This window comes from Beta vulgaris, chromosome 9, assembly GCF_026745355.1.
Source record: "Beta vulgaris subsp. vulgaris cultivar EL10 chromosome 9, EL10.2, whole genome shotgun sequence".
NCBI classification, from domain to species: domain Eukaryota; kingdom Viridiplantae; phylum Streptophyta; class Magnoliopsida; order Caryophyllales; family Amaranthaceae; genus Beta; species Beta vulgaris.
Genome location: NC_079210.1, coordinates 29,145,044 through 29,217,132, shown reverse-complemented (window position 1 = coordinate 29,217,132; position 72,089 = coordinate 29,145,044). Strand labels below are relative to the sequence as shown.

The window sequence follows — 72,089 nt, the reverse complement described above, 5'->3', positions numbered from 1 at the left end:
ATTGTAATCAAACACTGCAGAACACTTCAAGTCTTTGCACATTCTAGGAATAGAAACAAGATTGAACTTGAAATCTGGTACAAATAACACATCATGCAGCTTTATACCATTTTTCAAATCTATATTTCCAATATGTGTGACTTTTACTTTACTCCCATTAGGAATTGTTATAAATTGCTCTTTAGATGCAACTTTGTATGATGAAAACATAGACAAATCATAGCACATATGATCACTTGCTCCACTATCAACTATCCATGATGTTTTAAGAATAGAAGTGAAACAATGTGTACCTGCCACATGTGCTGAGGATGTAGTTTGATCCTCTGTAGATTTTTGTTGATTCATCATTTGTATGAACATATCATACTGGCTTGGTGTGTATGATACAGAGTGTTTCACATCTTCTCTGTCATCATTGCAAGCTACAGCAGCCCTTTTCTTGAACTGATTAGCTGGATGATTGGCTGGATAACCAACAAGCTTGTAGCATTTCTATTTAGTGTGTCCAGTCATGTGACAATGATCACAATAGAGATTATTATTCCATCTCTTATTTTCTCCTCCAAACCTCTGTCTATCTAAATTGTAGTTGTTATTGCTGCTATAAGAACTATTGTAGTTCTTATTTCTGTCTGCATATTCCCCAAATTTCTTCTTATATACAGCAAATGCCATGTTATCTTCATTTCCATTGTACTGATGAGAGAGTTGTTTGTGCTTCTCCTCTTGCATTAACAATCTGTAGGCTTGAGATATCATAGGCAGTGGTGACATCATTAATATACTACCTCTTATGACTTCATAGCCATCATTTAACTTCATCATGAATTCAATCAACCTTCTATCTTGCTGAGATTTGAGCAACTTTCTTGTGATTGTACATGTGCAATTTTTACACTCACATTGAGGTATAGGATCAATTGAGTCAAGTTGATCCCATAGCATCTTCAACTTAGTATAATAAGTTGAGATATCATCTTGCCCTTGTTTAAGATCATTCAAAGACTGTTTGAGAGAGAACAATTGAGTTCCAGATGACTGACCATATCTTTCTTCAAGATTGGTCCAGATTTCATGTGCTGTTCTAAAATACAACACACTTCTTGCAATATTCTGATCTAATACTCCAAGCAACCAAGAAATCAGCACATTGTTACACCTTTCCTATGCATTAAAAACAGGACTAGAAAGTAGAGGTTTAGTGATTGTACCATCTACAAATCCTAGTTTGTTTTTGGCAGATAGACTAATCAACATAGAACGCCTCCAATCAGTATAAGATCTTCCATCAAATTGAAGAGAAATTAACTTCATTCCTGGATTATCTGAAGGATGTATATAGTAAGGAGAAGTAGGATTTTGTATGTTTTCAGTAGCATTTTCAGTAGCAGATGCTTCAGTAGAAGAAGACATTTTATAGATCTCAATTGATCTTAAGATAACAGGAATTATGGAGAAAAAATCACAGATTAGGCAAAGAACACAGAAGATTTAAGAATCAATCTGAGAATTTATCAAGAAAGAAGATGAAGATTGTGAAAATTATCACAGATTATGCAAAGAACACAGAAGATTTAAGAATCAATCTGAAAAATTATCAAGAAAGATGATTGTGAAAAATTATTTTTCACAGATTCGATCAATATTAAGCACCTGGTGCTCTGATACCATGTTACAAATGAAAAACACAGCAAGAAATAACAATGGAAACACACCAGATTTTTCTCCTTCACTGCTCTACATTGGGAGCTCAGGCTTAGAACTAATTCATATTATTTGAGAGAGTATTTACAAATGCAGAATGCTATATTTTCTGAATGAATGAAACTAACTACATCAAGTGTTCTATTTATACAATAATGAGATAAGAAAAACTAGCTAATAACAGAAAGAAAAAGGAGCTAACAAACTAACTGAATTACAAGCTAACTGAAAATATCAGTAACAAACTTAATAACTACTTTATGCTGAGCTGACACAGTTGGTTGTCATCAGGATCAGGTGGCTGTAGCTGTGGCTGCTGCTGATCACATTCTGTGATGTTATATTTAACCCAAACACAATCAATTCACACCCACAAATATAATCAATCAAGAAAAAAAACAATAATAGAAAATTACCAGCCAACCAATGTCTAGTAGCAACGTAAACATCAAGGCGGCTGATCCACCATGTATTCTGGAACCAAACAAACCTTCCATCCATCAACTTGCCAAACCTCACAAACAGACAAAGACCAAGAAGATAACAAAACTGCAAAACTATAAAAAAAAATAGAATCAAACAAAATAAAATATTAGATTAAATTTTACAAAATTCAGAAAAAAGGACGAGAAAGGAAACAAACCTGCTAATTGCAGAACGCAATAGCGAATTGAAGAGTGAAGTGAGCGAAGTGATGAACTTGAATCGCTTCTTCAAGCATAGTAATCAACTCATCATCGAACCAGCCCATGCTACAACAGTACAACGTAAATCGCGGCCTAGGTTAAGAGAAAGCAAAACTTTTCATTTAGGAATCAGCAACATACGAGGTTTTCCTAATAAATTAAAATCTAGGGTTTTAGATGAATAATTTGTCTCTCAATTCTTCCTCTATCTTCGACTGTCAACAATTATTTTAAACCCTAGAATTTATTCGATTAATTTAGAAAAACTTAGAAATTAGGAGATAATAAAACCTGAAGGATTTAGGAGGTTGATTCAACCAATTGAACTACGGAGAACTTGAGTGAGGTTATTGAAACCATTTGAGAGAGCGGGAACTTGGGAACGAGGGACAACAAAGGGAGGGATGGTGGAGGTTTCAACTGAGAGAGGGTGCAGTTTAGAGAGCGGGGACTTCGGAGGGAGGGTCCAGGGTAAACAAAAAAGAGAGGGAAGGCCTAATGTCTTGATGAGTGTCGAAAATTATTTAGTACGTACAATGCGATATTTCATTAATTGAGGGAGGTCCCAAATGCTCGAGTTGACTAGCTATCTTAAATGATCCGGTTGACTAATCAATCTGATCATTAATGAATTTTTTATTAAACTTTCACAAATGCTTAGGTTGACAAGTCAACCAAAGCATTTGATAAGTAGTACAAGTAGTTTTTTCCACTAGTGTTTTCTATCTTTTCAAAAAAAAATAAGTTCTTATAGATATGCCTAGATTTTTTCCGATCTAAGGATAAACTTTTAGACATATGCTTTTACGGACCTTACACTCGAATATGAATTCTCTTAGAAAACTCGTACTTTCAAACACAAAAAAAAACACATAATTTCAAATACATAAACTCATATTTCAATTGATTTTCAGGCTTCACGATTGCTTGTCCTAAATATTTTGCTAACTTCCTGCGATATTTTCTTTTCTTTCATTTTTATTTCTTTATATGTACATAATATTTTTTATGCCTGATTGCAATAATTCTCCCGTTGTATTTTGTTGTTAAGCAAGACCTAAATAAATGTTCTGACTAAATCAGATAATATGGATAACCTGCTAGGAACCTAGTAATCTGATTGTTAAATCACATGTCACTAAATAATTTGTCTTTTTATGTGTTTCCTAAACCAACCTAGATTAATTATTTTTACGGTGTAGAAAAAACTTTATGATTATTCTTTTGCATAAAATTTGTAATGAATCGGTATTTAGTAGAGGTCAACAATGGGTAATATAGTTCCTAATTATATTGTATCCTCACCCTCGAACTCAATCTTTGGTTCACTTTGACCATCTATGGAGTCATGATTGGGAAATATACATTGGATGTGTCCCTAAGATGTCCCTTCCGTTTCAATATCCAATTAGGTTTATGATTCTTTCTTTTGAAAAATTGTTGGCGACTTCAAAAATATATTTTAAATAAAACCTTAACCAGGGGTAGTCGAATAAACGCGCTCACAACTCGTGTAGGCATTAAAGGAATTAAAAAATCCACTCCTACGATCACAAAATGGGTCTCTCTACCACCCTCAATCCAGTGGTCAAGCGGAGATATCTAATAGAGAGGTCAAGCTCATTTTGGAGAACACGGTGAACCGATCTCGAAAGAATTAGTCTTCCAAAGTGGACGATGCATTGTGGGCCTACCACATGGCTTACAAAACCCCTATTGGCATGACACCTTACAAGCTTGTCTATGGAAGATTATGTCAATTTACTGTGGAATTGGAGCACAAGGCTTATTGGGCCATCAAGGCTTTGAATTTTGACCTTCATGCTTGGGGTGGAAGAATGATGCTTGAGGTCCATGAGCTTGAAGAGCTTAGGAGGGATGCCTATAAGAGTGGGCGGGTGTATAAAGAGAGAACAAAGGCTTGGCATGATCAACGAATCATGAAAAGGGAATTCAAAGTTGGTGACAAAGTCCTTTTGTTTAATTCAAGATTGAGGTTATTTTCGGGCAAGCTCAAATCAAGGTGGAGTGGTCCATTCATCGTGCATCAAGTATTCTACATGGTGCGGTCGAGATTTGCAGCGATGCAAAGGGATGCTTCAAGGTGAAAGAGAAAATACTCAAGCTATATTATTGATAGGCGTGTCGCGCACCTAACAAAAATAAATAACCTAACTAATCCTCCTAACTATGTAGTAGGGTAAGTCAGAGTCGATCCCACAGAGAGAAAGTTGTTCTATGATTAGTCCTTAAATAATGGTAAGACTAAAGGATGTTAATATCAATGATCGTCGAATCAACTATACTAATCAATATATAAATAAAAGACTCTACAGTTAAGTATCCCCACTAGCACGAAATAATACAAATAATTTCTACCCAAACTAATAAATTAAATGTTCACAAGGAAAAGTACACCCTATAAAGTACCATAGACCTCTCCCGAGTATCTATGGCTTCTCTAATATGCAATCAAGCCTACTCCCGTGGAATCATGCAAATTAAAGACATTAAACACGGCACTTTAACTTCCTAACAATCCATTCTACCTATTCCCGTGGAGAACTTCATGCCCTTAATTGAAATACTCAAATCCGTCAAAATCCAACTCCCGTTGTGATCAAGACAATGGAATCATAGCAATACTAGTTATCCCTAATCTAGTATTGGAATATGCACAATCAATTAAGCAAGAACAATTAACAATTAATATGAGAATTTAAAGAAACAATCATGAATTAAATCATACTAGGGTTTAACTTAACCATAGATAAAAGAAACTACTCTATCATGAAATAAATAATGAAATCTAAAACTATGAAAGAAAACATAATCAAAGAAATCAATGAAAGAAACTAATGAAACTCATGAATTAATGAAGAAGAATAAAAACTAGGGTTTACTCTAAAAACTAGAGAGAAAGAGAAGAAGAGAGAAAAACTAAACCCTAAAACCTAAAAAAGAAATAACGTGAGAGGGGGGAGGAGAGAGAAAAAGAATGAAAACCTATCTAAATAAATATTCAATCACCTAATATGACTTGGAAAGTAATTTACAAGATAAGGAAAGTCTTAAATAAATCATTAATAGGCGGATTAGTGATCCGCGCGTACACGTGGCAGATTCCAGCAGAAACAGTGCAATCTTCCGAAAGGCATAACTCCTTGACTAGAAGTCTCCTCGGGGCGTGCCACCTATCATTGGAAATATATTCAAGTTTAGTTTCCAAATCTGATGGAATTACTCGATTTTAAGAAGCACATCAAAAGTTATGATCAGAAGAGTAGACATGACTCCTTTTTCACATTTCTTCCAATGATTTTCCGCTTCGTTTTCGCTCAAATTCGTACTATAAATATCTATGACGATCCTTATGCATTGTAGATTCCTTCCAAGTGCTCCTAATCCTCAAGCTTAATTAATCATACTCCAAATATATCCTCAATGCCTGAAATTCATCAAAAACAAGAAAACATACCGAATAGGAGTAGAAAAATATAACTTAAGAATATAATGCATCAATGAACCTAAATATGAAACTAAATGCTCTAAAATGCAACCTAAATGCAACTAAAAACTATATATAAATATGACTTATCAATTATGATGGTCACCCATTCAAAAAGCATACTCTATTGCACTTGAGGACTACTCCCTCTGAATGATTGAAGATTTATGGTAGTCAAGATAATGACTTAAAACAAGCGCTTAGCGGGAGGTTACCCATTTTTCTCACTTACTTTTATTTCTTTCTTTTCTTTTTAGCTTTGATTTACTTGGAACGATGGCTTTGCACATATTATTATGATTTTCAAAATGCTTGTTGTGGTGATTTTGTGACTTAGGTATGTTTAGGATTGATTTGGAGAGCTTTGGAGCAAAGAGAAGCAAAGAGGAAATGAAAAAGGAGTAACTTGGAGATGACCTGATGGTTAGGTCCCCTGACCCGCCCGGGTTGTAAAAAAGAGGATCGAAAACGCAACTGATGGTGTGACCCGCCCAGGTTGGTAGTCACCCGATCGACCTGAGTGCTCGGGTGTGGTGACCCGCCCAGGTCGGGCCGTTAGTTGGCAACATGAGGGGGGCCAATTTTTTTTAACTACTCTCATTCTTTTTTCAGTCTTCCTTGATCTTCAACCTCTCAACTCTCTCTAAAACCTAAACTCGTAATAACTCACTCAAATCACCCATCTCACCACTCAAAAACTTAATATCCCTCACAAATATTTATCCTCATCAACTTTCCTCCACAAATTTTAACTTTTTCTCCTTCAAAAACCCCATCTCCACCATTTTTTCACCATTTTCTCTCTCCTCAAGAATTTTACCATAATTCTCAAATTAATCATCTTCCACCCAAATTTTTTTACAACTTCTTCCTAAAACTTCATTCCCCTCCCATTTCTCTCATAAAAAACTCAAAAAAAATCACTTTTTTCCACCCACACCACATTGTTACGGAATTTTAAATTGTGAGGAACAAGGATTTCAAGGCATGGAGAGGAGGCAATCAAAGCAGAGTAGGCAAGTGGGACAAGCTAGCTCAAGCCAACAAACGCAAGGGGAAAACTTCTTGAGGCTTCAAAGCCCCGGTGAGTTACATGATACTGAATTCCCCTTTCTTATATTTGATGGTTTCGAGGACTTTAATAGATTCCAATCCCTTAAGGCTAAGGAATTCACCCCCACCCATTTTGTTGATGAGACCTTATTATCATTATGCGGGATACGGGGGTGTTAATAATATAATTGATGGTTTGGATATGAAAAAAATGTTAATGATGAGAAAGAAAACTTTTAAATGCATAACACTTGAATTTTTAAGCTCTTTGGAAGTAACCTGGGAGCATCGGCTTGCATGCTCAACTGGAGTCGAAGCCAAAGCCATTTTAGGTTAGGGAATGTTGCTCATTCTATGGTTATTGCCAATTTTGCTGAAATTTTTGACTTGAAAATTTGATTGAGCACTACTCCATCACCTTCTTTCAATCTTTTTTATTGTTGGTGTAACATAATTGGGGCAAAGAAAATGCAAATGACTCACTTATCCACCAACCGGCTATCCGGTACTTCTGCGAGTTTTTGGGAAAGACTATCTTTGGGAGAAAGGATAACTCAAAGGTAAGTCAGTCTGAACTTATGATCATAGGTTCTTACCTATGGGATAAGAAGAAGCTGAATCTACCTTTGATGTTCGCCCATCACCTCCAAAGGGTAGGCACCCCAAAGACTCACGGACGTGGGTCGATTGTTGTGGGCGGTTTGTTTACCCACATTGTTGAGCACTTTAGACCATCGAGGTCCCAGGGCCGATCCTCAAAAACCAATAACACCAACAAGATGCGCATTAGTTTATTGTGACTGTAATCCATTTCCTGGAAGATTGATAAAATGTCTTCAATTTAACTTCCAATCTCCACATCAACTAGATCAAAACAAGGCAAGCCAATTATCTCATCCTGGAAACCGCGGAAGAAGGCAAGGAGATCCGTATACTAAAGGCGGGATCCCCATGACCTCACCTCCTCCTCTTCCGCCCCTCCCCCTCCTCCTCCCTAACCCTATCCCACATATGTTCCCGACTATGCCCCTATTTATGCCCGTATAGATAGGCGGTTCGATAGTTTTGAACAAAGACCAACCCCCTTCCGACAAGAGATGCGAGAGAGTTTTACCCCCGTCTTGTAATTCTTTCATGATAACAACATGGTCCCTCCCGGCACCCCCTACCCCTCTTATATGCAACCCACTCCTCCCCTTGAGGGGGGAGATGACCTAGACCCTTGAGTTGGTCTCTCCCACCCCTCCCCCCTCCCTGCTTGTTCTTCCTTTCACACTGCGGACGATGTTTGGTTTGCCTTGGGTGGGGGGGGGGGTATTTTCATTGTTTGGGTAGTTTTTACTTTACGGGGTAGGTGTTAGGAGATCCTAGTTGCTATTTTGATTGAATTATTGTTTGTGATGGTGATGTGTCATGATCCCATTTCTATTAATTTTTTACTTTCTTTTAAAAAAGAAGATAAGAAAAACAAATAGAAGTTTTAGCTTGAGTAATGTTTTGACTTCCTTGCTCAAGGAAGATGCTAGTTGATGATGTATGTAGATTCCTTGGTTTGATTTTACTTTATATGCACGCTATGCGTGCGAAGTAGTTTATGTAGTTAAATTATTCCATACTTGCATCTAACTCTTTCTATATAAGTTTTGGATTTTATGTATATGCGTGTGAAATCATAATCGGATGTATATTAGTTGCATAATTACATCTTGTATTATTTTAAGGAAAAATTATCTACAAAATTAGCCTACGAAAAAAATCTCTATAATGTAACAATATAATAACAAATATAGTAAATGAAATATCTAGTGTTTCAACTATGAAATTTGCCTTCATAAACTTGGTTAACCGCAGCCCAATCGACCTGCAGCACATAGCTAACTGTATAAGAATGTCTCGGATTGAAGTCTTGCATTAGTGGAGGTATGATCCCACAGAAGGTTTTGTATCCAAGTATTGAGACCGATATTCCTATGACTCGTTTGCGTCCATTTGGCTGCAGTAACACAAACAATTGTGCATTTATTTTCAAGGGTGAGATATGGGATTTGAAATTATGCAATGTATCCAAATGCAATGTGAGCTAGTTTGTAATATACGGAGAACCTGTTGAAGTATTAATGTAAAAAAATTAATTTTTCTATATATTAGAATTAGGTTGATTATTTAAATAAATTTTGATGGCGATTAATTTTGATATAATTAATTACCCAGATTAGCAATTAAAATCATAGAATTGCATAATTTACATTATACAAATCACTTAAATAAGTAAACTTTACAAAAACTGAACTAGAACTGGCTATAAAAAGAGCACGCAGTACCAAGGATAGAAGTAAGTTGTTTGTTATGATGTACACAGAGGCTTTGTATGCCATCTGGTTGCAGAGAAATGCTAAAGTGTTTAGAGAGTCAGATGTAAATCCCAATCAAGTTGTTAGAAGTATCATATTTAGAGTTGCAGTTAGATGTAGTGAGAAGCAAAAGCAAATGCTAGTGATGTAAGCAATTGCTTTAGTTTTTTTGGGTGGCATTAGGAGTAGTCTGTTACTCTAATGTTGTTGCTTGTACCACATTTTTTTTGGTTATCAATAACAATTTTGAATTGCCAAAAAAAAAAATTACTTAAATGAGTAAACTTTACAAAAACCAAAAAAAATAACTTACAAACTACAACCAATACACTACAACGTCAATACATACTCACAAAAATTTGACTTGAAATCCAAGTGTCCAGTTTCTTAACAATATATGAAGTAGTATACTTAATTAAAAAATCAACTAAAAAATTATAATATTAGAAATCATAGATAAATTCAATAGATTAAAATTTCTATTTTGTTCATAAAATTTAACTTTGAAAATTTAAAAAAAAATAAAAAAAGACTGGTGAGAGACTTAAGTTACAGAGACTAAAGCAATTAAATTTTGTAACTAAAAACAATTATACTTTGTATGTCTAATGTTCAAATTCTGATTTTTACATACGTCGAAAAAAATCGAGTTTCTATCTTGAAAAAAATTTAAGCACGCATCGCGTGCAAAAAAATGCTAGCTCACATTGCAAGGGTGAGATATGCGTGCAAAATCGCTAACAAAATTAATTTAATTGCCAAATTTCATTTAGTATTATCATAGAAAAATTATTTACAAAATTTTCCTAAAGAAGAACATATTCATAGTCAACGGTGTAATAATATATACAATTTAGCAATGTAGTTTCTTTGTCTAAAATTTTTCACATGCGATTGTGAAGGTGGATTAAAATACATCATTATTTTTTACATCAACCTAATTCTAATATATATAGTAATTTATAATCCTTATTAATACATATGTTGATAACTTCATTTCTATATTTATTTATAAAATCACTCCATCTAGTTTTACTTGTAACTTGGTTAAAAAACAAATCAACAGTAGTCACATTAAAGAATAAGCAAGAGATAAGTTTGATGTTGAGCAAAATGGTAACAATTTTTTTTGAGATGGAAACAGTATTGGATGAATTTTAATTCCCCACAAAGATTGAAGTTTTTTAAAAAATGAATTATATATGATTTCTTTACAAAATTATACTTTTTAATTAACCAGTTTTTTGTCCATTATATGTCATTCTTTCTTGATTAGCCAACTTCACATTAGAACATAAAGAAAAAGTAAAGTGATTGAGAATCACCTCTTGCCTGTGATTTCCACTCTTTTTCTTTCTACTATTCATTTCGTTTGATTAACCGTTGAATATAAGCATACCAATAAATGTATCAAATTATGAAAAAAATAGTACCTTTTGAAGAACAAAGTAAATTAGAAAAGAATTAACTTTCGAATTATTTTTTCCATTGAGAATTGATAGTGTTGTCTTTTGTTTGCACAAAATGGAGAAGAGGATATGAAGAACTTTCAACAATTTTGGAGCATTTTACTGTTTTTGGAAGTTGAAAATTGATATTAGATTTGATGGTTAGTCATGGGAGTTTCTCCCACTATTTAAGGGATTTTATTTTTATTTTTAAAAAATGTTTTGATAATCTGATGGTAAATTATACGGTTAATTGGGTTTTAAAAACTTGAGAAGTTGGTTGCTTCCTTATCTCCCGCTATTTTAGGGATTTTAAATTTTTTTAAAATTATTTTGATTTTTTGATTGTAAATTCTAAGGTTTATTGGGTTTTTAAAAAATCAGAAGTTGGTTGCTTCCTGGTTTTCATTTTCTTTTTTATTTTATTTTTTTTTTGGTAATTTTCAATAGTGAGGGCAAAATGAGGTTTCTATATTTTGGTGTCCCCCCTTTCTTCCAATATAGAACAGAGATGTTTAGTGGCTCAGGAGAGTGTCATCTTGGGTTGTGGTGCTTTAGGAGGTGCTTACTCTTAGGCTATGTTCAGTTCACCTTATTTTTGCTTATTTCAGATGTAATCAGATCAGATCATATCAGAAAAAATAAGTTCAGATCAGAAAAAATAAGTTCAGATCAGTTCAGATTAGATCATGCTTATATTTAAAAACTCATTATTACTATTAAATATCTTTCATTACATATTAATAAAAATTATACTAGTTGAATATTAATAAAATACTCATTGAGACGAATCAAACAAGACCCCACATGACTATATTTTTTCTTATATATTGAGAAAAATCTAAAAGATTCTCTCTAATTGTGAATAGTGTCAAGATTCTAAGTGAGAAAGATAAAAAATACAAAGGAAGTATTATTATTTACTAGTACATTTGTTCAAAAGGATTATTATTGTTGTTGTTGTACTTATTAATTATTAATATTGGTAATTATTATTAATCTTGTTGTTACCATTATAAATGTCATTGTTATCATTATATTAAGTTATTTTGTTGTTATTAAATAATGGAAAATTAAAAGCCACGTGTTAAGAACATAAGGTTGACGCAAAAATAAGAAATATATATACTATGATAGCTCAAATCCATGACAACGAAACTACTAAGTTCATATTACATTTCAAAATAAGCTAAGTGTGATGTACAAATTATAAATTTAGATTCGGTACACCTCTTCTTACCGAATTCGAAATCTCTCTAGCTATTTGAAGTTGCACGCTATTTATTTCTTATGCGCAAGTCATAGTTGTTTGTATATCTTATTTTATTTTATATGAAAAAAAGAGTTGAGTCTGCCGACTTCTCAAGTATGAAACATTTTTTTTAAGGGAAAGTGTGAAACATTGTATAAGTGCTCTTATAAATTAATGACTTGAGTTATATAATTATTTTTAGTAATAATTATTATTATTATGATTATAATTATTATTGTTGTTCTTATAATAATAATAATAAGACTTATTATTATTAATAATAATAAAAGTTGTGTAAAAGTTGTAATAGAAATAAAATGATAATAATAGTAATACTATAAAGAAGATCTTATAAGGTATTGCATAATAATGATCTGAATTACAAAGTAATAATATAATAGTAATAATATATTTTGTAAAAGATAAGATCTTGTAAATCAAATCAGATCAGACCAGACCAGATCAGATCAGATCAGAAAAATAAGTTCAAATCAGATAAGATAAGTTCATATCAGAAAATTTCAGGTGAACTAAACATATTAATTGCATTAGAATCTACAAAATGTAACTAATGAATGCTCAATTGGATGTCTAGTATAGAATCTTGACTATGTTGCTCATGCTTGTATAATTCTAGCTTCAAATTTACGATCCCTTGTATCTGTAAGATTTATGCCTTGAATGTGATCGAAGAAACGCGTCAAATAACGCTTCGGGGGTACCGCCCGATCGGGTCGGGCGAGGCCGCCCGATCGGGCCCGTAATGAGCTGCAGAATGGAAGTGAAAAGGAGGTCGCCTGATGGCATTGGGCGTGTTCGCCCGATCGGGCGAAGTACCGAACAACGACTGGGCGAGCTTCGCCCGATCGGGCGCGCAATGAAATCTGGGTGGAGTAATATACCGCCCGATCGGGCGGATGTCGCCCGACCCGATCGGGCGGCTGCCCGGGTAACGCGGAAACGCGTTTTTTGTCGGGGATATAAATATGTTATTTATATCTTAGGGTTTTAGACTACGAAAAACACTCTATTTCTCTCTGTAATCTGTTCGTCTCACATAATAAAATATTCTCCCTCTCTCTGCCGTGGATGTAGCCAAATTGGTGAACCACGTAAATCTGTTGTCTGTTTTTATTATTTTTGCATTCATAATTTGTTTCTCTCTCACGTCCGTTATAACAAATTGGTATCAGAGCTTTGGTTATTGATCTGTATGAGAAAGATGTCTGGGATGAATGTCAAAATTGATAAATTTACTAGGAGGAATAGTTTTAGTCTGTGGCAAATCAAGATGCGGGATTTACTGAAGCAACATGGGTTGTGGGCACCGTTGGCCAAGAAGGCAAGGGATTCAGTTACCGCTGAGATGGAAACTCTGGAGGAAAAAGCGCATTCAACATAATTGATGCTGGTCTGTGGTTGCAGTTAGAGAGTTGATACATGACGAAATCTCTAACCAACAAGTTGCTTTTGAAGCAACGTCTGTTCAGCCTGCGTATGCAGAAAGGTACGTCTCTAAGAGATCACTTAGATAAATTAAATACCATCTTGCTAGATCTGCGAAATATTGATGTTAAAGTAGATGATGAGGATGCTGCTTTAATATTGTTGGTATCTTTGCCTATATCATATGAGAATTTTTGGATTCTTTATTGTTGGTAAAGATAGTCTGTCGTTAGAAGAATAAGATCTGTCTGCATACTAGAGAAGTCCGTCACCAGGCTTCTGGGTCTAGTACAGAGAATCAGCATCTGGATTAGTAGTGACTAGAGGAAAGGGACAAAAGAAATCTGGTAAAAGAAGACGAACTTTAAAAATTCGAATTATAAGGGTCCTAAAACTACTGATATCTGTAATTACTGTAAGGAGAAGGGAACTGGAAAATGAATGTCCTAAGAAAAAGAAACAGCAGGATAAAATGAAGGTTCTGCTGCTTGGCAGAAACTGGAGGTGATTCTGAGGAAGATCTGGCCCTAGTAGTTAATAGCCAGTCACATTTAGGGATGTGTGGGTTCTTGATTCTGGGCATCGTATCATATAGTCCATGCAGGGAGTGGTTTTCAACTTACAAGCAGATAGATGGGGAATGTTTCTATGGCCAACAGTGCTGCCTGCAAAGTAGTTGGAATAGGCTCTATTGGGATGAGGACTCATGATGGTACATTCTGTACCTTGAACGAAGTTAGGCATGTTCCATTAATGACAAAGAATCTGATATCTTTGAGTCTCTAGATAGCAAGGGTTTCAGTTTTCAAGGTGAAGGTGGAGCTATGAGTGTCTACAAGGGTTCAAAGGTGGTTCTGAAAGGTATTAAAGTTGGTACCTTATATATTCTTCAGGGGTCTACTATGACAGGTTCTGCTGCTGTTGCATCATCTGAGATTCACAAGGAGGAGTTGACCAAGTTGTGGCATATGAGACTTGGGCACATGGGTGAAAGGGGATGCAAATTCTGTCAAAAAGGGATCTTCTATGTGGGCACAAGGTGCAGAACCTAGAGTTTTGTGAACACTGTGTGTTTGGGAAGCTTCATCGCAGCAAGTTTCCAAAGGCGGTTCATACAACTAAAGGTACTCTTGATTATATCACTCTGATTGTTGGGGACCTTCCCGAGTTGCATCTATTGGAGGTCACAGGTATTTTGTGTCATGATTGATGATTATTCAAGAATGACTTGGGTGATTATGATGAAGCATAAAAGTGATGCTTTCAAGAATTTCAAACAGTGGAAGGTTTAGTGGAAAATCAAGTTGAAAGGAAGTCAAAAGGCTGCGAACTGATAATGGTCTGGATTCTGTTGGTCTGAGTTCGATGAGTTCTGCAAAAATGAAGGGATTGCTCGCCATCATACTGTTAGAAATACGCCACAACGAATGGAGTTGCAGAACGCATAAATCAGACATTACTGGAGAGAGCAAGGTGCATGCTCTCAAATGCTGGGATGGCTAGGAGGTTTTGGGCAGAAGCTGTAAGTACAGCTTGTTATCTGATCAATCGGGGACCCCATACAGGTATTGACTACAAGACACCTTATGAGATGTGGTCTGGTAAGCCTACAGATTACTCTTTGTTGAGAATTTTTGGTTCTACTGTTATTATCATGTAAATGAGGGAAAATTAAACCTAGAGCTAAGAAGGGTGATTTGTGGTTTTGGGAGTGGAGTTAAGGGCTATAGAGTATGGGCACCTTTTGAAAATCGTGTCATACTTAGTAGGAATGTTATATTCGATGAAAATTCCATGCTTAACTCTTCTGTGAAGTCTATTGTGGTGTCCGTCAGTGGAGATGTTGATAAACAGGTGGAGCTGCAAGTCACTCAGGCTGAGAGTGAATCACAGCACCAAGGTGGAGAAGATCAACATGAAGAAGAGGCATCAAGCTATCAGCCATCTGAAATTCATCAACCAAGCATAGCACTTGATAGAGCTAGAAGAGTTGTGTGGGGCCTCCAAAGAGGTATGGTTTTGAAGAAATGGTGGCCTATGCACTTCAGGTTGCTGAGGAGGTGGAGGTTGAAAATAATGAGCCATCCACCTATAAAGAAGCTGTTTTTGGAAGTGAGTCTACTTTATGGCTTGCTGCAATGGGAGATGAGATGGAGTCTCTCGATAAAATCAGACTTGGGAGTTAGTCAAACGTCCTAAGGAGAGGAAGATTGTACATGCAAATGGGTCTTCAAGAAAAAAAAGGGTCTTCACCTACTGAGGGGGTTAAGTATAATGCTCGGGTTGTTGCAAGAGGGTTCACACAAAGGGAAGGGGTAGATTATAATGAGATTTTCTCACCTCTAGTCAGACATACTTCCATCAGGGTGCTACTAGCAATGGTTGCACATCAGGATCTTGAACTTGAGCAACTAGATGTGAAAACAGCTTTCCTACATGGGGAGTTGGAAGAGGAGATTTATATGACACAACCAGATGGGTTCCAAGTTCCGGGAAAAGAAGACTATGTTTGTAGATTGAAGAAGTCCTTGTATGGGCTAAAGTAGTCTCCTAGGTAGTGGTATAAGCGGTTTGACAGCTACATGATTGAGTTAGGCTATAACAGAAGTGAGTATGATTGCTTTGTGTACCATAACAGGTTGGTGATGGTTCTTTCATATATCTGGTTCTGTATGTAGATGATATGCTTATAGCTGCTAAGGCTAAGTCTGATATTCAGAGGTTGAAGGGTCTTCTCAGTGCTGAGTTTGAGATGAAAGATTTGGGTGCTGCAAAGAAGATTTTGGGATGGAGATCTATAGGGAAAGGATCAGAAGAAACTTTTTTGTCACAGAAAGTTATATTCAGAAGATTCTGTCAAGGTTTTGGCATGACAACTGCAAAGCCTATAGACACTCCAAGTGCTTCAAATAATCATTTGTCTGTGGCTTTTGCACCCAAAACTGCTGAGGAGAAGGAGTAATGAGTCGGGTTCCTTATGCTAGTGCAGTAGGGAGTTTGATGTACGCTATGGTTTGCACTAGGCCGGATTTGCACATGCAGTCAGTGTGTTAGTAGGTTCATGGGTGATCCTGGTAAGGAGCATTGGCAGGCAGTCAAGAGGATTTTTCGGTACCTAAGAGGTACTTCTGATGTTGGTCTCATTTATGGGAATGATATCCAGTGTTTAGTCACTGGTTATTCGATTCTGATTATGCTGGAGATGTTGACAGTAGGAGGTCAATGACTGGTTATGTATTTACTCTTGGTGGTTCTGTCGTTAGTTGGAAGGCAACTTTGCAGGCTACAGTTACTTTGTCTACTACTGAAGCAGAGTACATGGCATTGACAGCAGCTGCTAAAGAGGGAATATGGCTAAAGGGACTAGTTAGTGATCTTGGGTTGCATCATGATCAGGCTACTGTGTATGTGACAGTCTGAGTGCAATATGTTTAGCTAAGGATCAAGTCCATCATGAGAGGACTAAACATATTGATGTGAGATACCATTTTCTGAGGAGTGAGACTAGGATTAAGGTGAAAAAGGTAGGAACTGCTGATAATCCTGCTGATATGTTCACCAAGCCGGTTCCGCAGAGTAAGTTTCAACATTGTTTGGACTTACTCAATGTTCGTGATTGTTAATTGCCCTCTTGGGCAATTCTGGGGTCCTTAGGGACTAATCTGGTCTGGTTGTCTTTTGGGACAAATCTGGTGTTTGGGAGATTCTCGGCGTTGTGATCAATGCATCTGGTTTTATGGTTATTGTGAGAGGATTGAAGTCAAGGTGGATATTTGTAAGATTTATGCCTTGAATGTGATCGAAGAAATGCGTCAAATAACGCTTTTGGGGTACCGCCCGATCGGGTCGGGCGAGGCTGCCCGATCGGGCCCGTAACGAGCTGCAGAATGGAAGTGAAAAGGAGGTCGCCCGATGGCATTGGGCGTGTTCGCCCGATGGGCGAAGTACCAACAACGACTGGGCGAGCTTCGCCCGATCGGGCGCGCAACGAAATCTGGGTGGAGTAAAATACTGCCCGATCGGGCAGATGTCGCCCGACCCGATCTGGCGGCTGCCTGGGTAATGCGGAAACGCGTTTTTTGTCGGGGATATAAATATGTTATTTATATCTTAGGGTTTTAGACTACGAAAAACACTCTATTTCTCTCTGTAATCTGTTCTTCTCACATAATAAAATATTCTCCCTCTCTCTGCCGTGGATGTAGCCAAATTGGTGAACCACGTAAATTTGTTGTCTGTTTTTATTGTTTTCACCAAGTACCCCCGAGTTTTCAGAAAATTCACCTGGTACCCCCCCAAGTTTTCAAAATACACGGGGTACCCCTAAATTACAAACTAATACACTCAAATACCCTTAATGACTAACGGCGTTAACCGCCGTTAGTCTTAACCCTAATTGACCGTTAATTTAACCCTAAACCCTAAAATCTAACTCCTAATTAAACCCTAATAACTTCTAACCCTAACCCTAACCCCCTTCCCCCACCCTCCCCCACCCATGGCAGCCCCCACCCAGCGGGCCCCTCCCACCACCGCAGCCCCCCTTCCCCAACCCCGTCGCCACCCCCTCCCCAACCCGTCGAATTCCGCACCCCACCCCCACCCCACCCCCATCCCCGACGAATTCTGCAGCTCCTCCCCCCACCCCCGACGAATTTGCATCCCCTCCCCCACCCCCGACGAATTCCGCAGCCCCTCCCCCACCCCGACGAATTCCGCAACCTCCCCCACCCCCGACGAATTCCGCAGCCCCTCCCCCAACCCCGACGAATTCCGCAACCCCTCCCCTACCCCTGACGAATTCCGCAGCCCCTCCCCCACACCCGATGAATTCCGCAACCCCTCCCCCCCCACTCCCGACGAATTCCGCACCCCTCTCCTAACCCCTGTCAAATCCCGCCTAATCAGCTCTCCAGTTCGAAGATGAAGGTTGTTGATTCTGGGCTCGTGAAGGCTTGGGCCTGTTGAATTTCGAGCTCGTGACGGAGGATGGGGGAGGGGGAGGGGTGAATTTCGAGGGTTGCGGTGGTTGCGGGAGTGGGGGAGGGAGGGTGGGGGTTGCGGGGAGTGGGGGACGGAGGGTGGGGGGCGGTGGGGGTGGGGGTTGTGGCTGTAGGGGGTGGGTGGAGGGGAGGGGGTGGTGGTTGGGTGGTAGTGGGGTTAGGGTTAGGGTTTGAGGGTTAGAGTTAGGTTAATTAGGCCTAATTAGGGTTTAGTTAGGTTAATTAGGCCTACTTAGGGTTTAATGGGGTTAATGACTAACGGCAGTTAACGTCGTTAGTCATTAAGGTCATTTAAGGGTACCTTGTGTATTAGTTTGAAACTTAGGGGTACCCTTTGAATTTTGAAAACTTGGAGGGTACCAGGTGAAGTTTTTGAAAACTCGGGGGTACTTGGTGAAAAAACCGTAAAATATTCTCCCTCTCTCTGCCGTGGATGTAGCCAAATTGGTAAACCACGTAAATATGTTGTCTGTTTTTATTATTTTTGCATTCATAATTTGTTTCTCGCTCACGTCCGTTATAACAGTATCCCTAGACATGCTCATCATGTCCCCAAACAGAACTCTATAAGAAGCTTAGTTTTTACTTCTTCATATTTGTAATAAGTGGTACAAAAAGTTACAAGTTATCATGTGTCTCTTTAGTGAGTAGTTACTTCTCATTTGTATAGTAAACATTCCCATAATAAAGGGAAAAGAAAGGTAAAAACAGTAGAAAAAGGCGTGAAAATGAAAAAAAAGGTGAAGAAAAACGAAAAGCAAAAATAATAGAAAAGTTTCAATAAAAGAGGCCAATTTGTGGATGCCTCCCACACTTAGTGCTTTTTTTTAAAAAGTTTCGAGTATAGTAGAGTCTAAGGCCTATCTGTGTGTCTAGGGATGGTGGACTAGTGGTTTGAGCTTCTATAAAACTTGAAGGCCCTACGTCTTTTGGATAGATATGTGTTCTCAAATGAGCGAGTAAAAAGTCTAATTCTATTGCAATCTTGATTGGTTTCTTTCTCTACCCATAGCCTATGAGTACACTTGGAATTAGTTGTTTTGAAAATCACTCTTTATCCTTGCTTGTGAACCATTTCATTGATAGTTGACTTGGACAATAAATTTTAAAAGTGTTGAATAAATAGTTGATGAAAACTAGAGTTGTGGGTTTGAAAACTCTTGGGAAACCCTCGCGAGATCCCACTCGCCCTCTAGAGCGATCTAGGAGTTTAAAGAGCTTATTGCATGCAATCGTGATTCCTACGAAAATGAGTTAGTGCAAATTCTTTATCCTTCCTTTTTTTCATTTTTCTTCCTTCTTTCTTCTTCTTTTTTTTTTTTTTTGCTAAGTAATTAAGAGCTATATTTCAAACAGAGAAACTTTACAACCTAACACCAGGGGCTACTAATTACAATCCGTCGCAAGCTCCTATAACCATTCCCTATCTTTCCTAGGAAGTATACTACAAATCCTATCAATCATTTCTCTCTTAACTCTATAAAGATGTTTATGGACAACATCCACCTTACCATTCCACACCGCATCATTTCTTGCTAACCATGTCTGATACAAGGCAGCGTACAAAACAGCTGAACACACATCACGCTAAAATCTGGATTTACCACTGCTGTTTATATTCTGCACAATGTTTTGATTGAAATTACAAAATATAGGCAAGTTAGAACCAAATATAACCCATTTTAGGCTATTCAACTTGAAAATGAATGAATATGAGTACTTTTAAGTTAGTTTAAGTTATAAACACCTCAAACATCATATATATGCATTATTTCATTGTTTAATAGTAATTTTGATTGAAAATACAAAATATAGGCAAGTTAGAATTAAATATAGGTCATTTTAGCCCATTTTAGGCCATATCACTTGAAAATGAATGAATATCAGTAGTTTTAAATTAGTTTAAGTTATAAACACCTTAAACATCATGTATATCCTTTGTTTCATGTGTTTACTAGTAGTTTTGAATGAAAATATAAAATATAGGCAAGTTAAAACCAAGCAACGCAAATTTATTTGATTTGTCACATAGTTGTTTTTACTTTAAAATGCATGAATAAATTACAAAAAAAAAAATTGACGCATATCAATATAAAATTTTGACCACTAATATCTCTAGTTATATATTTGTAAAAATTATAAAAGTAGGAATTTATATAATACATTTTAAGACAAATCTAACATAATCATACATGACTATTTTTTTCCTTTAAGTATAAATTACAAAAAATGGTCAAAGTGAAATTTCTAAATCGTGAAAAATATCAAAATGTAAGTTTAACAATAATAATAACTGATTAAACTCGAGTAGTTTGGGTTTACTTATTGTTAAAACTAGTCTTACATGCACGCAGTGCGTGCGATAAAGTCTGATAACAAATGAAGTAGAAAATAAAATTAATTGGGTAGAAAAACTGTTTTTATATTTTGTTTTCTCAAAAAACTGATGTTCAGTTAAAATGTCTTACTTTCCCCCCTTTTTTCATTCAAACGAAACAGTTAGTTATCCTCTAATTTTTTTTTTCTTTTATATCTTTTTCTATTTTTTGGTGTCCCCATGTCTTGCCTTATATAATACTAGTCTTACATGCACGCAATGCGTGCGATAACGTGTGATAACAAATGAAGTAAAAAATAAAATTAATTGGGTAGAAAAACTGTCTTTATATTTTGTTTTCTCAAAAAACTAATGTTCAATTTAAATGTCCTACTTTCCCTGCTTTATTTTTTCATTCAAATGAAACAGTTAGTTAGCCTCTATTTTTTTTTTCTTTTATTCCTTTTTCTATTTTTTGGTGTCCCCAATATGTTGCCTTATATAATAAAGATAGATAAAAGTTAAGTGGTTTGTAGGAATAGGCGTTGATTCTCCAGACAATAAAAATATTCAGATATTTGAAAAAGTTCTTTATACATATCAATCTAGACATGTTTGTGCTATTCAACAAGTTATCAAAAAATTTCAATAATGTAACAACATAAAAACTTACGAAGTAGATGAACCCCCAAAATTGTCAAGCAAAAGCGAAGCATAAAACAATCTATTCCATGTATCTGGGATTCCAGGAAGACACCAATGCCCACAATCAGTATAAGATGATAGATTGTGTTTATTTATTTGAACCCGAATCTTCCAGTCTTTATTTCGGTAGATGGAAGGATGTGCATCTATTCTATACTGCGACAATTTTGTGACATTCAAGTACTTGACTTGTGGATTGGTCATCCCCCTGACAATTCTCTCAATAACACGAATCAAAATATTAGGATATGAAGACTTGTAAGGCTCGTCCACGAGGGGTTGGGTTTTTGTGTAGCACCATTGGTTATACTGCGGAGATTTGTGCTCAGCTGAGATGCTTCTAAAAAAGACGGTTGTTTTTTGTGGGTCCACGTTTTTCTTGACCCAATTTGCCCATGTATTCATGCCACGTGTGTAGGCTTGGTGTAATGGCATATCCTCTATCAGCTTCCCTTTGTATTCAACCAAATCCCATCTGAAAAATTAGCAACCGCAAATTACTTTCTTCATTTCTTTTTAATTGTTACATTTACATTTTTCATGCATGATAATACAAAATTTTGCGGATATATGTCTCTAATTTTGCATTTCCAAAAATTATAAAAAGCACATATTTATAAAATTGAAGCTAAGACGAATCTAACAAGATCCCACATGATTATTTTTATTCACATATAAATCACAAGCGACGATCAAAGTGTAATTTGTGAATAGTGTAAAATGTGAAAATATAACAATTAAAAAGAAACGAAGGTAGTATATGATTAGTTACTTTCTCTTTTTCCTTAAAGTGTAATAATTTTAACTTTGACATTTTTGTATGCATCATTTTGATCTTATTGTGTTTACTAGTAATATAAAATGTATTATATAACATATTTTTGAGTTTGTCTTAATGATATGTGAAAATATTAACTTATATTTAATTAGAAAATTTATTTGGTCAAAGTTTTACATGACAAGCATCAAAGTCAAAGTATAGCACTTTTTTGAGTGAAATTAAATAAAGATAAACATATTCAATTCACCTTATACAAGTTAACTAGAATTATTTGCATGTTATGTGTGTGAGTCATATTAACGTTTTTTCTCAAATAGTTATTCATCAGTGTTACAAAAAAAATTGATTCGAACATCTATCTATTGATTATTTTTTATTTTCTAAATATGTTTTTCTTAAATCAATGTTCGTTGATTTTTTTAGTTATTTGTTCATCATTATTTAAATATAGTATTGAGAGAACAGAAGAAAGTTAGTGCTCCAATAAAGTGGAAGAACTTCTGATCAGATTCAATCATTGAATATTAACAAAGTGCAAGAGCTTGATTTATACTTCCTACGTTTCTAAATAAGTGCAACACTTCTTGTTTTCACATTTGTCAATACATTATTTTAACCATTAATATCTTCAATTATCAATAAGTAAAAAATATAAAAAGTTGATATTAAAAAAATTCACATTCAGACGAATCCAACAAGACCCCACATGACTATGTTTTTCCTAAAATGTAAATCACCAAAACTAATTAAAGTTTAAACTGTGAATAGTAAACACCTATGCAAATGTTGCACTTATTTAGAAACGGAAGAAATATAATAATAGAGATCACCGAATAATAAACAACATTTAGATTTTAAAATATTATCAATATAATTATTAACATGAAATTCAAGTTTTTATTGTTTCTTCTAATTGTTTTAATCAAGTTATATTGTCAATTTAATTTTTGATCAAAATTTTTCACATATGTAACTTGTAAGAAAAGAAAATCATTCTCCTTAATTTAATATTTAGTTCAAATTTCATATTTGATTCCATTCTTAATTTGTTCAATATATATGGCATGTAGGAAGACGAAAAGATTATTTAATATATATGGTCATATAAATTCAATAAGGATACTTCAGACTTTTTGTACAGGGACGACACCACTTTCCTACTCCCTTCGCTCACTTATATAATAGAGATAATATCAATATATTATAATTTTTAGTTATATAAAATTTTAAAAATAGTAATGCTCAAACATTGTGTATTGAGAAATTTGCAAATTAAGTTGCAACTATTAAGTAGTGGGGTCATGTATTCAATTTAAGTTAAAATTAATTAGGTTTATCAATAATTATGTATGTAATTAACATGGCTCGATTAAGAATTTTCTTTCCAAATTATGTTAAAATGATAGACTTCCTCATTAAAAACTGCTTGATTCAGCAAATACAAGAGGACTACGCTATATTACTCAATCTGGTTCATTCTAGTTTGTTCAAAGACGAATTTGATTTAACCTTATTTAATTGTATCTTATTTTCTTTAATATCTATAAATACTGTTGGCCTTCAATTAATGAAATTTCTCTTTCAAAAAAATAATGGATCCGATATTATGAATTACCATCGTTGATGGATCATAGTGTCCATTTCTAATCAATACATGTTTACATTACTTTTTCTGTTCTATACTATACTAATAGCCTAATAGGTAGTCTTTCATTGTCATTGTCATTGCCTTATTAGTATTAAGTGAGGCATGGCATACACGATTGGGATGAAAAGAGAGGATACATTCAACAGGTTTAGATTAGTACGTTATGTAAATATGGGTAAGGTGAATGTCAAATAAATACTTCCTCATCTTTTTTGAGATAAATGTTTTATTTTGACTTTTAAACTATGTACATGTGACCATGTTTTTTTTATATATAAATGTGATAGAAACTATTGTTACTATACAAAATATTAAAATCCTCCTCACATATATTTTTAAAATATGAACTCTTTTGTAATGTTTTACAAACAAATGGTTAGAGATGTTTATTGGGCAAAATCGTGTGTTATTATTTGTACGCATCAAAATGAGCTTCTAATATCTTCTTAAAAATTGAAGGGAGTATCTATTTAATTTCCCAATTTTTCTATTTTCTACCTATGGAATTCCTAGTTTAGTTCATATTTATATTTTCATTGATAGAATAGTGAATGATACTGTGCTCCCACAGGTTCACAGTGACACAGTAGATATCTCTTATCTTTTAAGCTTGCTTTATCGGGAAGTGAGAAATATCATTATCTTCCATTTGTGTCATTATTATCTAGTTGATATTTGTTGGTTATTTATTCTTTCCATTTCCATCAAAAGCATACTCTATCCGTTTACGCACCTTACTTTAAGGAAAAGAAATGACGAAAATATAAAAATATAAAAGATAACTAGGTAAGTGAAGAGAAACTGAAAAGTGCGATAAAAAAAACTAAATAGAAAAATAAGCATTATATTTACGGACGAGGAGTAGTAGAGTATGTATAGTTGTATACCATGACATTTACTACTTGATAACAAATAAACGACACATGCTACTTTGATAAGCCTTACCTATATTTAAGATACCTTATTTTAGAAAATAATTATTTATATATTCTTCTTAAAATCGAATCAAATTAACAAAATGTCTTTATGTTATTAATGAAAAACCATAAAAATTGGATTTTTGAAAAAACAAAAATACGTATATAATGAAACACATCTAACAAAATGCCATATTTATGTTCTTTTCTTGTAACATTACATTTGGTAAAATCATTTCAAAATAAAAATCCAAGCAATAAAATATATAGATGTAATAAGATTATACAGTAATACAACCTTGATTCATATAAAGATAACATAACCTTTATTGTATACACCATTTAAAATAGAAGCTTACGTCTCTTGCCTATCAACCTCCTTTCTATATATTTTTCTTTTTTTTTTCTCAATTTCAATCTACAGATAAATTTAACTTGGTTCTGGCAAGACTAAAGACGTGTTTGCCACAAGTATTTTAAGTAGCTTTTAGTATTTTGACTCGGTCAAAACATTCATTAAAAAAATAGTAGTGTTTAAGAACGTAGTAGTGTAACTGTGTAAGTAACATTTAGCGGTATATGTAGTGTTTTAGTAGTGCTTGTCATAAATTACAATTTATAGCTTTTGGGGTAGTTTTTAGTGGTGTATAAATTATATATTAATATTTTGTTTGCGATTTAACTAGTTATTTGTAAACACCTACTTTGACAACTTATTTTACTGAACATCAATATCTTATATCGCTACTTGAAGAATTAACAGCTACACACTAAATACTAATAACTACTAACACAACTAATAATTACTTTCACAGCTAAAATCTACTATCACAACTACTATTGTCGAACACGCTTTTATAGGAATAACAAAGACAAGCTACAAAAATAAAACAAAAAAGAATTAACCGCTGAAACAAAAAGTCTTCTCTTCCACCACCACATGGTGGTTATCTTCTCCAACCCTTTTTTTAACTCTATCTTCATAATTTGTACCTTATCCATAATATATACTTTCTCTTCTTCTTTTTTCTTAGACATGATGTTACCTTCCACTTAGAGCTGTCAATTCAATTACTCGAGTCGACTTCAAGTTGGATCATCTCAGGTTTCAAGTTATGTTCGGTCAGGTCATTACATCAAACTGGTCAGGTGCAGGTCAGGAATGGTCATAATTCGATCAGGTGTGTCTCGGTTCATTTATTCTTCCAGGTTCAATCGGGTTTGACGTAGTCAATTTCGGGACAGGTCATCTTTCGTGATCATGTGGTGTCAGATTGGATTTATTGCAGGTTTGTCGTGTGTGCTTTTAGGTCACTTTATGGTCGCTTCCGTGCTTAGAATATCTTATAATTTTGAAATCTTCAATACACTACTTTGAACATTAATATATTTAATCACAAAATAAGTAAAGTTAGTAATGATTAAATTGTAAGTATTTTTTTTGTCTGTTCTCAAATAGGTTTCACAGCACCTCCATTCGCAAGCACCTCCATTCGCAACAGAGGAGCTTGTTGTACTTGGGAATGCTAGGAGTGATCGTACGCAAGCCAGTGGTTCTTTTCAATCAATCAAGCGAGCCAATCGGTCAAAAGGGCTTGTCTCTATTCTTAATTTGATTCCCATTAAAGACTTGTGTTGTTCAACTTATTTGAATTTATTTAAAATCTTATAAAATAAGATAAGTGAAGATAAAACAAAATAAGTTAATCAAACGAACCATAATTTCTATTTTTAATGTAATTTTGGATAAGTAGAATTTTCATGAAGAGAAAGATCAATCTATCTTGTGTTGATCCGGTTCACATTAAAAATACTGTGGACCAGGCTTAGGCACATGCCCCACTACAAACTAGTCACTCCCACTTTTCAAAATCCACGATTTTCTCTCTCTTCAATAAAATTATCTATCTCTAAAATTTTGACAAAAACAGTTGTTCAGAACAAACATACACTATATCATGTTAAAATACACTATTATGTCAATACTATGACGATCGATTATGCTAATTTTATGCAATATATCATTTCAAAATACCGTATATCATGTCAAAAAATACTATATCATGTCAAAAAACACAACAAAACGCTATCATGTCAAAATACACTATATCATGCAAAACACTCGTGCCAAAAAACTCAACAAAACACTATCATGTCAAACACTATATTATTTTATATATACTATATTATTTTAAAATACACTATATCATTTCAAAATATACAATCAGAAAAGAGAATTTATCATAGGAAAGAGAAATTAACAAAAGATAGAAAGAGTGGAAGACTGAATGCGGTAAAAACGGAAAGTTGTAATCATTAAAATTCATGTGAAATGAATCGGGTGCATACTAGTGTGCATCAAGTTCGTATTAGTTTTTTTAGAAAAAGATATATCTCTATTTTTCTAATAGGAAAAGAGAACATATCTTTAGACAACTATAACTACTCTTGCTTGAATTTCAACACTCTACCAAACAAAGTTTAATTGAGGATAATTAGCAACGTACCCTTTTTTATAGCCCGATTGAGCCCACCACATGCCCGAGTTGAATATCATAATATCACCCCCAGGCCAGTACTCGGAGTTTGGTGAGAGCTTGTCGAGCATAAGAACCTTTTTGCCGCTTGAATGGTTTTTGTTGAGATCTACCAAAAATGGGCTCCAAAAAAACTCAACTGTAAAATTATATGCGTCCTGCAAATACAGGTTTATTAAATTCCTTAAAACAAATATAAAAAAGAAAGGAAAATAAACAAAACATAATCTTGTCCGCTGATAAGTGAATAGTATCATAATCCGGATATATTCCGTATTTTTGCGAATCTTTTAAAAATTAAGGGAACATTTTAGGTAATTTTTGCACTTTTTTCACAATGAGATCACAAATTTGCCACTATGATATAGTATATACATGGTGGGTCCGGCATATCAAAGTGATTAATTTGTAGATTCACTAAGAGAAAGATCGTCCCAAAAATACCTTACACTTCATTTGTTTTGTTTTAAATGCAACAAAAGAATATATTTCATAAAAAATATCTCTTTTTGTATTTAAAATGAAACGGAGAAAGTACTAACAAGTAAAATTTGGATTTAGCAAGTGTACCTTTACTTTCAAGGTGGTCCTGATGGATTTGCCTTCAAAACGGATTTCAGCTTTAGTAGAAGGATAAGGTATGGAGGAATACAGAATACAAGCAAGAGACTCCCACATGTTTCGGTTAAGCGAGTCCCCTACTAACACTATTCTCTTGTTTCTAAATCTTTCCAGCATGTCTGTTCCATTAAGCCTATGAATGTAACGGGACATAAATCAGGTTATTCATGTTTTTAATACTTACTGTAATCTACATTCCCTTTCTGTCAATTTAGTTGCTCCAGGCACTCAAAAAAAAAAAAATAGTTGCTCCAGATAATTTTTTTAAAATAAACGTTTATCAACTGTTTTCTAATTTTTTTATTTGCAGGAAAAAAAATCGTGTGTTACGTTAAAATCTTTTAAGGTACTCTAAGAATATCAAAATTTTAATTAAGTTCTCTTGAATATCTAGCTATAAATATTAATGATTAAGGTCTTGTTTGGTTCACATGGGAAGTAATTTCCCATGGGAATTTACATTTAATGGGAAATTCTTTCCCTTGTTAATTTCCTAGGAATTAGACAAAATTATTTAGTTGCCACCGTGCATTTCCTAGGAAATTAATCACCAAGGGGGGGCTTGGTGAGTGATTTCCCATGTTTTACGGGAAATTCTATTTCCCTTGGAATTTGTATTTCCTATGCTTCTCCCATTTCCCTCCAACCAAACACAACACTCATAATGTATTTCCTAAGAATTTGTATTTCCAAGGGAAATAGCTTCCAACCAAACAACACCTAAAGATTACAAAAAAAAAAATCAAACACCAATTTGACATTCTAACTTTATCATATACCCCACTTTAACATTAATTACTCTTTTCGTTCCACAATATACTCCCTATTCCTAATTTATACTTCCTCTGTTCCATAATAAGTGAAACATAGGTATTGGGCACAAGATTTAATAAACATCACTTTCAAAAGCCAAAAAGTCATAAAATACCCTTTTATTTTATCAAAAGTAGGAGAGAGAAAAGCAAACTACACAAATTTATGATGGGTACTATTGTCATTTTGTCACTTTCTTTTTACCATTTAAGGTATGTTTCACTTATTTTGAAACATTCTAAAATAGTAAGTGTTTCACTTATTATGGAACGGAGGAAGTATATTTTTTATGAATAAAGAAAATCTTCCAAAAAAGAGTTCCAATACATAAGAAAAAAAAAACACAGTTATAAGAGTATTGTTTGATTTGTCTAATTGAGAACATTGCAATTATCAAACTTTTATAATTTTTACTAATATGTAATTAAAGATATATTTATGATATAAAACATGTGTTGAGAAATGTGAAATAAACAAATAGAAAATCTATTAGGAAAGGATGTGATATTGAATAAATTACAAAAATTAATATTATCATATAAAATATCATAAAGATATTAAATTTCATATCTTCAAAAATCAACATTTGACAATTTTAATTGAAATTATTATGTTAAAAATTATATGTTTATACACGAAAAAGTGAAATTCATGCAACTTTATAGGAAACGATAAAACATAAAGCAACTAATTTGAGACATAAAGAATATTAGTTTATAATGTAATTTAATCTCGCGAGTAAGAAAATTCATACACACTTACATGGGTATATCACAATCTCGTGCTTCCCACACCCACTTTTGGTACTCAAAATCCGGCCTCCCATTACTTTGGCAACTCATCTTCTCTTCAATGAATGGACACCTTAATGGACAATAGCTAGGATCTACTTCCGGCTTATAAACCCATCTACCATCAAAGATGTCGCACTTCTTTTCAGGCTTATTATTCGTTGTTGCTTCCTCCACATTTTTAACTTCTGTTACAACATTTGGTTTCAAAATATCTCCAATTGTTGTCATGTTAGAACCCACATCCTTCGTATTAGCAATTATGCTAGCAATAGGTGGTGGTGGCGGCTCCTCAATTGCGCTAGTGGTAGGTGGTAGACTCGTGAAGCTCGGCATGGACGTCGTAGGCGACTGCTGTTGTTCTAGCACGGTAATCCTAGCATTTGACACCAGTGAATGTTGGTCATTTTCTGTGAGAAGGAGAAGAAGCATTAAGCAACTAATTAAGCTACCTATTAAGAAGACTTTCCAAGTGTCTTTAATGGTGGAACTCAATTCCATAACTTTGGGCATGTAATTTTCTAGTGCTTTCATATGGAAAAGTGCACTTGATTTTTTTTTGGTAAGAATAGAACTAATATGTCATAATTTTGGGGGCAGATATGATGACATGATAAGCACGTTGGATTGGAGGAGTAATAATTTTCCTTTAAATGGTGTAAACACAGTTTTCGTACGAGTCAGTGTCAGAGCTAGCTGTATTGAAAACTCCCTATGAAATTTTAGCTTATTGTTGTAGGGTCCTTCTACATTTTCACATGATAAATGTTCTGAATTTTTGTTGACTAAAAAATGGTTATGAAGTAAAAGATTTTAGTAATAGAGAAAAAGATTTTCACAAAAGGTAATGTATTTGCGTATGGTCAGTAAGGATTCACGTACCCGGAGTCTTTGTGGCTATGCTCTCTCCGTGGGAAAGGAACTACGATAAGATTCGGAATCCATGATTGAGATAAACTAGCTACTTCTTTTGGTTTTTTTATTTTCTAAACTATTATTTTGAAAAATGAACCATTAATTTTGATCAATAATTTTGATTTTTACAAGTAAAAATATAGGCAATTGTGGTCTTGTTAAATCTTTCTCGATGCGTATATTGATAATATCAAATTTTTATAATTATATAATTAAATGATATTGTCGGAGTTTAAATATAGACACAAGTCATGTTAAGTTTTCTTGCATACTTTATCATGATAATCAAGCGCAAAAGGATACAAGCTATGGTTGAGCCCAAATGAGAAAGGCGCAAGGCCTCTAAAGCCCAAAGTCCCATTATAAATATTCCCCTTGGTATGAAGATAGAGGTAAACTCATCTAACCAAACACAATAAAACACATTGCAATGCTCTCCATCAGAGTCAAGTACACAACTGGATACTGAACTTTGCATTTTGTTCCAATTTGGGTACTCAGCTTTCAAAATTCTAGTTTGAGTACTCAAAATGGATGTTCGTTACTTTTGGTACTGAAACTTGCAAAGTACTGTTATCAGCCCCAAAAATAAAAGAAGATTGTGATGTGGCAATAACTACAAAGGGACAGTTAATTCAGTACACTAAAATACAAAAAATACAGTCAAATTCTTCAACGGTAATAAAATCATATATACATTAAAAAATAGGTCAAACTGAACCATATGAACAGATATAATTGAACATTCAAAAAATTTAATCTCTCAAGAAATCAACAGCAGCATAAATATCAACTTCCACAACACCAAAAAATCTGATATTGTTCATCAGCAATAAAAAAATCAACTTCATCACCTTCAATTAATCAGGTACAAAGCAATTATAATTTTTAGTATTTTGTGCTCCTAGGCAACATAATGTCAAGAAATAGTTATGGTTCCATGCCCCCAATTCCCAAAAGATGTCATTGTGGATTTGTTATAACCAAAATCAGAACCTGGACAGGGGACAACCTTGGTAGAAGGTTTCTAGCATTCCTTCCCTGACTATGATGCTGAGACTGATACAAGGGGGTGCAAGTTATTCAAATGGTGTGATGTTTAAGATCCAACAGAGTGAAAGAAAAATGTGATTTTGGGGTTAATGGAGGAGAAACAGGAGCTCAGAAGTGAAGTGATGTTGCTGGGGCACAATATGAAGACAACAAATGAAAAGGCAAGGAAGAATGAATCAAACTATATGATGCTTAAAATGAAAAAGGGTGGATTTATGAGTGTTAAGGCTTAGATTTGTGTACTCATTTTGGTCATTGTTTGTTTATGGTACCAAATAACTATGTAAGGGGTATATTTAGGACTCTAATTGACATATCAAGCTATGTACTAGCATATTATTAACTAAATGTAAGTTACCTTTGAACTAAAGTTGCCTTTGCATCCTTTGAGCCATTGCTAGGTCCTGAATATTAAGAAACTAATTCAGAATACATGTACAGATTATAAGGTAATAAAAATGTTAGCTAATTCAATCAAATCACATACCTGTAAGGTTTTGCTTGTTATTATTTGTGAAGCTTATGAATCCTTCTCTGGTTGTGACTGACTGAATGAGTAGTCTTGGCTTAATGAATATATAGTCTGCTCACCCTCATAATCTACATAACATGCTACTATTATTTGGATGGGTGGGTTGTGTGGTTGATGTGTTGTATGTGGGATTGGGTGATGGATTGGTAGGGGTGTTGGCTGAGGTGTTGATTGACTAGGTGGTTGTTGTGGTGGTTGGGCTTGGAGTAGCAACTCTTTGGTAGCCACTTGGGTAAGTGTATACACCTACACCTCTATGGTGCATGGGTGCATTAGTGCTCCCACTCTAGTGGCTAGTAATTGACTCACTTGCACCTATGTGCACAGACTCTGTAGGTACATTATTGCAACCTCTCATGTTATGTCCTTGAAGACCACATAGGCTGCATGTCATTACGGAGCCTATTTTTTTCAATTTTCCCGACTTTGTAACTTATCCAACTTCCTTCTCTTCACTTGGCGCATGTTGTTCACTTTCTTCAGTTTTGGGGTAATGACCAAAGTTTCTGCACTAGGCCACTCTTCTGGTCATTTAGAGGCTCCAACAAGTAGTCATATGCCTTCAAATACACTTATTTTATGAAGAATTGGTTAACATATTGTTCTCGTTGGTCAACTTTATTCCAAATTACAACTACTCCATGTTTTCAAGGAATCCCACTTATTTGACATCCATTACAGCTGCAAGTTCTGGCATCCAAATCCACCACATATTTTGTTTGTGTTGCCCCTTCTCTGACCCCATAACAGAACCCCCATCCCATAATGCATTCCATCCCCTAGCAAAAAACTTGTGCTTTTCAACTTGTTGTTGTATTCTTTGACACAACATCATATCTTTCTTACTTATTTCATCCCTCTTCTTGTGCAGCCTATCCATTAACCCCTCCCTTATGTCCTCCTACATAATTATGGTAGGTTTATGCCTTGAGTTCAATATGTAGGCATTGAAAACTTCACTCATGTTGTTATCCACATTATCACAACAAGACCTAGGAGTGTAGAAGGCTCTACATCATTTCTTATAGTTTCCATTTAGAAGATCATCAGCAGCTGCAATAGATATTTTCCTCATCTCTTCTATGTTACATAAAAATTCATTTTCTGTGGTGCTCTTAGCTATGATCCAGAATTGCTTCTTGTACTCTAGACCACCACCAAACACCCCTCTGAAGTTACAGTAGACATGCATAGCACATACCCTGGTCTCAGCTTGTGAAACACATCTGACACATCTCTCAATAAACCCTTCTGCTGATCAGACATGAAAGTGTAACCAACACCTTCATTTGTTCTCAAATCCTCCCCTAAAAGTGTCAAAAACCATGTCCAACTAGACGTAGATTCAACCTCCACTACTGCCCATGCAACTGGGAACATTTGGTTGTTCCCATCTGTCCTAATAGCAACTAAAAGTTGTACACCGTAGGGTCCTTTTAAGAAACAACCATCAAAAGATATAAAAGGCCTACATCCAGCTAAGAACCCCTTTTTCAGTGCCTCAAAACAAATGTAGATTCTTTCAAAAATATTACCATCCATCTTAATTATGACTGTATTTTACCGCTTACTCCTTTGTATCTCTGTAGTATACCTTGGCAGCAAGGTATATTGCTCCATATACTCCCTTACAATCAAACTTTGCCCCATCCTCCTAGCTTTGTATACTACAACTCTGCTCACCTTAATCCCCCACTCTAGCCAGACTGTCTCTATTATATCTTGTAGCCTCACGTGGGGGTTTATTTTGAACTTACTCTGATAATTTTTAGCAATCCAAGTAGCTGTCATCTTTATATTTTTAGGGGCTCTTCCACAAGTGTGATTGGGCACCAAGGTTTTCACCATAATGTTTCTCTTCCCCTTCTCCCATGAAGTCCAAATCCTCCAAGGACATCCTTTATCCTTATTTATACATCTAGCCCCTATCCCGTTGCAGTCATTCCTATTGAATGGTATGTCTCTCCCAATCTCAATTGAGTAGTCAATTATTGCTTTTCTTAGCATTTTCAAAATGTTGACCTACATAAAACTTAGAGTCAACTCCAACATCCCCTCCATCCACCCCTTTGCTGGAACTATGGTTCTTTTTTCTTAAAGGTGGGGCTTCTAAGTACCCATAGTCGTCATCTTCATCTTCACTAGGACTGTCAAGATCACTATCCCCTTCAAAGTCACTTCCAAACAAACTCTTAGTCAAGCCCTTAGTTCCAGCTACTCTATTTAACATCTCTATTTCTTCCTCATAAGATTGTTGCTTTTTTTTTTATCTTTACTCACTTCGGTTCTAGCAGTAACAAATTCATCATCATCCTCGTTTGTGCCTTCTGTATCATAGTCTATATCTACATGGGTATCATTTCTAGTATGGCCAGTATTTTTAGGGACCAATGTTTCATCTCCAACACACAACAATTACACAAATGACCCTTCACCACACTGACTTGACGCAACTTCACTCCTTCCATTACAGCTCCCAAATGGCCTAACTCTTGCATGTTATGTGTACGCATGTACAAGCTTGTACTGTAATAGTAGTGCTAAAATGGATCAAATATTTGCTTAGCATAGCCCAAGTACCTAATTCCAGTACTAAAATCTTTCCTAGGATCAACAAAATGAAGCTTAATGTCATTTTAACCCAAGTTCTCTATGATTTGTTTTACATATGAAGCATCAACATTATCTGGTAAGTTCTCATACAAACTTACTTGACCACCGTCATATCTAATGTCACCATTAACAAACCATTCTCCACCATGGTGCACAATAATGCAAGGTTTTAGCTCCATAGAATCTGCCATATAAACATTTATATATTAAATTAAGTGCAAGGAATGGTGAGACAATGATATTATATTATACTGTTGAAACCACGCTTCAAATACTTTCATAAATAACCAAAATATATCATTCATACAGAATTGGCAAGCTCCAACTAATTACATAACCAACATACTTAAATCTTTTGGAACCTGCATTCATATCAAAAACAACAATAATACTGTCATAGTAGTGACAACCACCCTAAACAAAGCCAGTGGCTGTCACATTCTCCCCTAAATACAACTATGACAAAGCCAAAAACTACCACCATTAACCGACCCACCAAAGAATAAGCACAAAAACCCAACTATCTTCAGCTTTAATCCTCCTTGAACAATAGGGGAACCCATCAAAGTAGACAGTCATATCTTTGTTCAGCCATACATGGAGGTCCCTCCCATTGTTGTATAGTATGTCATTCAAGATCCAAGTCTCTGTTTTCCTATGCTCATTAGGCCACACAACACCACCATTAGCTCTAAGTCTCCACCACAACCTCCATTTCTTATAGGTTTGCTCAACCATCATATGATCCTCCCATATTAGCCTACTAATTATGTGGGTCACAAGAACATCCTGGTTCGAACATATGTGCATGCTGCAACGCTTCCATACCTAGTAATTAACAAAAAAAAAATAATTTAACTTTCACCATAACCCTAATTATTCATAAATAAGTTCTACAAACCAACTCCAAGCACATATAACAGCCAAAAATTGTTGCTTCTGTAAAACCCTAACCCCAATTAGGAAAAAAAATCAATTTACTAATTTTACCCTAATTATCAAACCCTAAGCGTAATTAACAACATTAAACAAACAAATCCAATAAAAAAGAACAATTAAACTTGTTCCAAAAATCAACTTTTTAACAAGAAACCATGTGTGCAAAGTAAAAAACAAACATTACGTTTTACTCCACTAAACACAAAAACAAAAAAGGAAAACAAAAAGTATTACCAAAAGACATAAATGAAGAACTGTTAAAAAATGGAGTAAATGAAGAATATACCATGTTCATAAATCTCGGTTACTCTTGAAAATTTTCTTGGTGGTGATGCTGGCCACATGCTCTGTTAAAAAATGGAGTAAATGAAGAGGACAAAGGTAGCAATGATTTAAATAAAGAGTGAGTGAGAAGGAAGTGAGTTTTTGAGCATAAGTACAATGAAAGAAGATAAGGAGTTGATAAAACCCGCCAAATAAACCGCCCAAATGATGATAATCATTAGGTGGCGTTTCGTGTGCCGCATTCGACTAGAAAAACGCATCAAACGGCGCATTTAACAAAAATTCCCCAAAAAGTAACGAACGTCCATTTTGACTACCCAAACTGGAACAAAAGGCAAAATTTAGTACCCATTTGTGTACTTAACTCCTTTCCATCATAATTGCTTGCTTGCTCACACGTCTTACTTAACCATCGGAGAGTGTTTACCTAGACAATTCCCATACTAGAATTATCTGTTCTGCAGGTGATCATCAATTGAGGAGATCTTAACCAACAATCATTAGCACACATTGGATTATTCAAGGTCCACCTGAAATCATATTTATTAGTGCTAGTTTTTTACAAAACTAATTTGGCGGCATAAGGGGGGCATGATTTAAAGGCTACTCAAGAATCTCCATAATGGATGGCCAAGCTATAATTGAGCATTCAGATGCAACTAGTGGAAAAAAAGTCAAAAATGTGGTCAAAATAGCCCTAAGGGCTGCGTTTTTGGCCCGTAGCCCTTGGGCAAAAAGGAAGGGTTGCGGTTTTTCATCGCAGTCATCCACTCCTATGGGATGCGATTTTTGGCCTAAATCGCAACCCTTTTTTAGAAATTAAGGGTTGCGGTTTTGATGAAAACTGCAGCCCTTGTGACCCAAAAAAACAATTTTTTTTTGCAATTTTAGTCTTAAATGATCCCCTAATATATATATATATATATATATATATATATATATATACCCATTTTCCATTCCAAATCATGTTTTTCATACAAATATAAGAAATTTACAAAAAAAATGCTAAAATATTGGGGCTAAGGAGGCTGAGAAGGGAGAGTGTAGCGGGGGGAGGGGAGGGAACAGTGGGGGAGTCTGGGGTGCGCAGGGAGGATTACATTTCTATAGAATACCCCCGAGTCCTCACTAAGATAGATATAGAGAACTAGTAACTTCTATCACAAATGAATTTGTCACCAACTGCACCCCTGCCTCTGCCTCTCCCTTCACCTCTGCCTCTTCCACCAGTCCTGGCTCTTCCACCCCCTTTTGATCTAGTTGGGTTAATGATATGGGCTCCATCATCCATAATCAATACACCTACACCTACTGGTACCTGCCAAAAAAAAAAAAAGAGTTAGTGCAATTAATGAATTAATGAATTAAGGACAAAATGGAAGTTGCTATACCTGATTTCTTCCTCTCCCTTTGCCTCTTTCAATTGTAGCCCCTCTTGCAGTAGAGCCACCACCTCTGCCCCTTCCAGTTGTAGACCCTCTAGCTTCTAACCCACCTAATATCATCCTCCCACCCCTGCCTAGTTGTGTAGGTTGTGCAGTGACTGAATGGTGGGATGTTGATGCTTCTGTAGGATTTAAAGTAGGTTTTTTAGTTGGTCTTCCTCTTTGTTTCTTAGCTGGGGGTTCAAGTGGCTGTGCAATATCCTTTTTATGATAACCCCTCTTATTGTGTCCTTTTTCCCTACACAAAGTGCACGTTATTTCCATGCCATGCATTGTTAGTTGTCCTGGCCTCTTGGGATCTTCATATGGATGTCTAATCTTATTCCTTCTAGGCCTCCCTGGTCCTACCTTAATTGGAGGGGGATCCAACTTACATTCCACCCGAGGCTAATGTATTTCACCCTCAATAGGTGGTATGGCAGCAGCATAGGTTCTCAGGTAAACCTCTTTTCTGTAACACTCATCAACATAAAATTCTACTTCTTTGTTAAGGAACTCAATACAGGCCACAGCATGGCAACAAGGTACACCTACTTTGTCCCATTTCTTGCAGGTACATCTTCTAGCCTCAAGGTTTACTATCAACTGATCAAGATAGTACTTAATTCATTGAAAATGAAATCTGTTGAGTGGATAACATCACACAGTGAAGCTTTTTCCTTCTCCTTATCCAACATAGCTTGTATCCAAGGGCATAAAACTGAATCACACTTCTCCATTTTTTGTCTTTGGTCACTAGCCTTTGCATTAGGGCAACCCTAATATCCTCCAACATGTAGATTAAGTGTTTGGTCCTAGCATTAACTATATAACCATTAAATGTTTCTGCCATGTTATTAGTTATTGCATCAGATCTAATCTCATCACTCATGAAAGCCCTACAGAAGCAAGCTGGGTTATATGCCCTAAAAGTAGCTGCAGCATCAAAATTTTCTTTCTTTAATTCATCCAAAGAGTCATTGTAGTCAGCCATGCTATAAGATTTAGCTATGCTCCAGAATTTTAACTTCATGTCATCTCCCCTAAAATGCTTATGCCAGTGTGCAAAGACTTGGCGAGCACAATGCATGTGCTCTACCATTGGCAACACAGTGGCAACAGCATGTAGTATAGCCTAAATAGCAAAATCACAGAAGCAAGCAAGGCAAGTTAGTATTAGTAGGCAAGTTAATATTAGTGTGCAATAACATATGCTTATCATCACTCATGTGCAATAACATTAGTGATCATGGCAACATATGCTAATCAATAACAGATGCTATAACATTAGTGTGCAATTGAGATTCACATAATACATTAATAACATAATGAGAGAGGATTTAGATGCTTACAAGATGCTCATCACTAACAATGGCCGATCCAGTACCATCTCCCAAGTCAAGGCAACTCTGGAGGTGAATGATGAACCAAACCCAAGATGAATTATTTTCTCCCTCAACTGCATCAAGCAATTGGGAACATCTGCTCATTGGCATCCTCCCTATGAGACAAGATATGACCACCAAGGAATGGATATTCAAAAGTGCAGCATCAATGCAAATGATCCTTCTGCACCCTTCCTTCCACCCCATGGCCAAACCCTCATAGCAAGTGAAAAGTCTCTGAAATGTAGGTGGATTTGACTTCTTACTTGTGTCAACCACCAAATCTAAGACTGTATATGGGCTTGTTTGCTTGATTGCTTCTATGTACCTCCCTAACTTGAGGTAATGATCTTCATTGACCATGAAGTAGCTTGTGGCATGATACTTCACTTTGTAGGCAAAATCTTCTTCACCAGCACCTTATAAGCTCTCTCGATTTTCTTTTGTCCTTGGCTGGCCAATGGGGCCTAGCCTTGAAAACCTCCAGCATTTCCTTAGCTACCCATGTAGTCTTTAACTGCCTATTCTTCTTCATGTTCCTGTGACACTTATGCACTCCCACCATATTCCTCATTAAAAAACTTGCTTTCAATGAATGCCAAGACCCCTACAAGTAAAATGAACACCCCTTTACACACCTCACCCCAAGTTCCTGCCTCCTTGACTTGTTGCTTATCAAATAAGTGAGGTTCCTTCCTTGCAAAATAGAGTACTTGGCCACTGCCTGCTTAAAATCATCCCTGGTTGCAAACCTTTGGCCTGGCTTTCACTCAAAATTGCTAAAATCTGTTTGAGGATTAACTAACACTCCTCTCCTAGGTCTAACATTTCCCTCTACCTCATCACCGCTCTTTGGAGGTGTGTTTAGGTTCTCATCATTGTCAAAGTACTCACTCTCATAGCCACAGTCCCCTGTGACAGTAAATCTCTCATTTGTAGGATTTGATTGGGCATTTAATGTGCCTTCAATAGCTTCTTTTTGGAGTTGGCTAGCTATATGTAATAACTTGTTATTAGTACTCCTCACTCTCTCCCTAGAAATGTGATACTATTCATCACTACAATTAGACTCTTCTAACACAGGTTCCTCTTCATCTTCTGGCCCAAATTCCTCCTCATATCCCCACTCAGATCTGCATCTTCACTATTTTCTCCTTCAATCAAATCTGCATCCCCAGTTTGTTCTTCCTCTCCAACCACCTTCCCACTTGAACCCCCTTTATCTGGTTCATATAATGAATCCTCAGATGTATCACTGTAGTGCTCTATCAGCTCATCCAACCTCAATGGACTGTCATTCGGTCTAAGGTCAATCCACTCGTAGTTTTCCATAAAATCTTGCTCAAGGGAGGTTCTGTGGCTAAGGGTTGGGTTATGATTTTTTGTGGTGTTTTTTGTGGGATTTTAGGGTTAGGAAGAGCAGTAGATGGGTCTTTAACAAGTTTTGGAGCCTTATCTACTTTAGGTGAGGTGTCAGTCAAAGATGAGGTGCCAAAATCCAACAAAATGCACACATTATCACTCCTCAACCTAGGTCTAGTTGGCAAATCAGGTTTAGGAGAAGGTGGACCCTTTCTTGGTGTCAATTTTTTTTAGTGGGTTGGGAAACAAAAATTGGTTTGGGAACAGGAATTGGTTTGGGTTTTTGGGTGGAAGAAATAATACTCTTACTTGTTTGGGGACCAGGAATATTCTTCAAACAGCACACATCATTGCCTTTATGTTGCACATATAAGTCAATTGACCTATTTTGAATGGCTAATTCCCCAGCTTCAAACACTTGAGCATCACCCTCAATTTTTGTCAATCCAACCATCATGGCTTCTCTTGGCCTAAGATACCAAACCCCCTCTATATCATCATAATTTTCAGTTTTAGTAGCCATCTCATGGACCCCCCAATAACATAATTCATCTGGATTTTCTTGAAAGGTTTTGCCTTTACCCCCTAGGTATATCATCTCCCTAGTATTAGCTTTCATAAATTTCCCTCCATGCCAGAAACATAAAGTTACATTTTTTAACAAACTATCTGACATTGCAACCTAATAATCATGAAAGATGAATTTAATAAAAAGTTAACCTAAATTCAATAGGTGAGGTAAAACTATAAGCTAAATTTGAAATCGAAAAAAAAAATTGAAAGAAGGAATTGAACGCACTTACAATGTTGAAGATCATGGAAATTTTCACCCTTTTCGCAATTCGCTGTTAGATTCTCCTTCACAATTTTGCAAATTTCAGCAATTCCCTTCGAAAATTTCCGCAATTCCCTTAAAAAATTTCAGCAATTTCCTCTTGTTGTTTCTCTGATGAAATAAAATGGAGGAGAGAGAAAACAATTGTTTTGTTTTGTTTTGGGGGGTTTTCGTTTTCTTGGGTGGGTATTGTTATGTAGGTGGGTTTTTGGGTGGGTATTGCTATATGGGTGGGTTTTTGGGTGGGTAATGTTATTTGGGTGGGTATTGTTAGTTGTGGATGACTTTAATAAAAGTCATACTTCCAACCACCTTTTTTAATTACCTATTGTGCAGGTAAGTAGTCATAAACCTTGATTATGGTTAATACTAATGTAAGGTGAACTTGAACATGATTAATTAAAAGTTAGACTTGAAATTGGAAGACCAAGAAAAAGTTGATTTATTTAAAACAATTTTTTCTTATATTAATAGGTGGGGATGAGGATGGAGATGGGAAGAATAAAACTCGCCCCGCTCGGCACCGCACCAGTTGAATCCCTAGAACGTATGCTCATCTAAAGAAAATGGTCTTTTCTTACATCTTAATACTCCACATCGTCTTATACTCTTATTGGTGTTCATGGATATTAATACTTAGAAAGTATCAGAAAACTACTGGCCAGACAAGAAATAATAGACCCTACACTTTTTGTGATACATGCTCCATTGTTTTTACGATTGCCCAGTAGCCAAAGTGTACACTGTTGTGGTTCCTAAATCTTGTGATTATTTCTTCTCAATTATTTGTACTTTTATGCAGTCATTACCAACATTACAAATAAAAAAAATATAAACACCTTCATTTTGTCATTGAACTTTAGTGCCTTTGCATAATGAAGTATCGAGAAATAAGTATTTCATTGATGATATATAATATCCAAAGTGGTTCGGTTGTTTGGGGAAACAAGTTAATTTCCTTGGTATAGAAAATTCTAGTGGGAAAATTCTAGAAAGTTAACTTGTTTTCTCGGTATAGAAAACAAGTTAACCACAAGGGGAGAACAAGAATAGTTAGAAATATTATCACTTTGTTTCTGAAAGGACTAAAAAAACTTATTCTATCACTTGTCGTGTGTATTTTTGGTATATATAGTGGTGTTAAAATAGGTTCTGGGTATATCGAGGATGAACCAGGTCAGGATTGTGTCAGTCAATGCCCCAGGTCGTGATTGGTCAGGTTTTGTTCAACTGGGTCGATCACATTTGAATCATGGGAATGTCGGGTACCGAACAGATCTACACGTTCCATTTACATGTCGATATATTACCGAGTATGATCGCTTGTGGAAAATTTTTAACCGGATTTGCGCAGGTCATATTTGGGTTTTATGTACACTTGGGTAGAGTCAAGTGTACTAGGGTTGAATTACTAATGACCTTAGTTCGATCATTGTGAAGCATCAGGTCCAATCGATGTTGAACGTTAATTCATCTTTGGTTGACTTCTTGTCAGGTCATTTTGATTTTGTAATGGATTTTGTAAACGAAACATAAAATTAAAAGTATTAAGATCGACATATATATACATATGTAAGTGTGCAACAAATATATGGATGATAACAGAAAACTAATAAAAACATTATATTGTTTACCTTGATGTTTAGTGTATTCTCTTAGTCAACTCTTATTTCGACTAATCAACTACGTAAAAGCACTCTAATGAGTAAAGGAATAGAACAACTTTCCATATATGTTCTAATATTATATTCGGATTTTTCACCATATACCCCCGATACTTTCTTTTATTTACCATATACCCTCGATGTTTTCAAAATTCATCATATACCCCTTAATTTCTTAATAATTCACTATATGCCCTTAATGATTAAAGATTATCAACTTTTTTTATCACTAACCCCTAATTCCGTTACCAAATCCTAATCAACCCATATTTGAGTCGTTAGCCTTAATTAAACAATATTGAAACACCATAAATGACCCCTTTTAGCTCTTTTCCTCCATAACTCTTTTCCTTCTTTTTTGGACTGAGGTGTTGTCTCAATATTAATCTGTTAGGGTACATTGGTGAAATAGGGATTCACTAGTGGAAATATAAGGAAGGGTTGCGCTAAAAAAGGCCCTTAGGGCTGCGTATTTTGACAGCAACCCTTTCCATAGCAGCCCTTCAATTTTAATGAAGGGCTGCGTTTTTAAACCGCAGCCCTTCACAATGAAGGGCTGCGGTTGAGGCCCAAAAACACAGCCCTTCCATATTGGAAGGGCTGTGGTTTTGTGCCTAAAACGTAGCCCTTTTTGTACAAAGGGCTGCGGTTTTGCCACAAAACCGCAGCCCTTTCGACCCATAAAAAAAAACTTAAATTTTTTTTTTAACCGTCGAAATTTATAGATCTAAAAATTAAAAAAAAATAACGAAAATGAAAAAATGAACCAAAAAAAAAGGGAACAGAAAATGAAAAAAAGGGAACGAAAATGAAAAAAAATAATCAAACACACAAATTCAGAATGACAGAAATACAAAATACTCAAACGAAAATGAAAATTAAACTCAAATATTACAAACGCACAAATTCAGAATGACAGAAAATGAAAAAAAAAGGAACAAAAACAAAAATGAAAATTAAACAAATTAAAACTCAAACCCAAACCTAGATCTGAAAAAAAACTCAAAAATTTCTTCATTTTTCTCTCTCTAACCCTTCTTATCATCTCTTAATCAAGTGAAGATGAGTACAGCAGTGACAAGTCGTCCTGCAAATCAAGACCGTCCATTGCTTCTACACTCATCACGACAATCGTCTGATCAAAGAAGGATAAGAACGCTTCTTGATCTCCTCACCATCGAGAAAACGGACTGTTGTTGTTGGTGTTATTGGTGTTGTTGGCGTTGCGTGTTCTCTCAATAAACACGAAATACCAAAAAGACAAAAAAAAAATCCCAACTCTTAAAAATTACAAAATCAACATTTCATCTCAGATTTGATAAATCGCAAAAAATAAACAAAAATTCCAGATCTGAAAAACACAATCTATCCGACCTATACTTCATGCGCCGATGAACATACACTTAGGGTTTCCAAGATCCGGAAGATTTCCTTTCGAATCCGCCAACTTGCCGGATTAGTACGCAGGGAAACTCAGATTCGAGAAAATTGATCGATTAATGAACAGACCATACATTACAAATAAGAATTGTAGGAGGATGGGCCATGAAGGTGCGGAAAAAGGCGAGAGAATCCAGATCTTCGACGTTCTTAGGGTTCTTGAACATATGTATTCTTGAATTCGAAAATTAGAGGAGGAGAGGAGGAGATGAGAGGAGAAAGGCGTTCGAAGGTTGAAGATGTGCGTGAAGATGAGAGGAGATAGAGAGAAGACAAGCGTGAGGATGAGAGGAGAGAGAGAAGACACTCAAGATGGCGTGAAATAATAAACCCTAAAGCCTTGTAATTTTAAATTAAAGTCATTTTTTTTTAAAAAAAAACCCATAAAATTAAAGGACTGCGTTTTTTAGAAAAACGCAGCCCTTTATGACTTAAAGGGCTGCGTTTTTTAGTCAAGCGCAGCCCTTCACTATAAAGGGCTGCGGTTGTCTAAAAAAATGTATCCCTTCTAACTGTAAGAAGGGCTGCGTTTTTTAGACAAGCGCAACCCTTTATCCAAAGGGCTGCGCTTTTCTTTTCTTTAAATACGCAGCCCTACTGTAAAGAAGGGCTGCGTTTTGAAGAATACGCAGCCCTTCCAGCGTAGCCCTTCCAGCGCAACCCTTCCTTTTTTCCCATAGTGATTAAATAAGGTTTAGTAATGGAATCAAGGGTTAATGATTAAAAAAAGTTAATAATCGTCAATCATTAAGGGCACATGGCGAATTATCAAGAGATTAAGAGGTATACGGTGAATTTTGAAAACATCAAGGGTATGGTGAATTAAAAAATTATCGGGGGTATATGGTGAAACATACGTATCACATATTATAACCAACGACAATAACAACGAGTAGACGATCAATTACAATGATTATATAAATAATTTATTATTATAAGCATTATGATTGATATATAAGTTTGGGAATAGCTATGATGATAATGAGAATAATAATAATAATAATAATAATAATAATAATAATAATAATAATAATAATAATAATAATAATGGTAATAATAATAATAATAATAACAACAACAATAACAACAACAATAATAATAATAATAATAATAATAATAGTAATAATAATAATAATAATAATAATAATAATAATAATAATAATAATGATACAAATAATAATAGTAATAGTAACAATGCTAACAATAGCAATAATAATAGAAATAAGAACAAGAATACTAACAATAATAACAATATAAATAGTAATAGTAATAGTAGCAACAATGCTAATTATAGCAATAACAATAATAAACATAACACAGTATATATGTATTATATTGTGACTATATATGATAAAGATCAACAAACTATTTTATCAATATGTTTAATCATTTTAGTAGCACATTGGTATTAATATAATTGTAAAACTTATTGCAACACTATATTGATTATAAATTAATTAGTACACGACTCTTGATATATTATGATATTATAACATATGACAATCATATATTTACAATAAGATTCGTATGAGGCCTAACCGCCTAAGTGATTATAAAGAGAGTTAATATGTTGTACAATAATAACAATAAACATAAGAATAATTTATATAAATGATGGAAAACATAACAACCATAAGTCAATCATTTAACAACTACTTACTAGTTAGTAATGTATGTGTTAGCAACCATATGTTAACTTAGCATTTAGTCAGTTACTCACTTCGAATTATACTAACTTAGTAACTCACTAACTTGTTCCACGATAATTGAAAGGAGTTGTTACTAGATAAGATTAATGAATGTATAAATATAAATTATAAGCTAATTCAAGAACAATCACTAGTGGAAAAAATTGTTTTTGCTAGTTATCAAATGCTCCGCTTGACTAATCAACCCGAGCATTTGTGAAAATTTTAATAAAAAAATTCGCAAATGCTCGGGTTGATTAGTCAAACGGAGCATTTGGTGTCAAATGCTTCGGTTGTCAACCCGAGCATTTAAATCCTCTCTCAATTCATGAAACCCCTCACACTGTACGTACTAAAATGATTTTCGACTCTCCTCATCAGTCATTATCGTTCCCTCTCTTTATTATTTTCTCTCCCTCCCAAGTCCCTCGATTCCCTCAAATGAAACCTCCGCCATCCCTCCCTTCCTCTGTCATCCCTCCTTATCAAGTCCCGCCGAACAAAGATTCCTCCGCCAGTTACTGCCCCGCCGTCTGCTATCGAGGGTATTATCTCGCCCTTTTCTTTTTTTCTTATTTGTCGACTTTTAGGGTTTTTTTTTTGTTTCTCTGTTGCTTATTTTTTTGGATTTGGAAATTTCTGGATTTAGTTGTGTTGATGTAAGATCTGCTTCATTAAAGCATTCAAGTTCAATACTTGTGAAGTTTCCTTTGATTTGATTTGATTTTGAATTGGTTGAAGATTCGGTTTTAACTTCTTAGGGGTTTCAATTGATTCGCTGCATTTTTCGGGATTTTTTGGTTCATTCATGGTTTCCCCTTTCTTATGAGTATCTTCTATCTAATTTCTTTCTATTTTTGTTTTTGATTTTGTATGTTGATCTGAATTTTCTTTAATTTTTTTGGATTTCATGTTAGTCTACGGTTTTGTCGTGGTTTAGATCTCGAGTTTTGTGATATTTGTATGTTGATCTATGCCTTGCAGGAGCATTTCGTGATTTTTTAACAGTGTCACACCCATAAACTGATTTACACACACTGGATTAGACATTTGATTTATCCCTGGTGGTTGATGTGCAAAGTTTGTTATGTTCTTGTTAAGAGACAATTGATCCTGATTAAATTACAATGTGGTGATTACTTTTTAGGTGTTTTCACCCACAGATTTCTGCCTTTTGGTTCCTGTGTTTATTGCTTTTCTAGATTAAAAAGTATAGATTAGTATCTTCAGAACCTTAATATATGTAGATTTCTGCATTCTGGAGTAAAATTTTTTTCCTTTTTGTCTGATAGCCGGGAAAATATGCCCCAAGTTTTCTGAGGAATTGATGCACCATTGTGCAGGTAACTAGGGTATACAGGGGAAAGGAACATGCTGAAATAGAGTTCACGGTTACTTGCTAATATCATTCCTTCATTCGTATACAAACTACCATTAATCCTCAAGCTATCTTCTTATTGGTGTTTGTTTGTTTAGATTGAACCCATATCTGTTGCTGATGGAATTGGGAAAGAAATAATCACCCAGATTAAAACGACCATGAAGACAAATAGAACTTTCTACACAGATTCTAATGGTCGTGACTTCATAAAAAGGGTGAGTTTTTTCTTTTTTGTTTCTTTTTTTCCTATTAACTGAACAAAGCTACATATGCGGTTTCCTCTCTTGTTGTTGTTTTCTTTTTGTTTGCGTAGTATTTGAACTTTGAAGGAAGTTGTGTTGTAAAATGTTGGTTCCTTTTTACCCATCATTTTTATCTCTCTCCTCAAACTTAACAAATGTTTTGTTTTTTAAATTAACTTCAATAACGTGTTTCCTTTTCAAAGATTACATATTATTTTGAAATTTTGTTAAAGTAACCTTGATTTTATATCTTCGTTCCTGTGATAAATTGTAAAATGAGCTGGCATAGTTGATAAGACATGGTTTTTTTTCCAGATAAGAGATAACAGAGCAGATCGGGACTTAAAAGTCAGCCAGCCAATTGTAGGAAATTATTACCCGGTACGTCTATGATGCCTATAAGATTTTCTCACTGCATGATGTATTGTTCAACAAGTCCTGCTAAATTCTTAATTTTTCTACTCTGTTTAGAGTATTTTACGTTATTGCTTTGCTAGTTAATTATCCTTATAAGTCTAAAGTTTCTTCTATGCTAGAATAGTTTATTTATTTGGCTTCATGCTAGTGACAACCTTTTTTTCCTCTGTACCAAATTAAATTCGATGTTTTTGAGGCCACGCTTCATGCAGTCCTGGAGTTGGATCATATAATCAATTAGATATAAATCCTTATAGAAAATTGACATGTGATATGAAGTTGGTTTTGAAGATTTTATGTACTTGTTAGTCCTAGTTTAAATTTTCAATAAAGAATAGCATGAGTGCTTCTTATCTTACATTACTAAATTGTGGCCAGTTAGTGGTGGCTATTTTTCTGGATGATTTTAGTCGTTTAAATTCAGTGTGAACTATCCATGCAATATGCCCAAATGCTTGTTCCATTTGTTTAGCTCCTTTACTTATTCTTTTATTACTGCATATATTAAACCTATTTATGGAAAACAAGCTTGTTCTGCTCCCTGATGGTGTTATTGATTACTGTTGTGCAGATAAACCTTGGAATATATATGGAAGATGGAAACAATGAACTCTCCGTGCTTGTCGATCGTGCAGTTGGAGGGTCAGCATAATGGATGGCCAGATAGAGTTAATGCTTCATAGGTATATTTTGCCTTTTCTTGAATCTTAGTGAGTTTGGTCTTATGACATTAAAGTACTGCAAATGGTGATTGGTTGTGTAACAAGTTCATGTTTAATAGGAGGCTACTTCATGATGATTCTAGAGGTGTTGGTGAGGTACTCAATGAAACAGTTTGTGCCCTTGATGAGTGTGAAGGCTTAACGATATGTCTCTCAGCACTTAGGCGTTCTGTTTATATTCACTATTTTATTTTGGACATGGACCAAACAGTGTTATCTTATATGCACTTTTTTATTTCAAGAGTCAAGCAGGGGGGGGGGGGAAGCTTTTCGTTATACAAGATCAGAAGCCACTAAGGCTTGGATACCTTGGGGAAAGTTATCCAGTACAACAAGCTCCTCTTCATTTGGGGTACATACGAGCAACAACTACATTCACCACCCTCTTCACATGAGTACAAGGAAAGCAAGAGAATATAGCACCAAAGCGACTAATATTATCCAGAAACAAATAAATTGGGCTACGTCCTGTTACTTTGTGACTCACCTTTCTATCAATTTCCAGAGCATCACATTCATACCCCACAGTCTCATATCCAACCTTAAAATTTTTTAACTCCACAGAGTTCTGCCTTTTGGTTCCTGTGTTTATTGCTTTTCTAGATTAAAAAGTATAGATTAGTATCTTCAGAACCTTAATATATGTAGAAAGTTAATGTTCTAACATCAATTTTAGGCCTCATTTTCTCCGACTTCATTTTGTTGTATGCCTTTTTACTCAATTTTTGTTGGATGAAAAGAAGTGGCTGTTTAGAAACAGCTTCTGTAGTAGTTTAACCCCTACTCTAACCTAGCCTGAATAGGATAAATACCAGGTTGTGGTTGTTTCTAAACTGAATCTATCTCTGAATCTGGATCATCTACTTGTGATGCCTTTAAAAAAATGCGATAATATAGATCAGGTTAACCCTTTTTAGTGTTTAGTTCCACTCCTTAATGAAGTTTTACTTTAACTACTAAAGCTTGCACTAGTAGAATAAACGCTATTTGCTGCGCTGATATTGCTGCGGTTTTACCCATACGCAGCAATATATCACGTAAAAAGAAAAGGAAAAATATAAAATAACCATATTGCTGCGGTTTTGGACGAAAACCGCATCAATATGGTTTCAACGGAAAAATTTTGAAATATTTTTGACTATTTGACCAAATATATTGCCGCGGTTTCTGATAAAAACCGCAGCAATATATTAAAATAATATTTAAAAATGTTACTTTAATCTATTGCTGCGGTTCCTTCTAAAAACCGCAGCAATGGATCACTAGGGTTAAATAAAAAGAGCGCTCCTCATTCCTTTCTCCTCATTAGGGTTTTAAATCAAAACCTATGTATATTCCACTTCTATTTTTGGGCAACATGTAAACTAACAGACAACTAGCTCACTTTCATGGCCTTGTTAATTGGTAACCTGATTGTGGGCTCCCTATACTGCAATACTGGCCGAAATTTCTTTGATTTAGATACTTATCTATACTTCTTGCAGGTGCATATTTGGTGAACACTGGAAGCAGTCAGCTTTTGGATGACTGTGCTGTGAAGCAGCTATTAATTGATGGGACTCTTGCCGGCTGTGCTCTTTATAGGATATAATTGGATTACGATCTCTTGCAGCCGGGGGGAAATTGTTGCAGGTATCTTCTTGAGATATTTTGGTTTCGTTCTGAAGTGTTACATTTCTGAATGCGTAATTTTATTTATTATCATTGTAGAAGTATTCTAAGAAGTTCAGTAATTGTCAGTAAAACGAACTTTTTGAAAATCTGTGAACATATTACCGTTTGTGGATTTATTCTTCTGTAATAGGTTCTTGGCACTACATATGTCGCATTATATTACTGATTTTTAAGTTGTAGTTCTTGCTATTTGCTAGGCTTACATGTTATTTAGTGTTCTTTTTCCATTATTTTTTGTTTGTCTGGTTGGTCCCTCAACCTTTGATTTAATTGCTCAATATTACCTATCTTCACCTTCAAATTTCATGAATCTAATACAATCTATTTCAATGTTTTCTCCCTTGATTACCAGGATTTGGGTGTTTCATAATGAGTGTAGTCAGTGTTATGATTAAGTTTCATTGCTCATGTTTGTAAGTTACAGCTCACGAAGTTCTTTTTAATTTTGCAGATAAACAGAAGGATGGAATTTGTATTTGCCAGCCACAGTTTTGATGTATGGGAGAGCTGGTCACTAGAAGGTCCCTTGGAGAAATGTAGGTTGATTAATTGTAGAAATCTGGATACTCCTTAGGTTTCAACTATTAATTTTGTGGAATTAAAAATGGCTTCTTGTTGTATCAACTACGTAAAAATATTAACTTTGTGGAGTTGGAAATGGTTGTATTAAGTATATGTGTTTCAAGGTTGTGTGTAGTGGGTACTCGTTAGTTTCTTGGCTTGAAGACCTGTTACTCATGCTGCTGGTCAGCAGGGGTAGCAGGTCTGAATTTTCTTTTATAAGAAAAGCTCAAATGCTCCGGTTGTTAAGGAAAAACCGGAGCATTTGTTATAACAAATGCTCCGATTTTCCTTAAAAACCGGAGCATTTAAAACAAAATGCTCCGGTTGTAAACCGGAGCATCTGTAAAATGCTCAAATGCTCGTATGACTTCTGCTATGCGTTACATACGGAGCATTTGGGGCCTAAACAACCGGAGCATTTGAGGTTTTTTCTACTAGTGAATACAATATTTTATCTAATAGTTTTCATGTGAAATGCATGCATTTCGAATCTAAAAACATGTATTTGGATTGAAACAAGTTATTATTGGACGAGATCAATAAATGTATCATTGTAAGTCGATAATCTATGTCAATGTAACACTACATATAAGTTTACTTAAGTAAATATAATTATACTATTATTTAATTAAGTAATAGACTGATAGTTGTATAAGTGACGCTATAAAGAGTGTAATTAAAATTTAGAAACTCAATTCATAACTCTAATTAAATAATATTTAAACACTAATCATAATGATTTCAATAAAAATAACCAAAATTTCAAATTAATAAGATAATTAACTACTTATTAAAGTTAGAAGTTACTAAACCAAGACAAGAATTAGTAAGATTAAAAAAAATATAAGATTGTCAATCATGTGATAAGTCATCAATCCATGTGTTAGATCAATTTCTTTTCCTATTGGCCAAAGATTAATATCATGGATCATGAATTCGAACCCTTGACTTGAGAAGGATCAAAATCTAACCATAAATCTCTCAAAGACTCAAACCCATCTCCCATTTGACTTCTCTCTTCCATCTCTCCTCTCTAAAACCCTAATCCCCATCCCTCTCTCATTCGACCACCTCCTCTTCCTACTATCATTCTCTCTCCTCAACCTACTATCCCCTCAACCATCCACTCCTCTCTCGCCACACTCTCAACCACCCACTCCTCTCTCGCCACACTCTCAACCACCCCATGACATTGCTCGTCGAAGACTACACTACCCCCTCCCACTCCATCGCTCGTCGAAGACTCAACCACCCTCTAATCCTCGCTCGCCGCGCCTTGAAAACTATCCACAATATATCATCCTCGATCGACGCTTATCATCGCTCGTTGAAGACTCAACAACTATCTTCCTCGAAGACTCAGACATCTTGTTCATCACCTCCTCATCACCGCCGACAACAATTTCTCTCACCTCCTCACCCACAAACACCAACGCCACCACCCACGACTAATCGACCGTGTTCTCTCTCACCGACGTTGTTCGTTCAAGATTTCTTAGTTTAATTAGTTAACATCAACAACAATTTCTTTTTGCTTCTTTTCTCAAACACTATCCCTCGATTCTGGCCATATCTAGAGTTCGTTCAAGATTTTTTTTTTCATTTCTTAGTTTAATTAGTTAATTTTTGTGTAATATCGTTCCATTTCGTCCTCCAGATTTATTTATTTTTTGTGTAATTTCATACAATTTTACATTTATTTCTTTTTGTGTAATTTTTATGTAATTTCACTAATTCTTGATTTTTTCCGTAATTTAGTCTAATTGCAGATTTTTTGCTCTACCTATTTCTTCTTTAATATGTTTTGGGATATTTCGATAAGAATGAATTTCATATCTGGTTACGAGCTCATATGTTGTTGTTTAGTATAGAATTATGAGAATTTCAGATATGATTTGGTAGAATATTAAAATGGCTTGATTTGGTAGAATATTTTGTAGATAAAATGGGGAAAATTTGGTAAAATATTAAAATGGGATAATAAATTTGAAGTATAGAGTTTAACCAAATATTTTTAATATTATTTGAAAATGGAGACATTGGATAATTAAATGAAAATATAAACAAGTACATGATATTCAAATTTTAACCCTAAAAGTAAATGTAATATAATTTTTTATTTAATTAATTATTAAATGTAAGAAATTTTATAAATTAATATATTTTAAATGATTTTGTAGATATAAAAAATAAATTAATTTTAGTAATATATGGTTGAGTACGGTCGAGTTTGAGTTTGAATGCAGGTATGTCTGGTCAAGTCAGCATATAATCTCGTCAGGTGCCGGTTAGTTCTGGGTAATCCCAGGTCAGGTTTCGGTCAAGTTTGAGGACTGACTCTCACAGGCCGAATCAAGTTCAAGTCTGGTCAGAACTAGGCTGACCCAACAATCATATATACAATGTTGTTAAAATCGAGATTCTAGTTTGAATTGAAAACAACCTTTAGAATTGAATCGTAAAATCAAATCGTAGAATTGTAAGATTCTACAAACATGTATAATCAAGATATTGCACTCAATCTTCATTGAATATGCTAAAATTATAAGTTGAAAAACCTAAAAATTGGAAAAAATAGTTGTTTACCCACTATATTAGCAATAACTAACAAAATATATCTCTTATTTTCTTTGTTAGCATGAATTAAATTTGCGAGGTTTTCGCTAGTCAACAAAAATGTATAAAATCGTCTAAAAACGTGAATCGAATCGTCTATCATATTTTGAATCGTAAAATCGTAAAATTTCAATTTCAATAACTTTGCATATATATTTCTGACACCACTAGATATATGCTACAATCATACTTCGTGAGAAAAGGACCTTGTAGGCCATTATTGTATGGAAACCCACTACAAACTCAACAACAGTTTAGGTCTGCGAAAGTTTGTGTTTCAACAAAGTTAAGTATTCTTAGCAAATTAAAGCTTTTTTTTTTTTTTTTTTTGAGGGGAATTAAAGCTTTTTTTTTTTAATTAAGTGGTCAATGCCTACTTAACAAAACGAAGGAAGAAAAGAAAAGTGTCTATTACCTTCTTAAATACAATACTTCTTTAATTACTTTTTAGTGTTGTATTAACCAGTGTGATTGACTACCAATTCCAATTAAGATGTAAATTCTATGAAGATTATAAGAAATATTACTGGAAAATTTAAGGATCTGAAAAGATTTTTAATAAAAAATGGGACAATAATCAATCTATACCATTAAATTTCCAGGCCATGATCGACTACCATAAAAAAAGTCCCAATTCCTCCATGACCATTGTCTTGTCATGGTTAGTTTAGGTTCGTTGTCATAAAGTAGCCGCCATGACCGACAACCCATATCGTTTTATTTCAGCATCTAACAAACATTACATGTACCTGCCAATCGCCTTCCCGAAACAGTTCCTATATCCCTATTCGGCTATTCCCTACACCTACTCCTCACAGTCCTCAGTACGACAGTACCCAACACAAACGCCTAAAAGAGAAGGAAAAGTTTTTTAAAATTGAAAAGTAGATTGATGAACAAGACAAAAGGAAGAAAGAGCACCATGGAGTCATTGGCTAGAAAATAAAGCAATACATTTTTCTGTCATTTGATTTGATTTGATTTCCGTTCCGTCTTAAAATATTGGTAATTTCCCTTTAATTTAATACGTTGAGCTTTTCATTTCCATTACTACTAGAAAAGGAGTGTTGTGAAGACGCTTTTTGGCCCAATTGGCGATGCTTAAAAGAGTCGCGAAATTTGCTCTCGACGCTGCCAAAAAGCGTTGAGCAGAATCAGTCGGCAATTCGCATCACCAAAAAGCGTCGCCATTGGCGTCACCAAAAAGCGTCTCCCTCGCCTGTATAGCCGTCGGCACATTGGTTAGTGGGGTGCCATCAATTAATTTATAGACGCTTTAAAGTGTCCTAATTCGAGACGCTTTTTGTCGACTATAATTAGTCACGACGCTTTTTAGTGTTGAGAGAAATTTGGCTGGAAAATTAATCTTATATTTGTCATAAGTTCTTGACAAGGAAAAGCGTCTAGATTTTGTATGCACTCTTTTGGTACTTTTTTCATAATTAATTAACAAATAATCATATATAATAATACAGTAATAATATAATATATAGTAATTTAGAATATAAAGTCAACAATGAAACTTGAAGATTACATAAAATACTTCGAACAATGTATATGTAATCATAAATAAAAAACGTAGTTCGCACAATTAAAATTCCTACACACGTTCATCAATAATACTTCATAACTAATATGTTACTAAAAATACCACAAAATTAAAACACACTAAAAATGTAGTTGTAGCCTTACAAAACTAACTAATACTAAGATCTAGCAAAACAGTGATGGTAGTCAATTTGAAGCCTCAAGTTGTCCTCTTGTTCTTGATCTGTTGGACTTTTATTATTATTTTCGAGTACCTTCAAAAGATGAAAAATAGGACCAAAATTATAATTAGCACATGTAATATATCCCAAAAAATAGGTAACACGAGCATATAATAATTTAGACTAGAAAGACGAACACTATAATGTTCATAATTTACAGAAGGTTGTTCAAAATTTTCCTCTCATATAGCAGCCTGCAATGTTCCAATCTTACACTTCCTTTCACTTGTTGTCATGGAGTAAATTACATGCTTTAGAGCTTATGCTCTGTTCAAGTAGATTTCATATATAATTAAAGCGGGGAAAAGTGCATATTTTCGAATACATGTCATGTGATCAATTTATCCTAGCTCCGTCCATTATTAATGGTCGCATTGCTTGTTCAGGACACCACCTTTAAAAGTAGTCTCATCTTATGGAAGAGTTATCACTGTTAATATCACATCTCTAGCAAAAAAACATGCAACCTTTATACTTGCCAAAATGGAAGACATCACCTTGGGATGGTGGCTGTGGTAGAGCCAAGGGTCTGGCACTGATGGTAAATCAGTAATGGACTTATGGTTTGTTCGAGAGCACTAGTTTGGGGTTATTTGGGAAGATCAGTAATTATAAGCTTCTTCCCTTAAAGAAGCTACGTCATAAAAGTCTATTAGGTAAGCATAACACTAAGACAACTAAATTCATTTAGATCGGTAGGGTAAGGAAACTACGGGCAGGTACACCGCTACCAATACAACACCGGCAATAGCAGCAGTCATCCTTACTCTACCTACCATAACTGTCAAAGATAAAATTCTAGTGCCTTCTACAAGATAAAGCAAAGTAAAAGGAACCAATAGTAGCAACGTCTAGCAAACCAGACAACAACACATTACATTAAAATCTAGACAGTAGGCCATATTAACAATACCCAACAATTACTACTAAGCCCAAAAGCTTCCACAAGGCATAAACACCATGAAGCTGTAGCCTGTAGGACACTAGTACTTAGTGAAAAATGTAGGAGACTAGTACTGATCCAACAAAGCTGTAGGAGACTAGTACGAAGTGGAGGATGTAAATACTAGATGAAACAGAAGTTGTTAGGTGAGTTAGCTTGTTCTCTCAAATGCAAAGTAAAAGGAACCAATAGTAGCAACAATAGGAGCATATATGAGCACACCTTTTGGTTTTTCACTTCTAAGACTGTTTGTGCACAATCTAAAAGGTGCATTGAAGCCTCTCCTTTACGAACTTTACCTACTAGTTGAGAAAATTGTCCAACTAGCGTTTTGAGTAGAGAGTTGTTCTCTTGAATTTGGGCTTTCAACAAGCTATTTTCCTTCTTAAGAACGGAAAATTCTTCTTTATCCTTCTCCACAACCACAGTCCTCTTTCGAACCTTTTGCTTATTCAGAACACCATGCACACCGTAAATGTCGCCCTTTCGAACTCCAAGTCCATAGCCTACGGGACGTTCTGGAATCTCTCCACCGTACATGGTGTGCTCAAAGGCTTCATCTTCGAGTTCTAAGTTAGACTTAGAAGGGCATGCTTGTTTCAACGATTCCAACTTGGCATATGCATCATCCTACACATATAATTAACATATAAAATAAAAGAAGTATTATTTTACATTCAAAGGAAGCCAGCTTAAAAAGTCATTCTAATATGTACTTATACCACAAAATCTGCTGTGACTGTCTCGGGTATAAAGCTTCCATCCTTGCCCATATGAGTTTTTTTCCAAACACCTAACAAGCTCATTTTTTCTCCATGCTCATCTTCCTATTATTTTTATTAATATAATTTTTTTTTTTTAAAAAATCAACAAGATAAGATGTGAAACATTCATATTTTTCCATAAAGAAGTCGAAACATTCACATTATTCAAGCAAAATATAAGTGAAAGGCCTAATTAATCCTAAATATGAAATATATAAAAAGCTATTATATTCACGATTCATACATAATCAGCTTGCTTGTTCGCGAAGCTCTTCGAACCATATCTGTGAAGTTGATTTAGGGAGGCTCATGCTTCTTTCCCCAATTCTGACAATTTCTGCACTTATTATCATGTAGATTTATTATATATGGAAAAAAAGTTGATGTTTTCATGAAATAAAATAAGCAAAGAGTAAATAAAGTTTAATTGTAAGTATGTTACTTACTTTCCGTTCTTGCGAATCCCAATGCTTAACCAACTTTATCAACTGATTACTAGTAATTCCGTACGGTGGATCCATATTGCACATCTCATCGAGTATCTTCTCCTCTGGTTTATAGTGACTTGATTTGAGAGAGTGTTTAAACTGTACTGCCTCCAACTTTTACTAGCATGCTTGAGTATTTGTTTGACGTATTCAGGACCGTCGGAAATCACAAACCGTGCCTTATTTTGAACAAAGAAACAAGCTTAGAAAATATAAAGTGCCAACTTAACCTCAAATGATTCAAGCATCGTCAAATAATAAAATATAGCAAATGCACGAAATCTGAAATATATGTTAAAAGCAATCTGTCTGTATAATAGGGATAAGAGAAACTGGTATACTTTTTGGTTGTAGCGGAACAAATCAAATCTCATACATATTGATATTACAGAATTTCACTAACATTGATGAAAATCAAAGTTTTTTAGGCCTATCTGCAGAAGCAGTTTCATAACAGAATTACATCTACCATGTGTATGATTCATCAAAAGAGATTATATAGAAATATATATCTTTGTTATATGTCACTCAGCATTAGTGTCTATCTCTGATATATAATGTACTACTCACATATTATTTTTAACCCTTTCCTTTTCAGCAAAATATTTGTTTTTTGTGTGCTTACTAAGCATTTTCTTGCGAAACCAGGCAGCTCAATGTCAGAGTCTGTAGATTCATAGCTCGACACACTCCTCTTAGGTGATGAATGATTTTAGTAGTATACAAGGATAGTGTTCCCCTACACCTTATGCACCTCCTCAACGAAAATCCAAAAGGTGAGAGAGGCAAGCAGGGTATAACAACAATTTATAATGAAAGGCACTACTAAGTAAAAGTATATGACCATCATACACTGTATGTGGTAATTGGTAAATAAAAAAAGCCAATAATTATACATTCTTACTTGAGAAACTCAAAAATTTATAGCTGTTATAAGTTATAACACACACAGAAACTCACATAGCTAACACTCATTCCAAAACCCCATTTTTCGTCCTAAAATCTCTTGTTATAACTTAAAACAGTTAGGAATACCTTATAGCTCTTCTTACCTTATAGATGGAGATTGAAGTGGGTTGTTTTTACAAACTTGATCATTCTAACTTACCTTCTTCAACTGAATTTCCAGCTTCATTGAGCTCAATTAAAGCTGTTCTGGTAAATTTTTCAGCATGTTAATCTCATGTATATGGATTATATATTATGAGATGGGTTTTGTTCTTAGTTTGATTTTATAATGTGGGTTATTTTTTGGTTGAATTTCGGGTTGATAATAAAAGTGATGAAGATGTAACAGTGGTTTTTCCAAGTAATGATTCTGTTAAAAAGTTTTTTTAAGAGTAAGAAAGAAAATGGATTAGTTCAGCCTAAATTGGATCGGATGAGAAATTTGTCATGGGTTTGAATGTGGGTAAGAAATTACTCACCCAGAAAATTTCATTTGATGATTTTACTGCTCAAAGAGGAAATATAAATTTTTGGGTTGTTCTTGATGATGATGATGATGATGAAGATTATCATCATATTTCTAATGGAGGGTTGGAAATCAAATGGGAAAAGAGTCGAAGAACGACATTACATGGAAAACAAAGAACAGATCGTCGCAAAAAGATGAACACTTCTTCAGCGACACACTTCTTCACAATTAGGGGTGTAAGTTCGATTTTTGGTTTGGTTTTAGGTCAAAACCAAACCAAACCAAACCGAAATAAATTCGGTTTTCAAATTTCCAAACCAAATCCAAACCGAAATTCGACTCAATCCAAAACCAAACCAAACCAAAATATGAAACCAAAAACCAAACCAAACCAAACCAAATCGGATTTTTTTTATCTTTCAAAATCTAAACCAAAACAAACCAACTTTTTTTCATATTCCAAAATCCAAACCAAACCGAAATGAAACTAAATCAAACCAAGATAAAAACCAAACCGAATTTAAACCAAACTTTCTGATAATTTGTATTTTAAGTGACAATATTTTGTATTTTCGTAATTAATATTAAAAAAAGAAACACAAAAAAATAATAGACAACATTCGTATGTTAAGTGACAATAATTCGGTTTTTTCGGTTTTCCAAAACCAAAACCAATCCAAACCGAAAAACCGAAAAAATAATTTTTTTGAATCCAAACCAAACCGAATTTCCAAAAAAACCAAACCAAATTACTAATTCGGTTTGGTTTGGTTTGGTTTTCGGTTTTTAACCAAATAACTTACACCCCTATTCACAATACTGCTAAGCCTCAATTTACCAAGTGATAATAATCGAATTGGCAACCCTTTAACCCTCATTTTGAATTTACAACAACCCCAAAGGCGTATATTTACAAATATTTATTAAATTGATGAAAACAAGAGCAATTTCACGCAACATAAATAAGTATAACACAAATTTAACCAAATCCAGGAAAATAAATAAAGCCCTGAATCAGATAATATTTTAACTGTAGTATAACACAAATTTAAGTATAACACAAATTTAAGCGAATCCAGGAAAATAAATAAAGCCCAGAAAAATCACGTAGAATAATAGAGGGATACATGTGGGATCCCCACCTATTAACAATGCAATGAATGGTGAGCACCCTATTGTAGTAAAGCAGCAGCCCCATGGCCCTCGTATGCCTGATTATAGCATAGTGAAAAGAGAGAAACCAAAAACATTTAGGAAATAGTTTAACATTTAGGCATGTAGAGCTTGAAAAGAGAGAAACCAAAGACTGTCATAACTTCAAAAAACAAACATATAACTAGACAAGTGTGCTTAAGACAACAACTTGGAGAGTAGAATTATAAACATTTTCGTCCAGTTTCATGCATTAAGATTGAGAACAGATAGCGAGGGCTAGGAAAGATTAGGAAGGTACCTTTGTTAAAAGTATAGAACATGGCTGCCAACATAAGAATACAAACTTATTATAGCAATAAACTTCTTAGTTTCTGTATTCATGTAACCTACAAAGACTGCTTTCCTATGAAAAGATGATAGACTGATTATAACAATAAACTTCTTAGTTTTTCTATCATGAAGGAAGATCCTATTGATTACATTTGTCATCTTTAATATCCATGATTTACAGGGTGCCATTATACACAATGCTGGTTGTGCGAAGAAATACTTTCCCTTGTATCATATTAGTCCAGTAACTAAAGCAACTCTAATCCAGTATAGATATCAAGCCTAGTGTTGAGCTGGAATTTAAATATCTTCGATTAATAGCATGGACCGCAGAATTTTACCCCTATCCCTAATACATACCACAAACTTCCCTAAAGCTCAGAATATGTAAATTTGCAGAGAAGGCATTAGCATATTCTAAACTAACTAATTTCAAGAGAGTGAGCTTTAGTAAATCCTTGTTATCTTAATTGGTCGCTCTTCTCTTGTGATTTTCCTCCCAAACCTGTTGAACCATGTTCACGTTGCAGCACCTAGAGCAAGCACACTCGAATTAGCAACTTCCACACAAACATATGCTTAGGTAATGAGAAAATGATGTCAGGCTATTTAGGAAATCGTTCAAAAGATTCTAATAGTTAACTGCTTTATGATTTATCTATGATATGATAGGTGGTCACAGTGGAAGAATTAATTTCTAAAGTTCTAAGGTCTCTAAGATTAGATATTATGTACATTGATCCTTTTATAATCATCGCAGCAACCCTTAAGTACAACACACACCTTGTACCAATAAAGGCCATTATTCGATACGAGTAAATAGAGCACACACCCTATGTCATAACGTCCACTAAATTTTTGTTTCCTAGTTCCTATATTATCACACACCTAGCTAATTACCTTCATCAGCAGATTCTGATGGATTAGTCAGAGATGTAAAAAACCTAAAGCTGAACATTCATTGGTAACTCGGTGTCGGGATCAAACTATCAGAACAGCCTTTACAAATGATCACGAACAGGACCCTACATTAACTATATAGGTATCCAATTTAACAGAATTCCACGTAGAGGTTTCCAATCAGCAATATGAAATCAATCAAAACATTCTTCATAAAACCCATAATTTGTAACCACTTAGGAGTAATTTTCAGCAACAAAAACTACCCAGTACACAATTTACACATTAATATCCAAATTTAAATTCTTTGTAGCTTTTAGACAAATTACATAAGGCACACATACCTTAGAACGAAAATAAAAAGTTTTGTTCTCTGCTCAAATTCTCGCCGCTTTGCAATTTGTGAGTGAAATTCGAAGACTTCGAACGAAAAAAGGAGTGAAATTCGTGAGTGAAATTCAAAGACTTCGAACGCAAAAAAAGGAGTGAAATTCGTGAGTGAAATTCGAAGACTTCGAAAAAGGAGTGAAATTCGAAGATCACTTCAAACGAAAAAAAAGGAGCAAAATTGATGAGCGAATTGACAAATTCGAAGAATTGGAATGAAAAAAAAGGAGAAGAAGACGCATACCTGATGAAGAAGACGGTTATGGTGACCAATTGATGAGCGAATTGGGAAGAAGATGATTATAGGGTTTTTCGTTAACTACCATCGCAGGTTTAGAGCTGATGCTACAGTTTTTTGGCGTCCAGTTCGTTTGTGAGGGAAGGTATGGGGATTTTTTTAAAAAAATATCATTTAATTGCTCTGAAATTTTAAGCGCGGGATGGGCCGGGATCATTTAATTAGCTAGCTCTGAAATTTTAAGCTAATTCACCTGCCCTACACGTGAAATGAGGACACTTAAAAACATAGGCAAGATTCTCGATGCTTTTAGGCGTCGAGGTACTGCGGAATTAATTTGGCCCACTCAACACTTATGCCGAGGCGTCGAGCATAAAGCGTCCAGAAGCTAAGGGTTTTCTAGTAATTCGTCCGTTTTAAAATTTAGTTGTGGAATTTTTAAAATTACAGATTCTTAGAGAAAGAAAATAAAAGGTCGCATGTGATAAGAGAGATATAGAGAGAAATTATTACCCAAAATAAAAGTGTCACAGTTAAATTGGATTTTTCTAAAATAGAGAGTGTAACAACTAAATTAAAATGGAGGAAGTATTTGATTATTGGTACTCTAGGAGTTAGAGTTAGGACTATAACATTCAAAGTCATACTCTTCTTTTTGAGTTGCACTCAACTGAACTAGAGTACTTTATGTGAAAGATAATAATCATTTACTCTTTTAGGGTGTGTGATAGCATATATATATATATATTTATATATATATATATATATATATATATATATATATATATATATATATGTATATATATATATGTATATATGTATATATATATATATGTATATATGTATATATATTGTATATTATATATGTATATATATATATATATATATGTATATATATAATATATATATATATATATATATATATATATATGTATATATATATATATTATATATATATATTATATATGTATATGTATATGTATATATGTATAGATATATATGTATATGTATAAATATATATGTATATGTATATATATATATATGTATATGTATAGATATATATGTATATGTATATATATATATGTATATGATATAATATATGTATAGTATATATATATATGCATATATATATATATATATATATATATATGTATATATATATTATATATATATATATATAGTATATATATATATATATGTATATATATATATATATATGTATATATATGTATATAGGGGAAGGATCCGCTGAAAACCACTCTTAGGCTGAAAATTGAAAACAAAGTAACTTTTAACCCCTTTAGGGTAACTTTTAACACTTTTAGGGTAACTTTTGTCAGTTTTGGGGTAACTTTATTATATTAAGGATAGTTCATATATTTCAAGGGTAACTTTATTTATTATAAGAGTAACTATTATCACTTTTAAGGTAACTTTTTACCTTGAAATATATGTTAGTGAGAGGGGGTAACAAATAGCTTTAAAACAGCAACTAATCACAATACTTTGGCAACTAATAACAATACTTTGTATGAATTTCGCCAAATATATGTTAGTGAGAGGGGTAACAAATAGCTTTAAAACAGCAACTAATAACAATACTTTGGAAACTAATAAAAAACTTGATATAGGGTAACTTTTAAGTTTTCAACAAATCTACACCAAAATCCACCAAAAATTCACAAGTCAAAAATCAAATCACCGACAACAATCACGTAATTTGACAATTACAATTAGAAGATTAGAAGAGTATGCTTTATTTTCAATATTCGAGCTATTGAAAAGTAAATAACATTTAACAAGAATAAAAAAAAATAAAAACGTAACCTAAGTTAAACATAACATAATCCAAATATCAACAAATTCTGGAAGAATATGAAACATAAAGAAGAATCGCACAAAAAATTGCAGATGAACATGAAAGAAAATCACAATTGAGCATAAAACCCTAGAAAAATTGGGGAAAAAACTCAAGTAGAGCAAAATTGAGTTTCGAATCAATGAAATTCTTACCGGAATTTCGATCAATGAAGGATTAACAATGATTGAAAGAGAGAATTGAGAGCGTGAAAATCGCCATTTTAGGAGAGAGAAATAGCGTGAGAATTGAAAGCGTGATTGAGAGCGTGATTGAGAGTTGAGGAACAAGAGAGAGAAAATCAGGTAGGAGGGAAAAAAAAATGGGCACGCAACGTGGCTAAATCATGGCCATCTAATTTTTTCTTCTAAATCCGATGGCTAATATTGCTTGTTTTCAGTTTTCAGCCTAAGAGTGGTTTTCACAAGATCCTATTCCTATGTATATATATGTATATATATACTTATATATACATATATATACATATATATATATGTATATATATATATATATATGTATATACATATATATATGTATATACATATATATATGTATATATATATGTATATGTATTATATATATATATATATATATATGTATATACATATATATATGTATATGTATATATATATATATATATGTATATACATATATATATGTATATATATATATGTATATGTATATATATATATGTATATATATACATATATATATATACATATACATATATATATATAAATCCGTGTATATATATATATATGTATATATATACATATATATATACATATACATATATATATATATACATATATATATATACATATACATATATATCTATACATATACATATATATCTATACATATACATATATATGTATACATATACATATATATATATAAATCCGTGTAAAACTGCACCCGATATTAATTGTTTGAGTTTATTTTACAAAAAGTTTAAATAGTATGAAAGTTGCATACTTAAAAGAAAAAGTGACATATAATTATAAAGATGCAATTATCGTATAATATGCAACAAATTAGACGACAAAATAATTGTGAGTCACTATATGAACACATTGACAGAAAAACTAAACACATTAAAAGTTTTCAAAATAATTATTACGCATTATGAAGTACTTCCTTATATACTATATTTGTGGTAACATTGAAATTGCCACGCTATTTATCACATATTAAAATTTTCAAACTCATTTTGCTTGTAACTCTTGATTCAACAACATAGAATGGTTCGTGGCTGAATACTGGCCGAGGGAGATATAATCCTACGTGAGTTAGAGACTATCCTTGACTTTTATTTATTCTCATTGCAAAACTTATAACCAATAAAAATTATCTTCTCTGAAATTTTATCGGGAACTTTGTTGCTTATGACGGTGTAAGTGTCATTTTGAGAATGAAAACTTTGTCCCTACATTACTGGCGGTGATTGTCAAGAAGCCTGCCGACTAACCTGGTACAATTACATAACACAAAAGTTTGGTCAATATTCCTTAGGAGAATCACCGTTGCCGCTACCTTCAATCTAATGTTATGATTTGACAATCCCCTACACTTGATCGTATTTAGAAATTATGTAGAATATATCTCATGAACTACGAAATTCCCTTCCTCAATGGAAATTGCATTTGAAGTAAGATACATTCTTTTTTCCCCAGGCAAACGAGACAATACATGCTAATTAACCATGTCGGCAATTTCATTAGTTGGAGCAAGAATAACTCTATCCTGAAAATATTTTGATTCTCATATGTCATTCTCTAGATCGGGATATGTACTCTCGACTATTTCAGAAATAGGGTCATCTCCTCCATCTATCAGTGTCTTATAAGGAATTTCTACATCGGCTTCACCATCATTTGGCTCACCAATTAACTTTGCTATCTCCGACGTTCAAAATCCACTATGAGAATCCCCTAATTTCATCCACATTCGAGTTACCAGAACTTGTTCTTAGGCGCATATTTTGCATTAATCTAAGCACACGATAAAAATCTCAGAAGTAAGAACTGTTGATTGTTGAGAACGTTATATCTTGTCGGGTTCTTTTGGGAACGACATGCAAAATATGTCTTAAATCATCGGCGAACACGACAACCTTTCCACTAAATGGAATATGTTGATTTGCGGGATTCATGCATTGCATAACATCCTTTAAACTTCTATCTAGAGCTTCAAAGTAATATTTATGCATTATGGGAGCCTCATCCCAAATGATCAGTTTTGTCTGCATAAGGAGGGATGTAAAGTCCGATTTTGGCCTAATTACTGAACACGTTGAGTTCTCAGTAACATTTAAGGGAAGTTCAAATCTAGAATGGACAGTTCTCCCGCGTGGAAGCAACAAAGAGGCAATTCCACTTGACGCAACTAGCAAAACACTTTCCCCTTTACGCCTTAATACAACACATAGTAATCTCTATAGGTACGTCTCACCAGTTCCTCCATAACCATATACAATGAAGACGCGCCCTTCACCTCTTGATACAACAAACGTGATTTCATTATAAATTCCACGTTATTCAACATTCACTCATGAATAAAGTTCTTTCAATTCCTTGTCTAACTACAATATATCATAAGATAGCTCATCAATTATGAGCTTGTTTTGACCATATAATATAATCAAATCATCTGGAAATGGAATCTTGGTGATATTTACTGAGGCTGCTACGTTACTTTCTTGCTTAGCTTCAATGTTAGTAAGAGCAAAGTTTTGTAACTTTCATCACTTAGGCGCAATGTTGTAAAACAAAGACATTTTAGTGTTACCTTCAAAAACCATTCCTTAACACTAAATATTTATAAATACATTTAATAAGTGAAGTGATAAAGATGCTCATATACCATTGCCTTTGAGAAGTCTCTGTTGCCTGAATAGGATATCATCAGAAATGAGGTGTCAAGTCTTCTCTAAAAAAGCCTCAAATTTTATCAAACTACAAGACGATAGCAACATGCTGAAAAGATTATGTAGATATTGTTCTGATTCTCTGAAATTGACTTCTATTACGACGTCAACATACTCTTTGTCATCGTTTAATAAACCTCTTGCATAACATGCCTCTTTAAAGGTTCAATATTATACATCATCAACATTGCGTATGTCTTCATAAGACGTTACACCTTTAACAAAATTCAAGAGTGTCATCACATAGAAGTTTTCACCTGCTCCTGGAGTTACATGATAAATCCTCCCAATGCAAAAGCTAGCCTTTATTCCGAGGTGTCCATTCATGTTCATGTTGTTTCCATACAAATTTTGTTGGGAACTCAACATAGCTTAATTCTATGACATCAATTAATTTTTTATTATACTCCATCCACGATATAAAACTTTGTTCGGTCAATGTTAGGTCTTTCATGCACCGACTCTAAGTCAACATCATTAGTGTAGATGACCGTTTGCTCAAAGCTTAGCCTCTCCACAGCAGGGATTCTATAATGGATAGTAAGCCCAAATATCCTCCACGTGGCTTCACATGAGGATATGTACCGACAATCATAATACATTTGTATTTCATCAATTTCCTTAGGATCCTTAGAGTTTTGACGAATTTGATATACTTGAACATATATTTAATCGATCTCCAGTGGTTGCACTATTCAACGTTTATATGTACACTACACTTACACGACAATTATGGATTATGTGGGACCACAAATCTATTGTCAAGCGTGATGCCACTTTTGACGAGGTGTTGCACCACTATATCTTCTCCATAAACAGGATAACCATCTTCATCAACTGTTGTTCTCTCATTGATTTTTTTTGAAAAATGTTTTTGTGCATTTTTTCCATCGTACACGGGGCTTTATTGTTCAAAGCACCACATGAAACATGTATAATAAACTCTGAAACTACATTGTACGATTTCAGATTCTCATCTTTATTCAGAAACTTAACACAAATAATTGTGCTTATTGCTTTGGCATTAGGAAATTTATTGTCCTGATGTAAAATAATCCATACTTTTGAAACTCCATAGTGTAGACAACTGTAAATCATAGTAAGATAACTATTTATCTAACATGTTAAGATTTTCTTAAAAAATTATGCCAAATCACATTTAATATATATACCAAGTAAAAAATGTTGCAACTATGTTAAAAGCATATAAATAAGCGGTAACCTTTGAGCTTATTGGAGGATTACCTACTTTAACTCTGTCAAAAATCTTTTTATCCTTAAGATCCTTAACCATTTGATCGAGCTTCATCTTAAACACTCAACAAAAAACATTTGGTCTATCTTTAGGTCTTAGGCCCTTCTTCGATACAAATTGTGTGATTTCGGGCCACTAGCATTACATGTGAATGTTATAAATAAATCTGGGTAGCCATACCATTTACAAAGTCATTGCATCTTGACAATTCTCTTTCATGTAGCTCTGTCATCCTGTAAATGAGGCTGGTATAACTACTCGACTACTTGTAAATGCTCCTACTGTATCTCCTCGAATTATTGCACCTCATACGTTCTTAACATTGTCATCCCTAAAACTCTCTTGATTGTTGCTTATGATTGATGATCTTTCAACCTCTATCATTGTATAACCGTTGATGCGAAACTGCTGGAATAAACGTCCAACAAATAAAATGGTGTTCGACTCTTCTTCACAATCTTGCATTCGATATGCAAACCACTCTCTCGTAGTTAGCTGTCTCGTTTTTTGAAATTTTCGGTAGGTAGACTTCTATCTTTATGGCAAACATCAACTCTTTGTCGGTCCTCACCATATGGAAATAGCCAAGGATATTTGTAACAGCCTGCACCTCTAAGCTGCTAGCTAATCACACTTAACATTCATAAACCTCGATTAACACTTAATAAACCTTGAATTACATTTACTTTACAGCGAAAACATAACCTATGAAGCGATTCCGGACCTATGGGTCATGGACCTACAATAATGTCCCAAAATATAAATACAATTATATGAATGGATTAATCGAATATCCGATATAATGCATTAAAGCACCATAACATTCTTTCCTATAACACTATATAATCTCCACCATAGTTCATCCGGAGAGCATCTCTTATAACACCATTATCCTTAAACCACACTAGAGCTAGATTCCCCGTTTCCTGCAAAAGTCACTAACATTGAACGCTGCCCCCACTAGGACAGGTTCCAAGAACAAAATCAGCAAAACTGAGTACACACTATCCAACCAAAAAGTCTCTCTTTGGTGGCTTAAAACATTTTCGTGCTGTTAAGTGTGATCTTATAGAAAATAAATGCGTAATAACGAAATAGCTTTAACATGTGAATTTTTATACCTCATAGATCAACGTACTTAATTAAAACAAAATCACAAAAGTATATCTCTTAATCAAAGAAATCAAAGGTTTTGCATAAACAATATATTTACACTTCTCAAACATTGTATACTTGCTCAATATACAGAGATATTCCTCTATAGATACCAAGGATGCAAACGTAATATGTTAAAAAATGCACCGAGTACCTTCCCAAATGCTTTCTTGCTATATCATATCATTATCAAACATAACTCAAAATTTTCTCAATACTTTATCATCAACATATTTTACTCACGGAAGGAACACGAATGGAGAGGAGTAAACCACGTCTCCAGACTTTTGAGGGACGTCTCCCCACCTTTCTTATATTCTGCTTGTAAGAATTTTAGGTCATGACCTTACATAACGGAGCAATACCCGCACCGAAAAAATACCCGTTCAAAACACATAGTGAGCAATACCCGCTCGATGAATGTTGTTCATCATTACTTATGTAGCTACTTCCCCTTATAAAACAAAACTTCTACTTATATAAAATTACTTATACTCAACACTTGTACTTATATACTTATACTCAAATATTTATACTTAAGTACAAGGTGCAGGAAGTTTACAAGAAAATGATAGGAGATCACAATGTGATTCATTGGCACAAGCTTATTTGGAACAGATTGGCTGTTCCTAAACACAGAGTAATTAACTGGCTAGTGATGAATGGGAGATTAAGAACAACTAATGTTCTAGTCAATATAGGAGTGGTGGATTCAAACCATTGCAATTTGTGTGAGAATGGATCTGAATCACATGATCACTTATTTTTTCAATGTGCTTATTCAATAAAGTGCTTGGAAATGGTGAAGAGTTGGCTGAGGGTCTCTGCAGTTCATAACACCTATCAGAGACATATGACTTATATATTCAGAGAAGTCGAAGATCAGGGTTCCAAAAGAAGTTCATGGATGCTGTGTTCAGTGGACTGGTGTATCACATTTGGTGGGTGAGGAATGAAGCCATATGGAATCAGGCTGTCTGGAGACCAGAAGCTGTATTCAAGAGATTGAAGCAGCTAATACAGCAAAGAATTAAAATGGTTCTTTCAAAGAAGCTCAGTGCTAGGGATCAAAGCTGGGTAGATAGCAAGCGGGAAAATGTATAGATTCTATTTGTTCTCAGGGTTCCAGTTAATGAAGGGGCCAACCTAGTTGGGCTGTTTATTGGTGGAATTGTTGTTTAGGTTGTAAATCAGTTTTGGTGTATACTTTTCTTAGCAAAAAAAAAAAAAGTTAACTCAGCCCTTTTAATAAAGTTTAAATGAGCAGACTAAGTGCATAGATGTCATTCACAAGTAGTAAAAATTTGATTATTTCTTTTTATCTTTATATTTAACTATTATGTGGAATTGTATAATGTAAAATGAAAGATTTCAACAAAATTGATTATTTCTTTCTATCTTTGTAAAGGTTCAGGTCTTGCAAATGATTAGCAATACTATAGTAGTTGTGATTTTTCTTCCCTTCCACGGATGAATATAACTTCTTTGAAACAAGAATGGTATGTATAAACTATAGATTCCAATCGTTTGTGTAAGTAAAGTAAATGATGTGAACAAGTGTTATAATGGGTAAAGGCCAATACCAAATAAGGTATGGTATGAACAACAACAAAAGTCCTTGGAGGATGGGTGATCTCCTTCCGAACCCTCTTTGGGTGGGTGAATCCCAACAAACAATCACTACTCGAAAAATCCCCACCTGATACGGTCAAAACTGGCCTTTCAGATGCTGTTTTGGTCGGAATCAGGTGGGGGCGCAACAGGTGACTAATCATTTCTGATCCGGTCCAAAACCGCATCAGAAAATGATAATCTGATGCGGTTCAAACGGAAAACCGCATCACATTGGGTGATAATCCGATGCGTTTTCCCTCTAAACCGCATCAGATTGTAGAGTTTATGTCCAAAAAAAATTGGCAGACCTTTACCAAAACTCCACTTTCATACCAAAACTCCAAAAGTTACAAGATGCCTTTACCAATAACAATAGCCTAAAAACAGATTTGAGTACCAAAAAACCATATACATACATATATACAATAACAATACATATATATAACTGAAAAAATAAATACACAATTCCAATTAAAAGAGTGAGAAAAAAAATACATATATATACCTGAAAAAATACATACATAATTTCAATTGAACAATGAAAAAACCGAACTAAAAGCATAACGAAAAGTAATGAAAATTACAGAAATTAGAGAACCAAAAGTGAAAATAACGAAAAAAACTAGATGTAACTAAAAAACATAAATTAAAGAAATTCAATGAATATAGATAATTATAATATATGTAGATAATTAAAAAATATAGAGGAACATGAATATAGAAAATTATGCATAGAAACAACATTTCAACATAATACATAAAATATGTGTACAGAATATATATATATATATACATATATGTATATATCCTTGGCATTTATCCTGGTATCAGAGCCAAGGGGTTGTAGTATTTTTGTTCCTTATAAAACTTTTTCATTCTGGTTATAGTACTTTCCATTTTTAACTCTTGCTACAGTCCTTTTTATTCCGGCTATTTTTAAGGTTTGTAGAGGCAGTAAGTCCCAAAAGAGGCGGTCAGACCATAGGGCTACACCTTCTCTATGGCAGGTAGATTATAGGGCTTGTACCAAGTGTTAACCCTGGTCTAAGTTCTGTTCCAGAATCATGAGTTCTATTTGGAGCAGAGGAACTTCATCCTCTTCTCATGGTAGTAGTAGTAAAGCCAATAAGTTGGTAAAAAATGAAACCTTTACTATAGAAAATCTTGAACAAAGTATTGACAATTGGGAAATACCCAGAGTCAATAAAGACCAAATTTACAAAATGAGTAGATATAATATTTTTAAAACAGATTATATTATCAAAACCCAAGAACGTGATATACATTTAACAAAGCCTATTGATACTATAAAATTGTTTTCAGCTAAAACCTTGCAAAAACATGTTGAAAAGGGGTATCGTTACATCCATATAGGATTGGTTCAAGTAGGTTTAAAACCTCTTACAAAAGAAGGATTGAATTCTTCAGTCCTTGTGGCTCTCAGAGATGGTTGATTCAAAGACTTTAATGATTCCTTATTAGGAACAATAGAGTCAAGCTTATGCATGGGTCCAATCTCGTTCGATTGTTATCCAAATTCCAGTGTCTCTTT

The 72,089-nt window shown here is 34.4% G+C and overlaps 4 protein-coding genes and 2 long non-coding RNA genes across 8 annotated transcripts; 2 read left to right on the top strand and 4 right to left on the bottom strand.

Moving 5' to 3' along the window:
* Positions 1 to 1,679: 1,679 nt before the first annotated feature.
* LOC104883201 (uncharacterized) lies at positions 1,680 to 2,894 on the bottom strand. Its single transcript, XR_007269888.2, has 3 exons — positions 2,685 to 2,894; positions 2,351 to 2,459; positions 1,680 to 2,264 (listed from the first exon to the last, which is right to left on the bottom strand). It is a non-coding gene; the product is annotated as an uncharacterized LOC104883201 (long non-coding RNA).
* Positions 2,895 to 4,090: 1,196 nt separating this feature from the next.
* LOC130590195 (uncharacterized) lies at positions 4,091 to 4,501 on the top strand. Its single transcript, XM_057392227.1, has one exon. It carries the CDS (start codon positions 4,091 to 4,093, stop codon positions 4,499 to 4,501), a length of 411 nt encoding a protein of 136 aa, XP_057248210.1.
* Positions 4,502 to 21,320: 16,819 nt separating this feature from the next.
* On the bottom strand, positions 21,321 to 30,270 carry LOC104883199 (protein trichome birefringence-like 38). Its single transcript, XM_010667679.4, has 4 exons — positions 29,556 to 30,270; positions 27,930 to 28,113; positions 27,330 to 27,517; positions 21,321 to 21,951 (listed from the first exon to the last, which is right to left on the bottom strand). Exons 1-4 carry the CDS (start codon positions 30,116 to 30,118, stop codon positions 21,441 to 21,443), a joined length of 1,446 nt encoding a protein of 481 aa, XP_010665981.2. The 5' UTR covers positions 30,119 to 30,270; the 3' UTR covers positions 21,321 to 21,440.
* Positions 30,271 to 37,753: 7,483 nt separating this feature from the next.
* Positions 37,754 to 39,093, bottom strand: LOC130590194 (uncharacterized). The gene is made up of 3 exons (XM_057392226.1): positions 38,698 to 39,093; positions 38,076 to 38,480; positions 37,754 to 37,951 (listed from the first exon to the last, which is right to left on the bottom strand). Exons 1-3 carry the CDS (start codon positions 39,091 to 39,093, stop codon positions 37,754 to 37,756), a joined length of 999 nt encoding a protein of 332 aa, XP_057248209.1.
* Positions 39,094 to 45,932: 6,839 nt separating this feature from the next.
* Positions 45,933 to 48,719, top strand: LOC104883197 (uncharacterized). 2 transcript variants are annotated; one of them, XR_008967599.1, is made up of 5 exons: positions 45,934 to 47,110; positions 47,196 to 47,315; positions 47,658 to 47,723; positions 48,331 to 48,442; positions 48,541 to 48,719. It is a non-coding gene; the product is annotated as an uncharacterized LOC104883197 (long non-coding RNA). The 2 variants fall into 2 exon arrangements; XR_008967598.1 differs by having other exon boundaries at positions 45,933 to 47,110; positions 47,196 to 47,723.
* Positions 48,720 to 54,884: 6,165 nt separating this feature from the next.
* Positions 54,885 to 61,871, bottom strand: LOC104883196 (uncharacterized). 2 transcript variants are annotated; one of them, XM_048636914.2, is made up of 6 exons: positions 61,733 to 61,871; positions 59,859 to 60,734; positions 57,258 to 57,478; positions 56,770 to 57,148; positions 56,270 to 56,677; positions 54,885 to 55,137 (listed from the first exon to the last, which is right to left on the bottom strand). In XM_048636914.2, the coding sequence occupies exons 4-6, from the start codon at positions 56,851 to 56,853 to the stop codon at positions 55,042 to 55,044; spliced, it is 588 nt and encodes a 195-aa protein (XP_048492871.2). In that variant the 5' UTR covers positions 56,854 to 57,148; positions 57,258 to 57,478; positions 59,859 to 60,734; positions 61,733 to 61,871; the 3' UTR covers positions 54,885 to 55,041. The 2 variants fall into 2 exon arrangements, with proteins under 2 accessions (XP_048492871.2, XP_057248081.1); XM_057392098.1 differs by lacking the exons at positions 54,885 to 55,137; positions 59,859 to 60,734; positions 61,733 to 61,871 and having other exon boundaries at positions 55,678 to 56,677; positions 57,258 to 57,839.
* Positions 61,872 to 72,089: the final 10,218 nt, after the last annotated feature.

Excerpts from the sequence above, each read along its gene's own strand:
- LOC130590194 (XM_057392226.1), bottom strand. The coding sequence starts at position 39,093 with ATGGTCAATGAAGATCATTACCTCAAGTTAGGGAGGTACATAGAAGCA. Across the intron at positions 38,481-38,697 it reads TTGTTAGTGATGAGCATCTT|GCTATACTACATGCTGTTGC; the intron begins GTAAGCATCTAA and ends TTTGCTATTTAG. Across the intron at positions 37,952-38,075 it reads AAGACAAAAAATGGAGAAGT|TTGATAGTAAACCTTGAGGC; the intron begins GTGATTCAGTTT and ends TATCTTGATCAG.
- LOC130590195 (XM_057392227.1), top strand. The coding sequence starts at position 4,091 with ATGGCTTACAAAACCCCTATTGGCATGACACCTTACAAGCTTGTCTAT.
- LOC104883196 (XM_057392098.1), bottom strand. The coding sequence starts at position 56,853 with ATGAGCTTGTTAGGTGTTTGGAAAAAAACTCATATGGGCAAGGATGGA. Across the intron at positions 56,678-56,769 it reads CAGTCACAGCAGATTTTGTG|GATGATGCATATGCCAAGTT; the intron begins GTATAAGTACAT and ends TTATATGTGTAG.
- LOC104883199 (XM_010667679.4), bottom strand. The coding sequence starts at position 30,118 with ATGAAAGCACTAGAAAATTACATGCCCAAAGTTATGGAATTGAGTTCC. Across the intron at positions 28,114-29,555 it reads CGAGATTGTGATATACCCAT|GCTTAATGGAACAGACATGC; the intron begins GTAAGTGTGTAT and ends TTACATTCATAG. Across the intron at positions 21,952-27,329 it reads CAATCGGGCTATAAAAAAGG|ATGGGATTTGGTTGAATACA; the intron begins GTACGTTGCTAA and ends CTAATTTTTCAG.